This window comes from Candoia aspera, chromosome 3 (genome assembly GCF_035149785.1).
Source record: "Candoia aspera isolate rCanAsp1 chromosome 3, rCanAsp1.hap2, whole genome shotgun sequence".
Taxonomy (NCBI): domain Eukaryota; kingdom Metazoa; phylum Chordata; class Lepidosauria; order Squamata; family Boidae; genus Candoia; species Candoia aspera.
The window spans coordinates 58950099-59022187 of record NC_086155.1 but is presented as its reverse complement, the minus strand read 5'-3'; the positions used below and the strand labels follow the sequence as shown (position 1 = coordinate 59022187).

The 72089-nt window shown below is 36.4% G+C and overlaps 1 protein-coding gene across 2 annotated transcripts; it reads left to right on the top strand.

Moving 5' to 3' along the window:
- The first annotated feature begins 25743 nt into the window (after positions 1 to 25743).
- On the top strand, positions 25744 to 66313 carry PIK3R3 (phosphoinositide-3-kinase regulatory subunit 3). Of its 2 annotated transcripts, XM_063297868.1 has the most exons (10): positions 25744 to 26576; positions 53547 to 53658; positions 54816 to 54914; positions 56647 to 56827; positions 57618 to 57743; positions 58860 to 59002; positions 60470 to 60646; positions 61444 to 61518; positions 62059 to 62229; positions 64778 to 66313. In XM_063297868.1, exons 1-10 carry the CDS (start codon positions 26471 to 26473, stop codon positions 64974 to 64976), a joined length of 1389 nt encoding a protein of 462 aa, XP_063153938.1. In that variant the 5' UTR covers positions 25744 to 26470; the 3' UTR covers positions 64977 to 66313. The 2 variants fall into 2 exon arrangements, with proteins under 2 accessions (XP_063153938.1, XP_063153939.1); XM_063297869.1 differs by lacking the exon at positions 57618 to 57743.
- The last annotated feature ends 5776 nt before the right edge of the window (positions 66314 to 72089 follow it).

Below are 72089 nucleotides of genomic sequence, written 5' to 3'. Positions count from 1 at the left end.
TGTTCTCCACCATGGGAATAGTCCATTTGGCTGCTGGGCCCTTTAGCAGACTTAAAATGAAGGTGACTCTGGTTCTGTCTGTGGGAAGCTCTGCCGGTCTGCTGTCGAAAAACATTGTGCACTGTGTGGGAAAGGTTCTCAACTGTCCTGCTTCTCCTCCAAACTTCTCTGGTAGACTGCCCTGGGATCTCAAGACTACTGGCGGAGCTGCTGCTGCTGCTGGCACCGGTTGTGGGTTAATCGGAGCTGGTTGTTGTAACTGCTGTAGCATGGCTGCTTGTAATATGTTGATCTGGAGATCTACTTGTTGATAATGTTGTTGCAATGCTGCTGCCAGTTGTTGGATGGCTTGCTGAATTTCCTGGTTTTCTGAAGTCATTTTTCCAAATGTCTCTTCCTTTTTTTTTTGTTCCTCCCTCTTTCACTGGGAGTAGTGGAGTTTGTTAGGATTGATGTCCTATCAGTCAGGAACCACGCTGAGACAAGGAATAGGTCTCTAGTGTTTTATTATGGCTACATTCGACAGAAAATCCTAACAAACTGAAGAAGCGTGGGAAAAACCCAGACAGATAAACCCCAAAAGTTAAGGCGGGTCTGATCTGTGTCTCTTTGAATGGCTGCTTAACTCCTCAGTACTACGCATGCGTTTTCCCCCCTGGATAGGGGCCCCCTCCTGCTCACCATCAGTACTCATGACAGAATTGTTTCTTAAAACAAAAAACATCAACATCAGAAAAAATTATTGCCTTTGTTATAATAATCCATGCCAACAGTTTACTGCTTTGTACATTAGATGCAGACAGTGGAATTGTGGATATGTAAATAACCTGCTAAACAATATGTATACTGCATTAGTGATTTAATTTATTTAAATGTATATTCTTGTTTTCCAGCAAAATAGCCACTCAAGGTCTTCATCTATAACAGTCTTCCTAGCCTGGTAACCTCTACATGTATTGGACTAATGGGATGTCTCTTACATTGTCCACTCATCCTTTCTAACACATCCTTTCATTTGACCATTGCATCCCTTCCATTTTGCTTGATTGACTCTCCCTTGCGTTATCCCTTCCTCCTAGTTATCCTCAATTGACTGATTATTAATATTCTCTGGCAGTAGTTTCCTTCCCACTTATGTAACCAGAGAGGTCTGCCCTCTCATAGTTCAAGAAATCTGAATCAGTACTGAGAGGAGGAAAAGCCATTAGCCTTGAACCCCTCAAGCTAACTTCTTCCCCATCTCAATCTCACCCTGAGACTACTTGAGGACAGCTCCTTCTCTGTTATAGAAAAATTATTCTGTGCAAACTACCTTGAAATAATTGGAAACAGAGTAAGAGTGTATTATGGCCTTCTCCAACCTGGTGTCCTCCAAATATGTTGGAATTTAGCATCTGTCATCCCAGGTTGCTTGGCCAACAAGAGTTTCAGTCAAACACATCTGGAGGATATCAGGTTGCAGAAAGCTGAGATTATGAAATTTCAGTGAAGCTTTCACAGGAGACCTTCCCACACTGACTGTGGCCATAAATTTTAATAGTAATTTAGAATGTCTCTAATTATTTGTGGCTCTTAGTGGAACTCTGATCCTGAAAGATAAAAGTGTTAAGAGGTACTCTATTGTTTGAAAAATTGTAAGCATCCAGCTATGTTTGAAGGATTTAAAAGTAAGGGGGGGGAGGCAGGATGACACTCATGCTACTTTCTTCCGTATTGGATTGTTTCACATCACAGCCTTAAATTAACTATTTTAATATAATTTTCATATGGAATTAATCAAATCTCTGCTATTTCCAGATAAAAGAGATAGAGGTTCATCCATGAGTATGGCAATAGTATGGCAACCTATCTTATTTAATATTTATTTATTCAATTTATATAGCCACCCAGAGTCACTGGTCTGAGATGGGTGGCTATCTAAATTGAATGAATGAATAAATAAATAAATAAATAAATACTGTTTTTTCTAGCAAAGAAAGGAAGAAAGAAAAGAAATTATGTTGAACATATGAACTGGAGTATGTTTCCAAATTATTTTAGCCTGTGCAAGCATTATCAGTTCGGAACTCATATCATGAAGGTTAAGCCCTGCTCCCTTCCAACACTGTTCAAATGACAACTTCCTACATTTGTGCATTTACTGTGAATGCCTGCAGAAAAGAATTTCATAGACTTCCACATGAGTAAAGATCTTGATAATTGAAGATCCTAACTTATGCGGAAGCCAAAAGGCATGTACAGCTGTATACATGAAGGCTTCTGTACTGCAGGCATTCAAGCACAGACATGTGACAACATTCAAGCAATGTCAGCAGGGGTCAGACTTATCTGGAGGAAGAACATAAATGGGCCTATTTAGATTTTGCTGTGGGAGAACAGCAGTGATGGAAAGCCTCTAATTATTGCTTCTGTCAGCATCCCTGTATAAAAGGGATCAGCAATGACTCCTGGTCCCAGAACCCCACCTCTCCAAAGGATTCCCAAAACTTACAGAGCTTCAAGGGTCTCATTCTAAGATCTCATCAGATCTCACAAGGGTTCAGCGTTTTTAGCCAAAATCTCAGCATTTTAGTGATTTTTTTAAGGCACTGTTTTGAGATATCGCTTTGCTGATCTCTACTGATATTTAATGAAATTATACTCAGCTTTCAGGATCCTATTATCAGTCATTTGTGCCTGACCCCAACATCTGTTCTGTGAGGACAAACTGTTAAGGCTGGGTGAAATTTGAACACCAAATTCTGACTTTCCAATAATCAGATGATTAGGAAAGATCACTCCACAGATGGAAAAAATATGCTAGCAGCTATGCACATTTCAAAACTTCTTCAAGTTGAAGCAAGGGCTTTGTCTTTTGGCAAAAATCTAAAAATGGAAGGATGGCAGAGGTGATTAATTATCTTTTTGCACTCTGAGGCAGTTACTGTAAAATAAGTTCTAGAAACAGTTTCTTACAGACTGATCTTACTGCAGATTCAGCACTTCAAGGATATATCTGGAACTGTCAAGTAGATAAAAGGCCACATTTGCTTATTGTTTTTTTAAGATATATATAATGTGCCCCAGTGCAGGGGAAAAATTGGGGATAATAGATCACATAAACAAATCATTAATAGTTTGGAGATTTATTTCAACAGTTGGCCTAGTCAAGAGATATATACAATATTCCCAGGAAGCTGGCCTCCAAGGTTCAGGCTATTTCTCCACCTAGCTCAGTATTGTTTAGTACCCAAGAAGGTAGCTGAAACAGACACAGCAAGTCTCCATATGCAAGACCATCAAGCAAAGGAGCAAGTACAGTGGATGAGAATGACTGAAAGGAACATAGAAGCAGGGAATGTAGAAGACACTTTCTGGCCCATGCAAAAGAAATAGACTCTAAGCCTCCTGGAGAAGGAAGAGATGCTGTCAGAGAATTTTGAATCTGTGGAATGCAAAGGGGATGTAGCTGCAGCCTATGAGAAGATAAGAAATCATGGCAGTTGGTGACTCATTGAAATAAATGTGTGCCAGCCAGATTTATCAGCTCATGGACTGTGCTATCAGCCAAAAACAAGGACCAGGGATATGCCAGAACCACTTACAAGAATTATTAAGCATTGGTAGTTATAATTTTCTGCTAATCAGTGTATGGACAAATGATACTGCAAAAAGTAACTATAATTGTGTAACATAAACCTTAAAAGTCTAGGAAGAAGTTCAAGAACCTGGGGGATCAAGTAGTGTTCTCACCCATACTTCCAGTCTATAAAAGAAGACTGAAAAATTAAAAAAAAAAGATACTGCAAATGAGTGGCTGGCTATACAAATTATGTTGACAGCAATTATTTGGTTTCTGAATTCATGGTCTGAGTTATGAATGATGGACTGCTGGCATGAGATGAGTTGCAGTTCACACAGACTAATAAAAATATGCTTGGCCAAAGCTTGTTGAGCTTGCTCAGGAGGGTTTTAAATTGAAACCTGTGGGATTTGAAGACAAACAATTTGAATAAGAACTTTAGATAAAGACTTATGTAGAAGAAATGGGAACGTTGCTGTTAATAGGGCTCACTAAACTTCTCAGTAAAAAATCAGAAAGAACATTGGCTCATAAAGTTCATGGCCTTCACTGTTTATACAATAATGCTCATAGTATGGGAAAGAAGATTTAATAGGTATAACAGAGACCTGGTGGGATGACTCCTGTGATTGGAATATGACAATTGTAGTATGAAGTTTGTTCAAGAGGAACAAAAGCAATAGAAAGGAAAATGTATTCCTTTTTAAGGGAAACGTATTATACTATAACCTGAGTATAGTAGAGGCAAATCTTCAACTTCAAAAAAGTAGATGTTGATAAATTCAGGTAAATAGGATTTACCTATTTACTTATTATTTATTTGTTTATTTCTTATATTTACTACATTTATTTATTATTTATTATTTATTTACTGGTAGGATCCCAAGGCAGGCAAACTAATAGGAAAAAAAGCTCAGGATGGGTGAAAATTCCCAAAGGAGGAGACACTAAAACACAGTTGCAAACAACAAGCATAAAACACCAATACTGCTATGTAGAAAGTTAAAGCAAGCTCTGAAAAAAAAGAACATATGCAGAAGATGGAAAGAGGAACATGTCACCAATGAAATGTGCATGTGGATAGTCTAGAACTGTAGAGAGAGTATCAGGAAAGTTAAAGTTCAGAATAACCTGAGGGAAAGGATGCTACAAACAAGGAAAAGAGCTTCTTTTAGAGAAAGAAAAAAATACAAGAGAAATATAAGAGAAAGAAAAAAAGTCACTCTAACAGCTGCTTAGTGAAGAGGATAGAATGCTAGTAAGTAACACAGCAAAAACATTCAATTCTTATCTTGGCTCATTCTTCCTCACCAGCAAGGTATGTGATCTAGTTTTGAGGAAAAGTAGGTTAGAATGTTGAGATTCAGTAGAAACATGATCAAGGGAGGAATAGAGATATGTAGCTTGACTGAATAGATCAACTGCAGGGTCAGATCAATTGCAATCTAGGGTACTGAAGGAAGTTGCTAACTGCCTGGCTGAACTGTTTTGAGAAATTCTGGAAAACTGATGAGTACCAAATGATGGGAAGAAAGTAAATATTGTCCTTTATTTCAAAAAAGACAGAAAGGAGGAACCAGCAAACTATATATTGTATCAGTCAATTTGACATCAATACCAAAGAAAATTCTAGAGCAGGTCATATAAAAATCAATCTGTAAGCATCTGGAAATGAATGTGATAATTCTCAAAAGTCAGGATGAAGTGATCAAGAAAAGTCTTACCAGACTAACCTTATCTTGTGCTTCAAATGTGTTGCTTCCCTAATAGATTGTGGGAATGATGTAGATGTAATATATCTTAGTTTCAGCAAAGCAAATTGTCCATGACATTCTGAGAGGCAAGCTGGTGGCATGTGGGCTGGATGCATGATGATTAAGTGAATATATTGTTGTTGTTCATTCATTGTCGTGTCCAACTCTTCATGACCCTATCAACCATAGCACACCAGGCCTTTCTGTCCTCCACTGTCTCCCGGAGTTTACTCAAATTCATGTTCATTGCATCAGCGATGCTATCTAACCATCTCATCCTCTGCCGTCCCCTTCTTCTTTTGCCTTCAGTCTTTCCTAGCATCAGGGTCTTTTCTAGTGAGTCCTCTCTTTGCATTAGGTGGCCAAAATATTTGAGCTTCAGCTCCAGTATCTGTCCTTCCAATGAACAGTCAGGGTTGATTTCCTGTAGGATTGACTGATTTGACCTCCTTGCAGTCCAAGGGACTCTCAAGAGTCCTCTCCAGCACCACAGTTCAAAAGCATCAATTCTTCAGCGCTCAGCCTTCCTTATGGTCCAACTCTCACAGCCATACATTACTACTGGGAAAACCATAGCTTTGATTATACGGACCTTTGTCGGCAAGGTGATGTCTCTGCTTTTTAATATGCTGTCTAGGTTTGCCATAGCTTTCTTCCCAAGGAGCAAGCGTCTTCTAATTTCATGGCTGCAGTCACTGTCTGTGGTGATCTTGGAGCCCAAGAAAATAAAATCTATCGCTGCTTACATTTCTTCCCTTTCTATTTGCCAGGAAGCAATGGGACCAGATGTGATGATCTTAGTTTTTTAATGTTGAGTTTCAAGCCAGCTTTTGCACTCTACTCTTTCACCCTCATCAAGAGGCTCTTTAGTTCCTCTTCACTTTCTGCCATTAGGGTGGTATCATCCACATATCTGAGGTTGTTGATATTCCTCCTGGCAATCTTAATTCCGGCTTCTGATTCATCCAGCCCGGCATTTCTCATAATGTACTCTGCATATAAGTTAAATAAGCAGGGTGACAAAATACAGCCTTGTCACACTCCTTTCCCAATTTTGAACCAATCAGTTGTTCTATGTCCTGTTCTAACTTGCTTCCTGACCCACATACAGGTTTCTCAGGAGACAGGTAAGATGGTCTGGTATTCCCATCTCTTCAAGAATTTGCCAGTTTGTTGTGATCCACACAATCAAAGGCTTTAGCATAGTTCTTCTGTATATTCTTGCCACCTCTTCTGCTTCTGTTAGGTCCCTGCCTTTTTTGTCCTTTATCATGGCCATCTTTGCACAAAACATTCCCTTGATATCTCCAATTTTCTTGAAGAGATTTCTAGCCTTCCCCAATCTCTACTCTATTGTTTTCATTGATTTCTTTGCATTGTTCATCTAAGAAGGCCTTCTTATCTCTCCTTGCTATTCTCTGGAAATCTGCATTCAGTTGGTTATATCTTTCCTTTTCTCCCTTGTTTTTTGCTTTCCTTCTTTCCTCAGCTATTTGTAAAGCCTCATCAGACAGCCACTCTGCTTTCTTGCATTTCTTTTTCTTTGGGATGGTTTTAGTTGCTGCCTCCTGTACAATGTTACAAACTTCCATCCATAGTTCTTCAGGCACTCTGTCTACCAGATCTAATCCCTTAAATCTATTCATCACTTCCACTGTATATTCATGAGGGATATGATTTAGGTCATACCTGAATGGTCTAGTGGTTTTCCCTATGTTCTTCAATTTAAGTCTAAATTTTGCAATAAGAAGCTCATGACCTGAGCCACAGTCAGCTCCAGGCCTTGTTTTTACTGACTGTATAGAACTTCTCCATCTTTGGCTGCAAAGTACATAATCAATACTAAGTTACTAATTAAATCTCCCTCAGGTTCAGCTCAACTCTTGGTGACTTTATGGATGTCTATTTAAATAACTTGGCAACAATATGGATGCGGTGTGCCACTGCCTTCTTCCAGGATTCTTTTTTTTACTTCCTAGTCAAAATCCCTGGTATTTCCTGTACTAACCAGGTCTGACCCTGCTTACCAGGTCTAACCAAGTCCAACTCTGTTTAAATTCATCCAAATATTAATCATGTCCAACCTTAGTTTTTTGAGATCAGCCAGTTGCTGCCACCCTGCTGTAGCTAGTCACAACAATCTTACAACAATCTAGCCACAACAATCTTATCAATTATTCCTTCAAAAACTGGAATAATGTCTTGAGCAAAGTGTCATAAGATTCCATCCTGAGCCATGTATTTTTTAACATTTTTATTCATTAGTTGGGTGAAGAGGTGCTCACCAAATTTGCTGTTAACACGAAAGGGTTGGATAGCTCATACCTCAAAAGACTGAAATAAAACTAAAATTCTTATTCAAGAGACTTGCCCAAAGGACTTGCTCTGGCGTGTTCATAAAAGTATCTTTCTACACCTACATGAATTCTCTTTCCAAAGAATCCCATCACTATTGCTTGGGATGACTGTAATTTCCCTGCCTTTCTTGGCATTTTGACCAATTTGTTTAAATCTCTGCACCTCCTCATCAACGCCTCATCTCAAATGGAAACTCAGTGTTGCCCAGCTGATATTATTTTATTTATATAATGCTGCAGTAATATGCAATTACACCTTATGAAAATAATGAAGCAAATTCTATGCTGAGGACAGAGTGAAGTATTTTAAGGCCAGACTTTGCCATCCATTTTTCAGATTAAGTTCTCTTCCCACAATGTCCTAAGAATTGCCTAATATAAATAGAGATAACGGAAAACACGGATGCTTTCATACAGGCCAAGTAATGCAGACTTTAATGCATGAAGCCAGTTTCTTCATAAATAATAAAAAAATAATCACATATATCCACACACAAAACACATTCAGCAGATTTAGGACCAATTTTAGTTGTGAAGAAGAATGATTCATATATTGTGGAAATACAACATTTGTAAAAATTCAAAGGTTTAGGGAATATCTTATTTATCCTTATTTATTTCTTATTTATTTATTCATTCATTCATTCAATTTGTACAGCTGCCCACCTCACATTTGTCACTCTGGGTGGCTCACATAATTAAAACAACCATGCAACACCCACCCCAATAGATAACAATTTTAAAAAATAACTTAAAACCAGATTAAAACCATAAAACACAATAAGCAGGCAAGTCATCCATCAGTATAACCATCCAGCAAGCTCCAAACCATAATTGGATCCCAGGCATGACGACAAAACTGTGTCTTCAGAGCCTTTCAGAAGGTAAGAGACTTGTGGCTCATCTAACCTGATGGTGTTCCAAACAGGAGGCACAGCGGCAGTAAAGGCTTTCTTCCTGGATCACATCAGATGGCACTCCTTAATAGACAGGACCTGTAACATGTCTCCTCTGCTGGAGCTGATGGGATGAGCACATGTAACTAGGGAGATGCAGTCCTTCAAATAACCCGGCCCCACATCATGACGGGCTTTATAGGTCATTCCCAGCATCTTGAATTGAACCCAGAAGCAAACTGGCAACCAATGCAGTTCGCGCAGCAGAGGGGTAACATGCACTGACTGAGTAGTGCACATAACTGCTCATGTCGCTGCATTTTCTCCCAGCTGAAGCTCCCAGATATTCTTCAAGGGCAGCCCCATATAGAGCACATTATAGTAATCTATTCAGGATATAACCAGGACATGAGTGACTGAGAGTAGAGCCTCCTGATGCAGGAGACAAAGAATCAGTCTTCTCTTCCCAGGATTATCTGTGCCCTGGATATGGCAATTGATGAAGCAGTGCAATCCAAATTAAGGTAGATCTATGTGAAAGTATTTTTCATTAGCAGCTGTGGCTTTCTTGCTTACCATTTCTAACTAATAAATAATTTCCCTTGCTTTGCCTGTTTGCATATGCAATCCAATTTGAAGCAATTTCTCTAGCTGTCTCTGAATAGATTGCACATGTGGATATAGTTAAGTGTATTTCAGTGTTCTTTTTCTGATAGTGAACAGTACAATACTCCAACACAGTCCCCAAGAAGGTGAGATGGTGAAGTATGTCTCTTAAATTTCAAGATCACCTAGTAGACTGAAGTAACCCATTGTTTCCTATCTGTTCCATTCAGCAATATATAGTTAATTTTATTGAAATCAGTGTGAATATTAATACACTTAATATTACACATAACTGTAAGTTCAGAGTTTGTATTTTAACAAGTTATTGTGTAGTTTTAGAGTATTTCTTCTCATCTGCATAGACCACATGAAACTGCTGGTTTAGTAGCTATACGGTAAGAGTTTCAGAGACCTGGATAATAATGATGCCTTCTTCAGGAGTTGTTAGGTTTTACAAGAGCTCTTACTGTTCCAGCTGGGAAGGGTAAGTATGATATGTTAACCTAGTCATTTTGATTTGCATAAGAACAATTCAGGTTTTCATTTTATGGCAGATTCTTGGACTAGAAACTGTTGTTATTACACCCTGCATTGGCATGTTGGTCCATTAATCAGCACAACAGTGTTTACGTTGCCTTTCTCCATAGACAATAAAAATCTCATGATTACTTATCCAATCTTAATCCAAAGCTAACTTTTTGGTGGTTTCATAATCCTCCAAACTACAGCTCTAAAAACATCAGTTCCCTAGGGGGTTGAGAAATCCTCCCTTAGTCAAATGCATGCATTTATTCTATAGTAGTGACCTTTCTCTACCCTTGGCCATAGTGAGAAATGGACAAGCTGAACCTGTAAATAAAAGTGATGAAGCAAAAGATGAAGATCTATGATCTGAGATAAGATTGGGGCTTCTCTCTATTGATGGGAACTCATTCATATAGCTGAGTCTTCTCCAATCCAGTGCCTTCCAGATATTCTTGGACTTCAGTTTCCAGAATTTGTAGCCAGCAGGTTTTTGGCCATTCTTGTGTGAATTCAAAGAAACTAATTCCAATGTCCAGGATTCTAAGCCAGCATAGCACTATAAACTAGGGTAGGAAGCTGAAGTAATGTTCAGTGCAAAATTCCAGAATCTGGAGAATGACATCAGGAAGAATGTCATTTTATAGCATGATATTTATAAACACAGGAACCTCAAATAGATCTTGAACTTGCATTTACATAGAATACTCAAAGTAATTCTGGACAGTAACCTGCTTTTAAAATAAACTGTGGAAGGGCTGAAGTTTACATAGAATCAGCACCCTAGAATCTCTCTCATCAAATTTATATGGCTGCCCATCTCACAAAAAATGACTCTGGGTGGCTACAACAATTAATTTAAATAATAAAAATATAAAAACAGTCATTATTAAAAATGTAAACAATATAGTCCCAAATGTGTGGGGATATGGCTGTGATTCATCACTGATAAACTATATAATAGGGCTGAGCAAAGCATTTGAAAGAGGTGTTGTGAGTCTGTTTGCAATCAGACACTGCCCCTGGTCATTTCTGTTCTGATGGATATGTACAGCTAGGGACAATTTTTGAAGTAGCCACACAAGCTTTGCAAAAGATGTTGCTGCTTTAACAATTCAGAGAGCAGAAGCATCCATGGCTGAGGAGTGGGGGGCGGGCAAGCGACAAAAAAGTTATATTGCCATGACAGAAAAAAGAAACTCCATTCTTTTTGTATATGTGCTGTGATATCACAGGGACATGTATGCATGCATAAGAGCATGACTCTTATTTGTAACTTTATTAATTTACATGCCAGAATTTCTGTGTTGTCTATTCTTCTGGCTCTAGGCAGTTTATACCATAGGAAATAAAACTTCAGTACAATTACAAACCATCAGATTCTGCAGTCACCCCAGAAACCGAGGTTCTTCATTAGCACTCCAGCATGTTGCAAAGCATTTCTTTCCTATGATTTGCACACCCCTATTAAATAAACCCTTCATGTAATCAGAGACAAAGATTCTAGGACTAAGCTACTCAGCTTCCTCCTGATTTTAGCTTTCCTATCAGAGTGTAATTTATTCAGAAAAGCATCTTCTAGCATGCTCCTCAGTCTTTGGGTGTGCTGTACTCTTCCAAGGAAGAGAAAAGAGAGCAGATACTTTCATGCAATTTACAAAAGTGAATGGAAGCACTAAGGATACTTTAGCAATGGTGTCAGAATTCTTCAACTGTGTATTAAAATTTGATACATCCAGCTGAATGTAACATATTTTTATGTAATGGCTAGATTTCAAAATGATAGGCCTATTTTTTAATAAAAAAGGCAAAGGCAGAAAGAATATAGCCACTGAAATAGATTTAATTCTGCAAGGAGATATATTTCTTTGCAGAATTTTAATTTGAATGACAACCAAGCACAGATCTGCAAAAAGTATCATTTATAGTACTGTTGTGCAAGTTACTGTTTAAATTTTAAAATAAAGGCAGGGTGGAAGGTCAAGCCTACACTACTTTGTAAAAATTATTCTTCTTCTATTTCCAGGTGAGTGAAGGCTCCTTACTGTTCCACACTGGTAAGAAAGGATCTCTGAACGAATGCATCATTTTCAGCCATATTAAGACTTCTTGTATTAATTGAGCTATTATGGTTTGTGTATCTTGAGTTATAGCCTAGCATTTCACAAATAATTAAATCAAACCATGATCATGACAAGAATAGGCAACTTTTTGGGGTGGTGGGCATATTTGGAGTTTTCAGAGCATGTTATGAAACCTTCCACAAGGAAAATACCATAAAGAAGCTGGCCTGTTCAAGAAATGGCTGTCATGGATATGGCCAGTTAAAAACACTAATTGGCTAAGAATCACAGTTGTTGCTAATCTATTTTCTCTTTCTTTCCAGCATACTCTGTACTACCCCAAACTATCTTTGCCTTTTTGTCTGGGCAAGTCTTTATTTGTAAATGTACTTTTTGCGAAGTCTGAGCATTTCCAAATAAAGCACTGGGCTGCAACAGCCACCAACCATTGTAATATACTAAATATGCTTGTAAGGACTATATACAGGTAGTCTTCACTTGACAGTTCGGACTTACAATGGTGCTGAAAAAACTGACTTATGACAGGTCCCCACACTTATGACCACCACAGTGTCCCCACTATTTTGGAGCTTGGCAACCAGTTAGCATTTATGACTGTTGGAGCATCCCATGGTCACATGATTGCCATTTTCGACCTTCCCGGCCAGCTACCGGCAAGGAAAATCAATGAGGAAGTGCGTAATTCACTTAATGACCATTTGGTTTGCTTAACGCCCATGGTGTTCGCTTAACAACTGTTGCAAAAAAAGGTCGTAAAATTGAGTTGGATCGCTTAATGACCACTTCACTTAGCAACCAAAATTCCAGTCCCAATGTGGTTGTTAAACAAGGACTACCTGTACCCTATGTACTGGAAGCAATCTAGGGTAAATTATTTACAATTTGTTCTAAGCCGGCTCTATGCATTACAGCATGCCTGCTTTTTCTTTTATTTAATTAACGGAATCTAAAACTAAAATTAAGGTCCTTGTGAGACAAGGTGTCAAGAAAGGTCCTTGTGGGCACCTTGGCCTCTGGTCATCACACACTATCTCTGACTTAAGCCTACTATATGAACCCACTCACTCTGTACTTGCTCTTTTACTATCAGACAACATGTCTCAGAGATAAGCTTCAGTGAGTATTGTTTAATAATAAGTTTGAACTGTATTCTTTCTTCTCCCCCACCCCTAGGGTTACCATTATGATAAGTCATATTGAATATCTTTTATTCCAAATGAAAGAATTAAAGTTTCATTAAGCAGCTGCAATTTTAACTTCATGTTAAGCAATTGCTCTGCCTCTTATCCTTTCTGTGTTCCTTAGGAAAAGAAAGCCAGGGAAAAAATTGCATCTTCCAAGGATAGGAGAAACCTTATTTTCAATTTTAAAAATGTACTAAATGAATGAATAGAACCAAGCAACTGTGCATTATGGGATAATGGGCCATTTTGAAAGAACAAACTGAAAGAATGCTGTTGGAAGCAATATGCTACCTTCAGCGCTAAGAACTGTTTGTGGTGTATGCTTCTGAATATTTAGTTCAACATAAAGAAATAATGTGGCTTTCTTACATTTTTCATTTCCTCAAGGTCTCTCTTTCTTTTGGTCTTAGCTTTGTTTACTCTCTACTCCCAAGCCTTAGATCACAGATACCTATCCTTCTTGTTGGGAAAGGTGTCAAAATAACAGATCTGTCAGTGGGTCCCAAATGGCACTCTCCTCTTCCGAGACTCTAGGGAGAACGGAACTGCCTCAACTGGTTCAGGTAGAAAAGATTCCAGTCTTTTCTAACAATCTTCTACAGGATCATAACAAACCTGGCTCACTTCCACAGAAAGCAGTATTTCCTGTAGCAACCACAGACCACATACTGAGTCAAACCCTAGCTTGACCTATGAGTATGATCTCAGTATTTTCAAATTATGGTACTCAAAATATAAATGAATCCATATCACTGTATTTGAAAAGAAGGGGTCCTACTTTTCAGCCCTAAATGTGGGTTGCGTGTCTTAAATGAAGCATTAAAAATGGCATTTTGTATAAACAGAGAAGGAATGTGATATAGTGGTGAAAGTGTTGAAATAGGACCTGAGAGACTCAGGGTCCACCCTTAGCCAAGGGAACTCTCTTGTAATCTCTCTTTTAATTCAGTGTATCTCACAGGGTTGCTGTTGTGGTTATAAAATGAAATGAGAACCCCATTGGAGCTGCCCTGAGCAATTAGGACAAAGGCTGGATATAAATCTCATTCACACACACACACACACAAACACACAGAGTACACAACATACACATACACTTATACATATACCCAATCTTTCTGAAGAACTATAGATTTTTGTATATATTTCTCATGTGGGAGTGATTTTGGAAGAGCTGAGTATTTGGAAATATTTAGAATTAAGTATTTAACTTTGTGCAAATAGGAATATTTGTTTAAAAAACTACTGTGTTCTAATTTCTACCCATCCAAGCCTTTTTGTTGGATTAAACTGAGGAAAAACAGTTAAGATTCTATTGCTATTAAATTAATTTACCAGGGACTCATGCTAAAAATCAGGGACTTCGCAAGTACAGTTACGTATGAAAGACAAAACAATTGGTTGCAATTGGGAACATCAAAGGAAGGCATAGATGAAACAACAACAGGCAGAGTGGGGACAGAACCATATTTAACAGCTTCTGGAGAAATATGGGATAAAGGACTACAAATAAAACTATAATGTTCCATGTGTGGGGGGCTTCCGGTGGGAATGGAGGACTGAATGGCTGTGCCCACTGGCTTGGTTGGTGAGCAGACAACACAGCAACTTTTTTCGGGCTCAGGAAGGCTTTCCTGAAACCCGCACATTCTCCAGATTAAGGAGAATACTTGGAATTATCCCATTTGTCCTCCGAAACAGCAGCTTGCAGCCAGAAGATCGCGTTTTGCTTTTGACTGGTAAGACTACCTGGGAGGCGGGGACGTCACTATTTTCAAGTCATGTTGTAGCCTTAAAGAGACACTAAGTCTGGCCACCCCATTTCTAAATCACCAATTTGTGTGTGTTTTTAAGTATATGTACCCCAAGAGAGGATTTTTACAGCAAGGAGAAGCCGGTCATCTTGGTGCTTAACATTATTTTGGGGATTACTTTTTTAAAAAAAATTTAAGTTTTGGATTTCATTTTTCTTCTATAGGAAATTTCAAAGATTGAGTAAATAATTGTCTTCCTGTTATTATTTTTGTATTAAATTTGAAGATATTAGCATTTTCCTTCATGTTGAATCAGCTGATTTGAATCTTCAGCTTTCTGCCTTCACTTTCCCTTGAGAACAGTCTGCTATTCACTCTCACTTTGTGTAAACAACTTTCAAACTTTCCCATATCTTTGACTTCCACTGATTAAGTTCCTAAGGGGCACCATAATATACTGCATGAGACATAGAGGATTTCAAACAGATCCTTTCTGACCTTCACCAGGACTTCAAACAAGTATCTTTTGACTTTTATCAAACCTTTATGCAAGATATCCAGGACATTGTGGAAAATATGAGAGCTAAAATGTGCCATCAGGTTGTGGAGGATCAAACTGAGGAATTTAAGAGTGATAGAAAAGTTCTTTTTAAGATTGAGATTGGATCTTTATCAAGATGCTGGGTGAAGATTGGATAATGGAGTTGGAGAAATCTAGGGAAGAGAGTGATCTGCAAACCATAAATAAGGTCGATCTCCTGGTGGAATGCCATGAAAAGAACCTGGAATTTTGGAGGGGGGCAGCTGGGCTGTTTGATTTTCTTAAGAAGAAAGCTCTGTGCATATCTTGGGAACATGTAACTGCTCTGATTTATTTTGAAGTGGGATAAGGGTTGGAGAATGTTTATTTGGTTTGCATTAAGGATTTGACTGGTGTTATTTGCTTTTAAAGATTTTGATTTACTGTTTTGAATTGGCTTTGGTTTTTGTGTTTATTAAGATTTTGTATTTAAGATTGGGTTTATTAAAATTATTGTACTATTAAGTATAATAGCTGACAACTTATGTGCCTTTCAATTTTTTATTATAGTAGACAGAAATGTATAGAATAATGGTAGGAAGGGAATATTTACGTATGATTTATCTTTTGGAGGGGAGAAAGATGTTCGGGAGGATTATAATTTTTTTTTATTTTAATATAAGGGGGAGGAGTAACTGTACTTGGTGATTTTTACTATGTGTTAAATGGGAATGATTTATAAAAATAATGTGGTGTTTTGGTTTATACAGAGTAAGAGATTGATTATGGAAACTTTGTATATCCTTGCTGTTAAAAGTCGGAAGCCACATCTTCCTGTAAATTAAAAAAAAAATTCTTGTGTTTCTGCACTTTTTTAGTTTTTTCTTTTATTGTAGTTTTTTGTTTTTATTGTAGTTTTTATTCTTTCTTTGAAACTTAATAAAATTTATTATAAAAATGTTCCATGTGTGTGAAAATCCAACTTATTCCAAAAAATAGCAGGACCTTGGATTTACAAAGATCCTAGAATAAGTGATTTCTTTTAAAGATATATCTTATTTTAACATTCTAAATTAGTGAAAGTATGGATAACTTTTCAAATACATCCATGTACCACTGACTATGCTCAGTTATGGTACTGAATGAAGTTCCATATCAAAACGGAGAATTTACAGAGCTAGATTATCCCTTCTATAATCTATAAAAATGTATATGATAATAAATTTGTTAGTATTTAAGATACAAGATTCTGTTGTTTCAGAAATAAGGAAAAGTGATTCTAGAATGGATAAAAGGTGAACGAGAGATGAAAAATGCACTTGAGGGATATGACTGTTACTCATGCCTTAGTCACCTTTAGTTTGGACTACTGTACTGCAATGTTCTCTAAGTGGGGCTTCTCCTTGAAAACCACTTAGAAGCTTCCACTGGTCTAGAATGCAGCAGCTTAAGCAGTTATGGGCACAAATTGCTTTGCCCATGTAACATCCTTGCATCATGAACTCAAGATGTGGATATCACCCTTAAAGCCCTATATAGTTTAAGACCTGGTTCTTCTCAGGACTGCTTACTTCCAGTAGCTTCTGCCCATCTAATAAAAACTGACAGAAAAAGCTCTCTTCAGATTCCTACAGTTATGGAGGGTCATCTCCAGGGACCACAGAATTTGGCCAACTCAGTCACTGCCCCTCTTTTCTACAACAGTATTCCCCAGAGATTAGGTTAATCCCAACTCTTGGGTTTTCCTAAACCAGTACGACCTGGCTTTTTCAGCAAGCTATTGGGGTCTGATGTGTTGAATTTTTCCTTCTTGCAGAGGAATGTTGTATGTAATTGAACTGTTCCTTGTGCATTTATTACAGATTTTTTAAATTAGTCTGTTTTTAATCTGATTACTGTATTCAGGTCTATAAGCCTCTCAGACTTGGTTTTGTGACCTGAATGGCAGACGAGGGAGGGAGGGAAGGAAGGAAGGAAGGCATCATTTCTTTCTCTTGCTACTGCATTAATGAAATAGCCTTAAAAATCAATCTGATCTTTGCTAACATAGGAGTAAGTCTCAACAAATTCAGCAATGCTTATTTCTGAACAGACACATATAGGATTGTATTATTAATATCTATTTTGAGCAACACTATCATTTTGTTAAGTTTTTATGAACTGTAGGTGGCTTCGTTTTATTATGCAACCTGCAGCCATGAGTACATCACTATTAAATGCCTGTGGTGGATAGCTGATAAGCTGTGGTAACAATTCACTTGGAACTCAGAAGAGGATATATAGTAGCAACACTATCTATATTGGAATGAAGTGTGGTGCAATGATTAACGTGTTGGATCAGGACTGGGGAGATCATTTATAGCCTCAGAAACTGAAAGGATCACTCTGGGCTCTTTCTCAACTTAACCTACCTCACAAGCATGCTGTTGTGGGGATAAAACCAAGGAAGATCCCCATAGAAGAAATCCTGAGCTCTTGGAAAAGAGAATTAGGATAGAAATCAAATCTGAAAAATTTGAAAATAGAGTCCTTTCAGAATTCTGTTGAAAACCTGTGATCAAAGTAGACTACTTTGTCAAAAAAATTAATTGCCCATGTTACTCACAACTTCCATTGACAGTGTAATTGATGGCAATGTAAGAGATTGCAATTAAATTGTAGCTGCTAAATGAACACCCACACCCTACCAGGCATGCAATATAGAGCTTGTTCTTAAAGAATCTACTTTCATTTCCTTCCTTCCCCCAACTCCTATCTCTTTTTGGTTGAGGGTGGAGGAGAGAGAGATAATGCTTCCACTTACAGTATATAGAAAAGAAATACTGGACGGTGTAGGTTATTGTTACAGTGCTTCAAAAATTTTCATTTTGAATTAATCAATAGGTTTACTTTCACAATTAAAGTAGGCATATATGTACACAGGAAGGAAATTTATCAGAGATTACATCAACTGGTCAGATCCTGAGGGAGTTTTGCTTTCCTCTCTAGTACACACAATAGTTTGCCTGCTTGGGTCAAAGTGAAAAGATTTGAGTTTTTGTTATATCTGTTTTTTCTTTATTTTTATAGTATTACTGAGGATGTGAGGCAACTTGCATCAGAATTTTTCCAAGAACAAGAAAATTTATGACTTCTGTGTATGGCTATCTTTTTGAAAGACTGACATGTTAGAAAATTGCAAGTATTCTGTACATAATGCATGTAATCAACAATATTACTACACATATACAGTCTTAGCAAATGTTCATACTAATTAACATAAAGGGATTTATGTTAACTTTCTTTTCCAGTTTTAACTTTCAAAGGACAGTTAACTCTTTTTTTAACACATGGGAAATTTCATTCTTTGGATAAACAAGGGCACCAAAGAACAGCAGCGTTTTCCATCCTCATGCCTTGATGTTCAGTGATCACCCTACTAACATGATTATGTGCCATCAAGTCAGTGTCAACTCTTAGTAACCACATAGTTTTCCTCCATGACAATCTGTCTCTAACCTGGTCTTCCAATGGTGCACCCATCACCACTGTAACTGAGCCCATCCACCTTGCTGCTGGTTATCCTCTTTTCTTTCCTTCCACCTTTCCCAGCATTAGAACCTTCTCCAGAGAGCTGGGTCTTTGCATAATGTGTCCTACTGACATAAACTGCCCCAAAGTTAGTTCTCAGATTCTAAATGTGACCCACCTCGCTGTGGTTTCAATAGATAGCATTTTACTATATGTACAAATGCCATGATGTCCTGGGCTTTATCAGTTCCCCAGCTCTTTACAGAACATAGACATCTAGCTCTTTAGGCTTGCCTTGATTTCCTCAAGGAAGCTGGTGTGGAAATTAGAGGACTCATAGACATACTGTATGAATCTGAGCACTGTGGCATAAAAAGCATGATTTATGGCTTAATATATGTTAACCTAATTGTTGTGACTTAACAACCTTTGGTTAAAAGTAACCACTACTTAGCATAAGATACAAATCTTGCCTTCAAGATTTGTATTCCTATGGAATTCACTGCACAACTCTTGTTCTCTTCTATTGAACCTGTACTCTAGGAGCATGCCAGAGCTAAAATAGGTTACTGGTTATCATATTTTTGTAGCACTATCCAGAAGGAGTCCAGAATGTGTTCTGCATATTCTGTTAAAAGTTCTTCTGGCTTTTTCTAAATCACATGAAAATGCTCAAGCCTTTATTATTTAATCTCAGCTCAAAAGTAGAAATTGTTAGATGCAAGGAAATGAAGAAGAGTTGATAGCATTCAACAACAGAAACCATTTATTGCACTAGAGAGCAGGCAGAGTGTTGATTTTATTCATGTTATATCTTTTAAGATCATTATATTATTATTATTATTACTATTACTATTATTATTATATTATAGGGGGCCAAAGATCATAGGGTTCTGCAGCAGCAGAGTATTCCAGCATACTATAGAGGAAATCTGGCAACTTTAGGCTGTGTAAAATGGAAGAAATTATGAAATTCTCTATTAACAAGATATTTGGATATTATTCAAAGTTGACTTTAATGCATTTACACTGATCAGAATTGAAATTTTCATATTCCTAAATGTTACCATTATTGTAATTACAGTAAAGTATATTGTGATGTTATGCTATTAGACTAGACCTGGGAAGATTCAGGATCTTCAAGTCTACCTATAGCCATGGAAGCTCACCTGTCTTTAAACTAATTAGTATCTATGCAATCTATTTCATACAGCATGTATGCCACTTTGAATTCCTGGGGAAAGGTAGGGTGTAAAACTAAAAAATAAATAATATACATATATAAACATTCTATCTATTGTCCCTTCAGACATATAAATCCTATAGCCATTTACATGAGGTTAAATTCTACTGAACTTTGTGAGTTTACACTTGATCAGACATTTATTTAACCATTCAATCATGTCCAGTTCTCAGAGACTGCCTGGACAAGTCCCTGCAGTCTTCTTGGCAAGGGTTTTCAGAAGTGCTTTGCCACTGCCCCCTTCCTAGGGCTGAGAGAGAGTGACCGGTCCAAGGTCACCCAGCTGGCTTTGTGCCTAAGGCAGGACTAGAACTCACGGTCTCCCAGTTTTTAGCCTGATGCTTTAATCACTACACCAAACTGGCTCTTTATAGGAGTGTGCCATCTATTGTACTTAAGAGATGAGAAACTGTAGCTACTGGTAAAAATACAAGCAAGAAGGCATTAGATACAGTGAAAATGACCTGACCTAAATCCAGTGAACAATTTTTGGGCAAGCACAGGACTTATGACATGTTCATAATGGAAGGTCAACAATGATTCAGTGCAAATTATGTCACTTATCCTATATTTATATTTTTAGTGAAAAGGAAATAATTTTAATACCAGATAAGCAATAAAGACATGATACCTACCAATATCTAAAAATTGTGATAAAAGATCAGCACAGAGGCACTTGATCTTGCATATATGAATCATAAAGCAAAAGGGAATTCAATTGTAGGCTCTGAAGTTTATTTTTATTTTTAAGATATATGTCATCCTGCTCTTCCAGCAAAATAGCATTCATTGTAGTTACACCTATAATTAAAAACAGTAATTAATTAGAACTAGATGCAAAAAAAGTAACAAAAATAGTATAAATTGAATCATTCCTTTGTGGAAAAACTATACCAGCCATTAGAAATAAGTGATGATCAAAAGTCTCATATGCCTTAAACCAAAATGTAAAAGTGACACAGGCAAGTACAGGTAAGGAAGAGATGCCTCTGCTTTACTTTCACCCCATAATCTCCATCTTGCAAACACATTTCCTGCCTGTCAACCAGTATCCAAATTAGTATAAAGCAAGATAAATTCAACTGATGACCAGCATTAAACTTTCTAACTAAGATATATGGTCTACAAGAGATGTGGGAGCCCACATTATAAAATATTTCTTACAAAGATACCAAACATACTTAAGAATTTTATATAAATGTGTTGCACAAACATATACTGATGTCTATATATTAGAAAGAGTATCTCATCAACATTAACTAATCTCAGAAACATCTTTGCATTAGGTAGCATTTTTTATTAGTTTGCATTAAAGGATGATAAGTAGAAAAACATAGAAACTATTTCTGAAGAAAGTAAAATATGAAAAAGAAGACTTGTTTGCCAATCGCAGATTTGTTAAAGAGTGAATAAGGATACATAATTTATTTAGTGGAAATCTCTTGAATCAAACTCAATTCTCCTGTAAAGAGTCAGTTTATTATAATAGCATGGTTCTTTTAATGACTTTCTTCAATTATTTAAGCAGTAGTTGTAAACTTCAAATTCTCTATTACCATAATTTTGAAAAGTGAATGTAGGCTTCTAAGTATTCAGCAAAATATTTGCCCACTTTAATCATACATCGGAACTTCAACTTCAGATTAGCAAGTGGCTTATTCACTCACTATATTTTGCTGCTTCATTTTTTCAGCAAAAACTACGGCTGGAAAAAGTATAGGTTTCTTAACTTTCACAGCAATAAACTACAGTGTATAAAGAGCAAAGCTGCTTCTAACATTGTATTTCAAGAAACATATTAAGCTCTGTGACTTTAGATATGGACATTTCTTTGCAGAGAAGTTGAACAGAGATGTATAGAGATACATTCTGTGAAGTTTGCATGTTTTCAGGCAGGCATTTTCAGGTAACTGTATCATTATAAGCTGTCCCCAACTCTATTCAACACTGCATTGATTCCACCTCTTACTAAGCAGATGCAGTCAATCAATCTGTGTTCCTATGACTCCATTATTATTCAGAAATTTCCAAGATTCCTGTTTTTCTCCGAAAGTGAACTTTATTTAGGCCTGCCAATACAGTGGTCATTGGAAGATTCAGGCATCAAATTGAGATTGATCTAGATGTTCAGCTTGCACCTTTAGTTTTGGATTAGCTGCAACAAGTACAGCAAGGTTTACAAATGCTGCATAAAATTGCAATTTATTCCAAATGTGCTTTCTTAGATGCAGTTTCTATTGAATTCAGTGGAGTTTACTTTGAAATAAATATACTTAGGGCATAGCTGCTGGGACCTAACACAACAAAATTTAAGTATGTATATGAGGGAAGCTGCAATTCTGCATTTAGAAGTAAATCTCACAGAACTCAGGTGGGGTTTACTTCTGAGTAAAGATGGCTAGGATTATCTTGGTTGTCTCCTGGCCATCAATCTATTTCAGAACTTTAGGGGCAAATGCAAAGCAAAGCATTTTCTTTCTTTAGTTCTTTTTGTTCAGCATATTGTTCCCTCCAATAGCAGCCCATTTCAGTTTCCATTATCCATGCTCAATCTCTGTATTTCTGAAATTTCAAAATACCTTAAAGAAATCTTTCAGCCCCAGGACTTGAGATTGATTTAAATTGTAGTGGGTTTTAAGATTATCTGACTAGAACTGAACTTGTTAATTTCTGTAAAGCCATATAATTTTGCGTTCCAGCAGGCCGCCGTCTCTCTGTTGTAAAGGGCACTGGGGCTACTGGGATGAGTGCCAACCAAGGAAGCAGTGGGTAGCAATGCCGTCTTGTAGGCAGGTCCATCTTACAGGAGCTTGAAATCATGGTCCCCGTCAATACCGCCCTTCACCATTCAGGTATATTCGCAACTCCTATAGGGGACGACCCAATCCCACACGGGAGGGCTATAACCGTCCGGAGGGGTAGTCAAATTTCATTGCTGGCATTCGACATGTATCACTTGGGGAAGAACGGAGAGAGAGAGGTGGGCTCCGCAAGCTCGTTGGTTCCCATTTCTACTCCCCCCCCCTTCATCCTCCTTTCTTGGACCCGCTTAGTAACTGAGGCTTCGGACGAATCCTCAAGCTGCCAGCGGGCTTCGTAGCCTTGCCATTGGCTGCTTCTGTTGAAGGCCTTTTAGCCAATCCCCAAGCTCGATGCTTCTTCTCAGACAAAAGGCAAGCAAAGGGGCTCTCGCAAACGGGGCTCACTAATCTGCTCTTCCCCTCCCCACTTTCCACCCCCCACCCCGAGCTGGCGTCCATTCTGGAAGCGAGCCAGAACGGAATATGCAACTTTGCCTTTTCTTGAAATAAGAAAAGCGGAAAGGAAAAGTGGAAATGCACACATGTATTCAAAAAACCACCAAACAACGCTCTCTTTCTGCAGATACTGTAATAAAGCACACAAGCCCTCTTCTGTCACAAAGAACATAAAAGTTTTAACAATGTATCCAAAGCTCTTTGAGTATCTGCTTGAACAACCAATCTCCACTTTGAGCTTAATAAGACATACGGCCTTTAAAATACCTAAACTCTCTGCTTGCTAACCCTAAACTGGTGGAACTCCTCAAGGATAGCAACAAGCTGGTCCTGGAATTGAGTTTTCTGACAACTTTGTCATTGTTAAACTAAAACAGATTCTCATCAAGAGACCTTGGCATAACCTTGTGCAAAGTGAGGACACTAACTTGGTGATATGTTAAATCTCAATTTTTAATTAGAAACTTAATTAGAATGATTGCAGGTGTCACTGAATTTTCTCCAGAAATGGCATGATAAGCTAAAGTTTTCATCATGTATGTTCTGTATGAATATGAAGCAAAATAAATATGCATTTACCAGATATGATTGTGCAAATAATTTTTCCATATGATATCCTTATGACCACAAATAATCCTGCTAGGCTTGGATATGGATCACAAACATTACAGTGAATAACCATGTCAATAATTAATATGTGTTGGAAGAGAATTGTCATTACTGGGGAGGAGGAACATTCTGATTCTACATATACAGAATACATCGCAAACATAATGTATGGAAGCAAGTATTGTTACTATACTGTGCTTAAATACTGTATGACCATTCTTCAAAATATTAATGCTTGGGCAATCTCTTATGATCAGATCATGAATATGATTAGATTTTGAATTTTTAAGGGGCCCAGCACTGCAATCTGGCAAACGTCAGTAACTGAATGGGGAGGGCATATACTTTTACTACTTTGGGAAATCATTAGTTAACATATTCTGCCAACTAATCACACTACATGAATTTGACAACAATCCAAGCAGACAACACTATCACAGTGAGACACCAACCCTACATCTTCAACAAGCTGCCATACTATTTCAGAGTAATCCAACTTATCAAAGAAAGATTTACTTTAAATAAGAATACCTCTCTGAGCTGTTGCATAGTCACAGACTTGCTGTAAGTCACCCACTGTTGGCTACACATTAACTTTAATCATAATCCTGAAATACACTAAGACATTGGTGTGTGTCCATGTGTTTGTGTGTATACCAGAGGTATAAACATAATTAAAGACTGACAATATGTGCACTTGACCAACCCTTGCCATATACAGGACATACGTGTGAACTGGTACAATTTGTCAGGGAAAAAAGAAATACAAACTGTTTAAAGCCTTTTCCACTACAACCACTACCCTCATTAGTCATGCAACAAAACCCAATTTATAGTGTACTTGCACAAGTCTGTTTTTGTCCCCTCCCCCTTCAAAAAGCCAGTACTCCTCTATTTATGCATTGACATTTACTGTTTTCCTGAATTGTTACACAAGACTAGAATGAAATATGCTGAGTCCTAGCTTCTGTTTTGATAGTCATGTTTACATTTTACCACTTAGAATATTAAAGCACTTAGTTATTACTGTGATAGCCAGTGGGCTCTTTTCACATTCCAGACTACCATATGTGTATCATTCAAAGCTATTCATAAACTACACATGTCTAGAGTTTCCACATTTTATATCAGAGCCACTCAAATGATGGAATGTGGGACGGTGACCTGTCATATATTATCGATAATATACAATATACATACATAATTCCACACTGAAATATTAAGCACAGTCCGAGTTCTCCCTGCTCTTTGTGTATATTGAAGAGTCAGAGTCACTCCGTGCAACAGAACATCATCCGCAAACAGTCCCAGCCCCAGCAGCAGGCACACAATCCCAAATATTGTCTATACCAACCGAAAATGCAGGAAGTATGTGGTGAAAGATAACCTACCATTTACTTTGCTACGCGTTGTCAAATCATGACAGGAATCAAGTGCACACTTTGTTTTTTGCATCTTTTGTGCGAGGTTTGGGAACAAAATGGGGGGAAGCAGGGAGAGGGGTCTCCTATCTCTGAATATTCTAGCAGCATTATTGCTGAGCACGGGGGTGTACATTCACATCGCTCATACGGGTGATGCGAGTGCATCGCGCGCCAGCTGCTCCAGCTGGTGCATTGCTCCCTTGCATCACTACCACTTGCACTCTATGTGTGAAATCTCAAAAGCAAATCAGAAGTAAAGTTAGAAGCCGACTCCCACTCACTAGCAGCTTTTGTCTCTTCCACGGCCAGGTTACTTCGCCAGAAGAAAAAAAAAAGGAAGCCCTTCGGCGCAACATCCTATCCGAGCACGAGAGAGTTAAACCAGGGGGCGGGGTTTCGCTCTCGCTCTGCCCTCTCCCATTTTCCACCTCGGGGGCGGGGCTTATCCCCGGCATAGAGGCGGTTAGCGACGGTTGGGGCCCTCGGTGCTTCTTTAAAATGAAACTGGCCGGGGTTGGGAATAGCTGAGCATCGAAGCGCGCGTGGGGGCTGAGGCTGGGCTTGCGTGGAGCGGGAAGGCGGTCGGGACCCGCTGCTTGCGGCAGTGGGCGCCGCCGAGCGCAGGGCTCTAAGGGGGACGGCAACGCCGCTGAACCGGCGGCGGCGGCGAGCTTTGCCCTGAGGGGGTACAGAAGCGAGGCGTGTCCCCGCCGTGGCTGCGCGCTGGCCATAGGGAGCAGCGGGAGGGTTTTGTTATTCTTATTAATCAGCAAAGACTTGTCTTAAAACTTTCCTTTTTAAGAGCTACCCTCCACATCCTCCAGCTGCCTCAATGCAGCTTCATTTTCCCAAATTTTCTCTCATCTTAAAAGAATTCTTTTTTGTCTACCCCATCTTCTAATTTGGATTTGCGAAAGAAGCTGAAATAAGTGGCTCCATTCCCCCGAAGCAAAGGGGAAATTTAAAGCGGGGGGGATTTCTTTCTCTTCCTGAGAGGGGAGTGGTTTTCCTGAAGAGGAAGCCATCGAGCTATTCTTAAGAAAGTTTCTTCTCTACCCCCTCCCTTTTTTTGTACGTGCTTTGGAAGGCTAGGCTTTATTTCGTGCTGTGCCAGACTTTTATCTTTTAAAAAGTAAAGACCTGGCAAGAGAGCTCCCAGCGATCGTCGCCCACCTGCCGTTTGTCACAATGTACAATACAGTGTGGGATATGGATCGCGATGATACGGACTGGAGGGAGGTGATGATGCCGTATTCCACGGAGTTGATATTCTATATCGAAATGGACCCTCCAGGTAATGCACTTTTTAGTTTGTGTTCAGGATTAGAATCGTGGTGCTTTTTCAATGTCAGCCATCTGCAGAAGTTCATTGTTCTCTCTCCCCAGCGGTGCAGGCTTTGGCTTTCCCTGCCGAAGAGAGGGGAAAAAACTATGCTTGATTGGAAGCCTGTAAACTTTGTTCTTATTCTTTTCTAGTCCCCGTTTTTAAAGGACTATATTTTGTAAAGATGGAAAATGTTCTCTATCTAAATTCCAAAAGCTAGGGCATCGAGTCTGCCTGTCCTCCAAAGTTCTATTTAGTGGGTTAATACCTACATTGTAATCTAACCTGCCACCTTTTTTAAGAGTTGGTTTATGTGCCAACACCTAAATACTTGATTGTAAACGTTTAATACTGCTGTTTTCTAAGAACACTTTTTTCCTTTTAGTTTTAAGTTCTACATTTGGTTCTGGCAAAAAAAAAATGTTGTCCAATCCTGTGCTTGCTTATTTGAAAATCTGTCCCACTAAGTTCAGTGGGCTTTTAAGGCCAAGTAAGCATGCATATTATCACAGCTAAGTATCTTAGAAGGGTTAAAGGCATTATAAAATTTAATATGAGTATTTCCATTGCTTGAGAGATATTGTTCTTACTTTGCTCCTGCATAGTGCTTCTTTTGTGCCTAGGAAGGAATAAGATACAAGAGGAACAGAGGTTGACTCTCTGGTGATGTGTTTAGAATTATGATTGTGAGAGTTTCAGAGTGCTTGAAGCTTCCGCTTTGGTGAAATCCTCAGCATGAAAAATATATCTGTATACATTTTCTTAAACATAATTTTCGTTTTTGAGGTAATATTGAAATAAAAAAATTAAATGGAGAAACCACTACTGCCATTACTTGGTATTACTCATCCCTGTGCAGATGGGGGATCATTATATTGTAAAGCAAAAGTAATAGCAGAAATCATGCTTGTCAACCTGATGTAATAGCAGTATACTTTAGACTTTAACCATGGTGAAGATGCTAATTTCTCCTTCACTTATATCTTTGGAGAAAGACATTCAGTAGGTTACTAGAAAACTTAATTGCTGAAAACATGTTAATAAGAGAATTTTCAGGCGTCCAAAGTTTATAAAGCTGCTGCTTCAATATTTATCTGAGGTTTAAGCCTCTTTGAGTCTTATAATAAATTATTTTGTGTTTTCTTTTAATCTAGATAATAAAAGAACCACAGTGCAGTTTTTCAGTATTACAGTATTATAGACTCAGCGTTTGAATCCCATTGAATTAAGCAGAATTTTCTTAAGAGTAATCATGTATAAGTATTCTGCTAACCAAACTAGAATTCTGCTAAAACTAAATGTACTCAGTTTTTCAATGTTTCTTACATGCTATGAACTTTACAGGCTGTTATCTTCATTTTATTAATATTTGGAGTTTGACAGAAGTTGTGGTACAGTATGGTAACAAAATTAGGTACTGTAGAAGTTTAGAGTAGCCTAGACTCTCAAAACTCTTGAAATTTTTATTTTAAAACCTTATTTTTAATATGTCTTTCCATTTCAGTTAAATGTTCACTTTTTAAACCAGAGCACATCACTTTGGTAAACCAATGCATAGCTAAGTGAGACCTGCAAATGCATCTAAGCAGTCCAACAAAGCTAAAATTCATTGTAAAGCTAGACTGTTACATTTACAGTCTTTCTGTGATACAAGTTTTTTACACTCTAAGGGGGAAAAGTTTTCTTTGAATTAATAATGTAAATGAAGCAGATAATGCATGGGACAATTTTGCAGTGTTCGCTCCAACTTTAAGATGTTTTAAGGATACTTGGTTTAGATAGCAGAATGTAACAGCTGGTAATTGAGAGTGGCATTAAAATACTAGTTATAAGTTCATATTTTTAGCTGTGAACAGGTAATACTGCCTCTAAGAATAGAACAAGCAAATCATTAGAATCCTTATTCCCACTCAAATTTTGATGCTTCATCAGACATTTATCTTGTTTCTTTAAATCCATGAGGACAGGTAACTTGCTTTATACATTTTAAAGAAATTGTGTTCTCTGCGGGCTCCATCTGAATGCAGCAATCCTATGGCTGTGCGAAATAACATGGTTCAAGGTACTTCTTATGCTATGTAATTAGGTGGACTGTTGCAGTTCTGATAGGCAAGATGGTACATGTGTGCCCATAGGCATATTCTTAGTGCCCTCCAGGTTCATTGTGCACTCTGAATTTTTTAGATTGTTTTAATTAAAAATGGGAAGCTGGCATACTGTAATGTGAAGCACCAGACTGTAGCATCATATTTATAATATGTTTATAATAATTTCTCTGAGTTCCTCATAGGCCCAATAGGTATTCAGAAGAAATTAAAATAATAGTGCAGCTCAGTGTTTTGTTTGGAGGTATGCCCACCTGTTCAAAAAAAGAGCAAAGGTAAGTTGGAGGGACACGGAATGTTTTGCGGGGTAGGGGAATAGGAGTGCAGAGAGCAACTTCACTTCTTTCTGTTGTGGTAAATCTATGTTGTGTGGCTGATTATGAACACTTAACAGCTGTTTAATGAATAGACAGACTCCCTACCCCCATGTCAATCATTTTGTGAACATGCCTATAATATGCTCTTAGAATTTTAAATGTGCATATTTTTTCAAAAAGTTCACTACAGTCAAGTTATTTGGATTTATGCATTTGTCTGTTGAATGCAAGTTTTCGTTTAAGCTTTGATTTAACAAGACTTCAATTTGTGAATGTAGAACTGTACTGTTACCTTTTCAGATATGGGGTGCTTTGGCAGTGGGGGGATGGGAGCTTTTGTCAAGAAGATGTTATTTTATTATAAGGTATATTTCATACCCTAGAATCATGTACTCCATTTCACTGATTTACTTAGAAAAAGTTTGTGATTTATAATGGAGTAGTTTTACTAAAGCTTAACATGTAATTTTACTTAGGAAAGAGCACTACATTCTGCATTTCAGAGTTCTTTGCTGAGTGTTTACTAAATTCTTGAATAGTTAATACAGGCAAGTTCATGGAAAATGAGAAGCAACCTCTAAAAGCTTTTTTTTTTAGGTGTGTAAGTGTAAAAAAGAGAAATCAAAAGTAAATGCACGAGAGAGAGAATATTGGAAGTAATCATAATGACTCTTTGTAAGAATAGAGTATTTGTGCTTAAATAATCCTGATCCTTTAAAACATACATGTTGAATCTTTTAAAATTAGGACTTGTTCAAGCACAATTTGAATTGGTTAATGCAAAGCATAAGTGGGGAACAGGGATACACTGAGTAATTCCACCCCTGATGTGTTGGCTGATTGTTCCTCTGATACCTGCATGTATGCTGTAATCATGAACATCAGAGGAAGGCATATTAGGAGTAGACTACTTGAAATGGCTCCATTTCTCTGCTTGATCATTGCATTCCCCTTTAGGTGATACCTGACTAGGGCTTTATTGGATTCAAATTCATATAGTTAAGAGAACTTCATTTTGTTTTCTCAAGAAGTTTATTACAATGCTCCTTATTGTTGATTTCTTCTACAGTACTATACAACCTGTTTGTGAAATGCGGCACTGAAAAGATACAGGCCCAATAGTAATTGTTTCCAAGATTTTTTAAATAGGTGAAACTGTTGTACATTTTAGTTGAAGATTTTGGGGATGTACAAGAAATCCAACACATCTAGTCCTGACATAGAAGCCCCACTCATTTCAGTGGACTAAAAAAATGCATGACTTCAGAACAGCAGTCCGCATTGCTGATAACATAATTTACTTATTTACAAAAATGGTATTCCATTTCAAGCACTGATACTGATACTATTTTATTGTATTTCCAACAATACAATAAAATAAATACAGTAGAATACGAACCAACAATTATTGAACCAGAAGATCAATCAATATCAAAAAGGTAACAACGCTGTCATAAAAACTCAACAGGCAACACACCATAACTCAGACACAGCGTAAAGCTAATTCCATGAATACTACATGAAACAGTATTTTAACTGCCTTCCTGAATTTTAACAGAAACCATTGTAGCTTCAAGGGTGGGGGGCAAAATATTCCAGATGTTGAAGGCCATCTCAAAGAAGTATATTTGGGAACCTACCCCATCTCTTTCCCAAACGGCAGGGAGTTGCAATTTCAACTTTCCTTTTGAAATTGAATGAGCAGATTTTACATGGTATCAAAGATAGCCAGGACCAAAGCCATATAAGACATTATTGGTAATAATCAGCACCTTGAATTGCACTTGGAAACAAAATTGTAGCCAGTATAGCACACATATTAAAGATATAACATGGCTATAACAGCTTTCACTTCATAACCGTGAGCAGCGGCATTTTTCACCAGCTATAGTCTGTCTTCAAGGGCAGCCCTATATAGAGTGTACTGTAGTAGGCCATCTACAAGGTGACAAGGATGTGAAATATTGTTACTTGTGCTTCCCATACCAAGAGCATCATCAACTGGTACACCAACCGAAGCTGGGCAAAGGTTTTCTTGCTCATGGTTCTAGCAGGAGCTGCAAGTTCAGGAGAACCGCTATTGCAGTTCACCTCCTCTTAGGGAAGTTCAAATCTGTCCAGAGCTAAAGATGGGAGTGGAAGATAGCTGCATATAAACAGCCTATTAATGACATATCACCAGATGCCAGGGGATGGCCTCTCTAGCAACCTCATGTAAATATTAAAAGAGGACAACCTCTTTTAGCCAAGGCTCCTTGGGAGTAGCCAAGGGCTTGGCCTTTCTTCCCCCCCCACTCCTGACTGAAGCCACTCACTTAGGAGAAGAACAGTGCCTCTGACCCCAACCCATGTAGATCAATGGTATTGAAGGCTGCTGAGAAATCCAGGAGAACCAAAAGGATTTTGCTTTCCCTATCCAGATCCTGTCACAAATCATACACAAGAGCAACCAGTGCAATTTCCATTCCAGCCTCTTGAGGAAGGGATTCACTTCTTCAAGTGATGGTGATCTCTTTCAGGTCAGATGTACTCAATTCTTGTTTTTCATGAGCATTACTTTAGGCATACCTCTGGCATTTCATCTCCTGGAGGTCTTCAGTAAACTATAGAGAATCCCAGAGTCAACTAATCGAATCTGCTCAGAGACAATTATTGCAAGGAACAAGCATCAGTAACTTTATAACCTAACTAAGTTCCCCACTCTTCCTGGAGTCTGGAACCCTCCCAGTAGCCCAGCAGATTACTTTTTTTTTTTTTAAGTGTAAAATGTAACATTTTTATCCTACCAGCATTCACACAGATGTGATCTACCTAGCTGACTAATCAGACCTGATAGTATTTGGATGGGAGACCACACAGATATACTTAAGCTATAGACTACATACAGCAGTTAAAAAAAAAAAAACAAGAAGCAGTGGCAAACAACTTCTGAATTGTTGCCAAGAAAACTATATAAGCATGTCTGTGACATCATCAGGAATTGAATTTAAGAAAAAGCTTTGTTTAGACTAGAAGAATCTCTAGAGCAGCACTTTGATCCCACAGAAATTAGCCATGTCTGTGGTAAGTCTAACATAAACTACCCTTTCCCAGTTGTATTTCTCTGCAATTAATATGGAGAGGTACACTGCCTGTGAAAGTAGAAACAATATGACTGGTAACTTCTGATAGTCTTATCCTTAATTCTATTATATATTTAAATAGAGGTACAAGCTATCTTTTCTGGAAGATTCCTATACATAGGAAATGTTCATCTAAGTTCAGTATTGTCTACTCTTTTACTGTAATTGAACTTTTGCCAGTATTGTGTCCATAAACTGCGTTGAGTCTTTTTTTAAACAGGAAGTGAAGTGGTAGACAAATATTTTAAATACCATAGAAAAAATGCGTGGACTTGCCAATACTAATTGCCAAAATACTTTATCTTACTTCATTAGTATTTAATAAAGGGGTTCTTGAAATAATGTGTTGTGGTTATTAGTATCATAAGTGAGAGACACTAAATAGCAGATCTTGCCTACATTTTTTTTACATATTTTATTGACTTACAACACTTGCAAAGTAGGGATTAACAGTAAGTTTAAAGGCCGTTTCATATATTAATGGCCACAGTTTTCAGTGTTTTGGTCCCAAATTTGCTGTTAGAATGCTAGAATATAATACAGATTGCTGACTTATTTCTATAGTTTCACAGATAATTTCTAACAGTGACATTTTAAACAGCTATTTTGTGCTGATTACAAGTTATTGAAGAAAAGTCTTCAAAGATACCAAGCAAAGAAATTGATGGTTGATTAAAAATACTACTATAGCTTGCTTGTAGAGTTTAGGAGCTCATTATTATATCATATGTGTTTGCATTTCTTCAATTAAAGGCTTTCTTCAAACTGAAAATACCATATGTGCAGATATGTGTTAGGTAGAACTAGGAGTTTCCCCAAATATTGCGCAAGCTTTATAAACAGTGGCCTCAGCCAGGCTTTACAAAGGAAGTTGGGTTTACAGTGTTCCTTCTCCTTCCTTCTCCTAAGAAGGCACAACCAGGTTCTAGAAGCTTCAGTGCTAATCGAAAATGATTGCTTTAAACAAACAAAAGTGTCCATATTAGAAACAGAGGTCAGTTTCCTCACTTTTAGAACTTCAAGTTAGCTTTTTATGCAGAACTCCATTTGAAGTTAAAGCCTCTGGGATTTCTACCAAACCAATCTGTTTGATGTTTAGTTGCTCATAGTTTGCAGAGATGCTAGCTCCTGCAAGGGAGATATGGCTTCTGAGGGAGGTTCACAGATATGCAACTCTGCTGTTAGCCATTAATTTGCAAAGTTGTTAATTATTCTCTCACAACATGAAGCTTCTCAATATCTTCCAGCTCTCCTCTGCTTTCCTGTGTTCCTGGCTGTTAATTTGGGCCTTGAAACAAAAATCTTACCTCTTTCTTCTGATCCAAGGACAGAGCTTCTTGCAGGTCTTTCAACAATGTTTCTCTTCCATCATTATCCTTTTTATAATGCAGCAGCTAGAAGACTAGCTGATTCATTCTGTCAAAACTTATTTTCAAATCCTGTTGAGAACGTTCGTGCTTCTTTTCTATCAAATTATCCTCTCCTTAGTTCCCAGATAGCCTAGTGGTATGGGCTACTGAAGACTAGTACATAAGAGAAGGATGTATCAGCTGAACTTGTCTTTGGAACTTGGAGCATTTCTTCATTAGATTGGTTACAAGGGTTTTGGAGATGTGTCTCCTTTCATTTGAAGTATGGATTGCAGGTCTATCTGGTAGTTTAGCTACTTTTAATAAAGTTTATCTACCATAAATTGAAGAACCCTCTCTTTTAATTCAGCACAAATAATAATCTGCCACCACGTTTGCTTTACCTAGGCCATGCATAGTAGTGAACTGATAGAGTTAAAGTGCTAAAGACCAGCATGTGAGCCATGGATTGGTTGACTGTGTGGCTTGCTGCCATCTCAGATCCTGACAGTTGAAGGCCAAATAGTGATTCCACCACCTACTTAAATAGCTATGCATACATGCTCTACGGTTGAGCATCTAGTTTCTCATGGTAGTAACTTCTGGCTGATTGCTATCAGGCTGTGCTTATGGGTGGCACTTGCTCAAGTGTTCCCACTTCCAAAGCATATACCTTCATTACAGTATAAAGAGCTGTGAAGAATTGGGATATTTAGTACTGGAGTTTGACCGAAGGTGGATTTCAAACTCTGAATACTTCTTCACACGTTCTAGTCCATTGCACTTTTGTTGGTTTTGATTTATGAATTGGGAGAAGCATCTTAGCTGAGAACTTAAGGATGAACTGTCTATACCAGCCACTGTTCCCAGAAATTTCCAGATGTTTAATATGCCAGATTTATTTTGATGGCCAACCTCCATGCATGAATATTTCATAATTTAAACCCTGTGCACTATATAACATTGGATAGTCCTTGCCAGTTGTGGTAAACTGGCAAAAGCAATACATTGTGGTAAAGGAAGCAAAAGCAATACTTTACATCCAAGGTAAAAATCTCATAACTTAGTATTTCACTCATATAGCATCCTGTTGTCCGTGGACTTGATATAGTTTTTCTGCTTCCCTTTCTTTCATATTCTAATTTGGTCTAAAGTCTCCTGATTTTCAAAACGCATCTGGTAGCACTTGTGATTTGGGATTTTCTTCCCAGTTTTCTCTGATTATTTGGAGAGGTCCTCTGACCTATAGAGCATATAATAATACAAAGGGAAATAAACCTAGGAAAGTTTTTGGTACTTCTCAGTAAGCAAATGAAAGGTGAATCCCACCTGTGCCAATTGGAGCTGGTCCTAATAATGTATTTGATTATATCCATTTATACTTGATCAAAGCTTTCCTGTGTAATAGTACATGGTACTGGTCCCTTCTACTCTTATTTTTTTATAAAGGAATTTTATAACTTGACTGGTTAAATTTTTCCTTGATTGATAATCAGCTCCTTGCACATTCTAATCTGCAAGAACAATTTAAACAATGCCAACCAGACTGCCTGGCATGGACCAGTTCTGGGTACCTGATAATGTACTATAATATACTCTGAGAATAAACTTGAACCCTCTTTGACTTTTTCATAGAGATCCCATTGTGTCCATAGCTTTTCACTGAAAGGGAACAGCCATCACTGGGGTTTTATATAGTACCTCAAGATTGCACCATTTCTTCATTGTTTGCATCTATCACAGTTATCAGTTGACATCCACAAATCTGCCTGGGCACCAAAGCATATAAACTATACAGAGAGTCACAGTTGCAATTGCAAGATGAGCAGCTATATGAATCAGTATAATGAATACATACATACATACATACATACAGTACATAATAAAGATAGATATATTCATGGCTTTGATGCCTGACTCAAGGAATCATATGCCCTAGCCATAAGACTAGTGCCTGGCACTCAAGCAGCAGTACTAACATAGCCTTTTTCAGGATGTGGTTTTCTGATTTAAAAAGCCTCTCTCCTGCAATCTTGCTTCAGTTTAGAATTTATTTCTTTTCAGGGCAGGGACAGCAGCTTGCAATTCCCAGGGAGTCTCACTCCGACTCTTCCTTGACTCCAAGGGTCAGACTGAAACTTTTGCTGTGGTGATCCAATTTAGTCCCCCATTCTGTTCTTTGTGCCTTCTGGTTTTTCCAGGTATCTTACTTAGACTTTTCTGTGGATCTTCAAGTGCATCGAACAAGCCACCAGTTTGGGAATAACTCTGAGAAATCAATGTGGGGGTCATTAAAATTCTTTAATGAGGTTTTGTGATAAGGTCATAAGGCAATTTGGGACTCACTCCCACTCTCAAAACATTTTCTCCAACCTCAGCTGGTGCTCTCACCATCAGATAAGGTCAGGACTCTTGGAACTCAAAATCTTTACACTTTCTCTTGGGGGAACCACAGCTTTAACCACGTACCCACCTCTAATAAAACTGGAAACAGCTTATATCTAAAAATACTTCTAATGGCACTTGGCTATGGCAATCACCATTTGATGTTTAGTTTCTGTAAGATTAGGTACAGCTTCAGCCACTGTGAAGTGGCCATCACCATCACTATGGTGTCCCTTCATTCCACATTGTGAACATTCTTTTAAAAAGGTTACCTTCCTGTCCCTTAGTTTATTGAAGGCATTATTCATTGTTTCAGCCATTTGACCACTTGTCCCCTTATCAAAGTAGTGTGTAATATGTTTAGGGATATTCTTAATCAACCAGATCTTACAGTTTTGAGTCCTGTAGCCTTCTTTTCTACAACTATGGTACAGTTTCTTCCCATTTCTTGGCTCTTTGTGGTTTCCTTTTAACCTCCAAGTAGTTCCCTTTCTCCCAGAAATTTTTCCCTTTTGAGGGCCAGTTGTTTTTTTCCCTACAAAAGACATTAGGACTAGGCCTGCCACCCTTGCCATCATGAAATCTTCAGCCAGTTCCAGAACACAACTCTAGCTATCTGAACGGTATTCTGAAACATGCTGACATATAGCCTCCAGAAAAATGGACACAAATTGGGAGACCATCTGACTGTATCTTTGAAAAGAGAGCTAGTGACCTTTCTCTACCATGGGGTAGCAATATATGTCAGATTCTTTCAAAGTCTATTTGTTGTTGAAGACTTATCAATTGAAAATTAGTCTATCAACATAGGGTTTAAAATCTTAAGCTGGCCACTTTTTAGTTGATAGCACTCCAGATATGAAGGCAGCAGAATTAATCGATCTTGCCGAATTAAAATCAAAAGTTTATATAGATACTTAACTTCCTCCACTACAAGACAAATATATACACATTTTTAAAAAGGGGGTAACCATTTTGATGAAGGAAAAATCAAATTTGTGGAAACAGTACTTTTAGATCAACTGAAATGTTATAATTGCATCCTTTTGAGTTTCTTATAACTCTTCATTTTGTACATCTGCCTGCCAAACTTACGTAAAGCATTCAGAGGCATATTTCCCCAATCCCCAGATATTACCTAGTAGCATGATTAGATAATTTCATTCAACAGTTTTTTTATTCCCAAAGCTTAGATATTATAACATTCACAGTGGAAGTTAAGGGCAAAATTCCTTTTAACTCGAATTGCTTTAGCAACAAACTTTGCATTAGCGAACTGTTTTCTGTTGCATTAGATTTTGGAATGAGACCTGCTACAGCACATTGACTTCACTAAAATGACTTTTTGATTGTCCAATGACTTATAGAATGGAGTTTTTAACATGTTTTTGTTAAGCAAAAAAATGTTGAAAAAACATGTTGTGCAGAGGTGTTACCATTGTCTAAGAATAATACTTCTGTGAAGAGAACTTTACTAGATGTGTGAAGATTAGATGTTATAGTTGCTGAGTCCACATAAACTACAGAGAACACAGTGTAAAGTATATATGTGTGTATTCGATAGGATTCATATGGCCGTCAGATGACACAATCTCCTAAAATTCTGTGGTGTGAATCATGACTACATACATTGAATTTGATCTCTATAGACTTTTTAAGTCAGATAATGAAAGTTGGTTTGTGAAGCATGCTTTTTCTGTTATCTTTTTTTCAACTCAAGTTAAAGCAAAATATTCTGACTTCACAGTTTTGTTGTAAATTTCTCCAACATTAATAGAAAGAGAACATGATACATAAATACACTATATTTGTGGCATAATGCTACTGCAGAACAGTTCAGCCATTGTTATAGTTAATATTCCATTTCAGAAGTCAATTCCTTTCTTACTGGCAAAGATTTTTAAACTAAGGATTAAATGTGAAGCAGTAGTTATTGATGTGTATAGCCGCAAGTAACACTGAAATTATTATGAGTAGAAAACAAGAACAGTTGAAAAGAAAGAGTTTTTTTTCCTGGGTATTAAGCCTTCTAATGATCATTGGTTAAAGTGGAAAGATATCATTGGTTACTAGGGAGAAGCATAATAGTAGAGCTTGATTGTACAATAGATAGGATTTGCTTCATTTTGGGGAGTCTGATTATCTTATTTTACATCCCACTCCAAGTGGTCTCTCTGCATTTTGTGTGTGTTTGTTGCTTCCCCTATATTTGGCATTCTTGAACTGTCTGAATTATTATTTTACTAATATATTTGTCTTTGAATCAGCAGTGTTTCTAGCATGGGTCATCATATTGGAACATTTTTTTTTTCAAACCATTGTATAAAGATGGTCACATTCTTAAATTTATGGTTATATACTGTACCCACCTGTTTGGAGACTATGTTCTCCATAAGAATAGATAATTGAAGATGAGAGGTTATTGGTCTACATGTTTCACATTATTTAAGAATTTATATGCTATCCTTACCAACAGTTTTTCAAGCTGACATACAGTAGATTCCCCTGATATAGACTACTATAGATAAGACAGGATTACAACTCTCAGAATGCTATTGACTTTGTTCTTAGCAATTGTAACTCCACTATTGAGTTCCTATGATTAGTAGATTTAATGCATCATCTTAAATTTAGATCCTAAAAATTGAAGAAAGAATTTTAAAATGTAGAGTTTTAGATGTATCATTTTTAAAACATCCTAAATGAATATTTACAATATGGATGGACTGTAAAATACTGAACAAAATATGTAATTTTAAGACTCTTAAAGGCAGTGGTCTTTCTAGCAAAAGTTAATGGATATTGTGGAGTTATATTTTGATTTGTGCTGGATTTCATAATTCCTGTCTGTGGTATTGTTAAAAGATACTGGGAATGTTTCAAACTTCTTTCTTACACCACAGAAATAGAAGGAAACATTACAAAGTACTGTACCTCTCAAATCAGAGATGTAACATGGGATAGCCCATCTTTGACACTGTTCTGAAATCATGCACATCCTGGAAGATCAATTGCAGTATCAGTCTTGGTGCTGCATTTGGATCAGTTGCACATCAATATGTAGATCATAATGGGATCAGCTGCATGTCAGTGTGTGGTTGACCTTAAATAGATGTGTATTTAAGGTCACTTGTGTATCTTACCATACATAAGTATTTATCTCCTTACTGTATAGGTCCTTTAATAGTTAGCTGTAATGTTTTCCACTTGAAATATGACAGATGCATCTGTTAGACTCATCTTTTTATTTTTGAAATTCCAGTGGCAAAACTGAAGCTGGCAAATTATACTTGGGTGATCTTTCTCATAGTAATGAAATAGCTATGTGTTATGCTACTTGTTAATCAGAATAGTTATAACTGGATAACTTTCTGGAAAAATAACCATTATTTCAATTTGGACCAGTTTGTCTGTTTTTGTAAAATGTACTACTTCTGGCCACACTCAATTTATTTTATTAAGTTTACAAATTTTGTTCAGCTCTTAGTCTGAGTGAAATTAAACCGCATTTGTGGCATTTTGTCTTCTTCAACATACCAATAGATAACCAGTGTGCCCTCATAAAACAGCCAGTCTTTGATATCTTTTCTTTGTGGTAAGGTAATCAAATGAACACAAGAGCAGCAGGTTTTGGCAAAACTCACACCCCTGTGGCTGGACATGACAGCCTATTGATTTTTCATGTGAAGGACTCTCTGGTGAGATACACGGCCCTATGCTACAAACATCTGTCTTACTTCACCTTCCAAGTATTTAACTGAATAACCTGTAATAGTTTTGACTTATTTGTGGATGTGGATAGATTGAGAACTAAAGGAAGACTAATTAAGGCAATAAGGTAACTTTTTAAAAAAAAAATTACATTTGTACACATATAGCTACTGAACTATAGCATATTTCATTAATCACTGCTAGCTTCAGACTGTTAGATTAATTAAACGATCTAACGGTTTCCAGAAAATGGTCTTTTTCCAAATCAAAATTATTATAAGATCTCCTTAGGTGAATTGCATTGCTGTGGGATTTTTCTGTATGCATGTTTTTTTGATCAGCATAAAGCATTCACATTACGTTATTGACTAGACCATTTCTTTGGGGTATTTTGTCATAGCAAAGCATGGCCGCTACATGGAAGCTAGCAAAAGTTATGTTTTTTGTTGACTTAGGGCCTATCGCTGTATCTCAGTCCAGCCTATCAAGCAAAGTAATTATTTTGCAGAATGCTATGTATGCTGCCTTGACTTTCTGGAAGATGGGAATTAATTAATTAATTGCATTAATTGCATTAAAAGAAAGAAGAGCTCTTTTTCCAAGGAAAAGTTGTTTAAAAATCAGAATGTAAATAACATCTCAAAAGCTTATTTATCTCACTGGCTATAAATACGCATTCAGAAAGCTGAGAAATTCTGTCAAGTACTCTTTACAAATTTGGTTTAGGCAACTTCTATGCCCAACCTTAAGTAACTGATTACCTGCTTCATGATAAAAGCCATCATTTGTTAAATGTAGTACACTATAAAGCTGTTTTTTCCTAGTCAATAATCCTGAATCATCCGACTTGAAAACTGCTGGGGAACCTCCAGGTATAGGGAGAATGTTAGTTGTGATTTTGCATTCATCTAAATCTAAGGAGGTAAGGGCTGCAACTTGAATTCGGTAGATAGAAGGTGCTATTCATTAAAATTTGTTACAACAGAAAAGAAGCTACTTTTTCTGGTATCATATGGCATCAAATGCGCCATTACTCACGGGCTTGGTTGAAATAAATAAGGGTTGCATTCCAGTTTATTTTCCTGTACATATTGAGAGAAACAATGCTGCAGGGCTATTTGTTTTCTTCTGCTTTTCTACCCCTCTCAACTGGTAGAGGCAGTATGCACAACAGCATTAATTTTAGACCACTTTTTGTGGTCCGTGACTTTTACTTTTGATAAGACTGTGGAGAAATAGTAACTGAAAGAATTGCTACAGTACTATCAAGAGTTGCTTTTGTCAGTCTTTAAAGTCTGAAAAATGAAGCTGCAGAAGTGTTGTCCCACTGTTCAATCGCTCCCAAAAAATTGCAGAGGAATGCCTGTATCATTCTTTTGATGCTACTATAATAATATTGCAGGAAAAAAATAAGCAAAAGACAGAATCTGAAAAGAGAGACTATAATGGTTCATTAATGATTTTCAGAATTGGTTGAAGCAATTAGGGGGGTTCTTCATAACTGCAAATTAATGAGAACAGTGAAAATGTTCTCTGGGGGTACCTTTTAGTGCAGAAAGTACAATCTTTCTTTGGCTTCCTTATTATAAACAGTAGCATCTTGGAGAATATTCTGAAAAGGAGAACCAGAATATGTTTTATGACAATTACACTTCAGCTTATATCTCAGCCATATTTATTTTACAAGTGTTTATTTGGAATGAAATAATAAGATTCCATATAGCAAACAGCCAAGTTTCTATACATGCATATAATATCTATCTTGCCTTCTTCCACTAGTTTTGTTTTGTGTAATGATGTGGCTCTTTGGCTCTGAGTGCACACTAATATTGCTTCACTTCTTCCCCTCATCCTAGGGATGAATATTTTTTAGATTGCAGCCTGAGGGAAGGGACTGTCTTTTTATTGTTCTGTATGCTGCAGTGAGAGACTTTCCCACTAAAGTGTGGGATATTAAATAAATAGTTTTTTCCCCCAATCTCAGGCATATTCAGTCATCTATTTTCATCTTATTTAATGTTTTATTTTACAGCTTGCAATTTTATTATATTGACCTGCCAGTTGTTTGGAAACCCTCTGCAGGTTATTTGCTATTGGATCTTGGAAAAAAAAAGTCACAAAATGGTTTTAAGAGTTTATGTATAATCCCTCTTTCATGCCATTTTTGCAAGCTAAATTGCCCTTCTTTCCCTTGGTTGCTATGCGGTGACAATACAGATATTGTCCATGAAACATAGAAAGCACTTAATAGCTTTTAGTTTAAGCTAAAGATACAAGTCTCTATTGACTATCCAGATTACTTTTACCTTAGGGATAAACAGGCAGAGGAGACTAATTAATATTATTCTAGGTACTATTATAACTCTTCTTTCTTAATCTCCAAGGACTTTTCCCTTTATATGAAAACAAATTATAACAGTCATAGAAATGAGAAAAGTAAATTCTTTTTTTTCATGGCTGTTCTAATTCTTGATTAGCCTAATGGTAACATGTTTCTACAATTATTAGCATACAAATATTCTTTTTTAATCTTTCTCATTACTGTTCTGATCATATTTGTTTTGTTATGAGGTAACAAATCTACAAATAAAATCATCTCCTTCAAATACTCATCTGCAAAAAGCAAAGAAAAGGATTGCCTTGTTTCAGAAGAGCATGAAAGCAAAATAGCTGAACTAAATGTTTATCTTAGAAAGTGAGTTCTGAAATGAAAGGATGCAACATAAGACAGTGCAGTGTAGTGGTTAAAGTATTAGATGAAGATTAGTGAGATTCACTTCCAATCCCCCCTTAGTGATTTTTGGTCAGACACTCTCAGCCCAGCCTATCTGACAGGGTTGTTGTGAGGATAAAATGAAGGGTGTTCCCCATAAAAGAACTGGAATTCACAAGGAAGGAAGGAATGTTGTATTTGCCATTATATTGTTACAAGAATTATGCATATAAAATACCAATTGAAGCGAATATTTGTAGCTCAGGGCTGAACTGTGGAGTCCTTGGTGCTTTCTGAGCCTTGTGGTTTTCTTGCCAACGTTTCATTGCCAGACTAGGCAACATCTTCAGTGCGGGGGGAAAACAAAAAAGAAAACTGGGCACTGAAGATGTTGCCTAGTCTGGCAATGAAACGTCAGCAAGAAAACCACAAGGCTCAGAAAGCACCAAGGACTCCACATATAAAATAATATAATATGCATCATTTGTGCAATGACACTGTGATAGGCATAATGTCTCGTTGTGGCTTCCACCAGATGCCTACACACGTAAGCCTCCTTGAGCAGCTGGAAAAAACGGAGGAATATAAGTTTAACAAATAAATCAAGACTATTGGATTTCATCCATTGGTGACCACCTGATCTCATGTTTTAGCTTCATACTAGTATCAGAATTTCCACCATTCTTTTATATGCCTACTGGATTACTTCTCAGACATTAACTGATTTTTAAAATTTTAAAAAATCATCAAATATTCTTATGATCTATGCATCAAGGATAGAGAGACCGTGGAGTTGTGATATTTTTCTTTGTGGGAAAAAGAGAACATATGTTATGACAGCACACGTTAGAAATTTGACAGTGCTGAGCGCTAGCTATGCATCCTTGAGTGTCACAATTACATTTGGCATACATTCCATTGAATGTAATGGGATTTATGTCTGAGTTAATATGCATCATATTGTTCTATAACAGCATTTCCTCCTCTAATATATTCACTTTGACCCCTAAATAGATCACATGGTTTAAGTTGTCCATGTAGATCCTATTAACCAGCTGGTTTGATCTTTTAATGGGATGTGCTCATGACTAGAGCTGGATTGAAGCTATTGGCCTCCTAACTTCTGAATGTAGTTCGTAACATGTATGAAGCAAGAAGTATGTAATTCATTCAATATGACATCAGTGTTTTGTTTGGATGTGCTAAAGTATGTGTGCCTTAATAAATTTTTTATTTTGCATTTGTGTTTGGCTTTGTTATTTTACTACAGTGGAATAATACTTATCAGACCCAAAAGAGATAGTTAGTAAAATAATTTGGTGGGTGTATTATTTTCTATTTCTATTATCAAATGTGATTCTAGAGAATTTAGAAGGTTGTCAATGTTATTACTTGCTTATTTAATATTAGTTAACTTGATGTCATTACACAAATATGAGATATTAAAGGGAATTTTTTTAAGTTTCTTTAATGAAATCATTAGGAAAATTCTGAAGTGTTTAAGTAATTTACTATTACTTAACACACACAAAGCCATAGTAATAGCCTATCCCTGCACATTGGTACAATAACTATAAAGTTTGTTGCATCCATATTGTGCCTAACACTTACTTTGTTCATTAAATTGTGTTTTCCTGAAAATGGTTATTGATAGTATATTTAGTAAAAATAATTGTGACGTCTGTCCCAATGTATGACTAAAATGCTTCCTATTGATGAGTTTTAGGGTTTAAATTCTTGAAACAGAATAAATTCTAAATGAACGCTAGGATAAATCCTAAATGAAAGTATAGCAAAAGTAGTTAGCTTTTTTAAATTTTATCACACAGTGTAACAAATCACTGCTTTTCAGCAAGATGAATTGAGTATTACTCAAACAATACAGTTAAACACAATCGCAATCTGTGAATTAATCTACAGAAAAAAATCAATGACTGCATTCTCTTATAAAATTAATTTAATATTTGCATGTACTTACCTTAAGACTACTTAGGTTCAAATAACATTTTACCATATCTGTTTAGTTTAAGCTTTTCAACGTATGCAACAATCACATCAACAGATCTCCATGTACGACATGCATCCCCTGTACAGCCTTGTAGGGCCCAAGAAGAATAATCCCCAGGCTTTCCTATGACTGCTGTCTCATAGTGTCCTGGTGCTTTGAGGCAACATCCTATATGCAGCTTAATAACAATAGTTGACAAAGCATCTGAGCAATTTTTAGTCATTATTTCAATTACTTGTTTAACTCTTTACACTTAATGAATATTATGATCAAAATTATTACCAAGATAATACTTTTCATAATAAGCTATTGTTACCTTTGTCTTTATCAATGTTACAATGTAAGGTCGCAGAAATACTTCTTCTCTAAGGTTTATTGTGGTATGATTTAGAGTATTTCCACACTGCCGCTGTTAACTCCAATTCCTCCAAAACAAATTAATGCCATACTGTATTTATCTTTACTTCTGCCAAACTCAAAACACAGAATATGGAGGAAACAACCTGAGAAAATCAGTGCTTAAGCAGGTGACAAATAAGAGTTCAAACAAATCAGTTTCCCATTTTCTGAGCTCCTACTGAATAGCAACAACAGCCCCCACTCATCTGTACTTCACATAAGAGGGAAATTTAAATTGTTAATATCCCCCACTCATTGATATTAAACCATATTGTAGGTACTGGGTCATTTGTAGGGAAAGGAAATCTGATTGCTATGAAGTAAGTTTTCTGATTGCAAAGTTGCCTTTTCTCTTGTATTTAAAATCCTTTTACAAGCCATGAAGATGAAAGAATAACATATCAACATTTGTGCAACAAGATATTTTACTGTACCTACAACCTCTAATCATGGGTTCCATAGTGCTGTGGTGAGCCAGAGAGGAGAAGATCCCTGTCAGTAGGCATTGTTTAGAGGCTATCAGAAAGTGAATATATAGAGAGAGCCAGCTTGGTCTAGTGGTTCAGGTGCTGGCCTAGAAGCCAGGAGGCTGTGACTTCTCGTGCCGCCTTAGGCATGAAAGCCGGCTGGGTGACCTTGGGCCAGTCGCTCTCTCTCAGCCCAGCCCACCTCACAGGGTGATTGTTGTGGAGAAAATAGGAGGAGGAAGGAGTATTAGGTATGTTCCCCACCTTCAGTTATTTATAAAAATAATAAAGGTGGGATAAAAATAAATGAGGTCATAATCCCATCACGATCATGTAATGTTTTGCTTAGCAACCATGGCGTTTAGCGATGGAGTTGCCAGTCCCAATTACAATTGTTAAGGGAGGACTATGTGTAGTGTAAAAGTCTGCCATGACTATCTTTTAGAAACTGTTTCTTTTTACTATCTAAAGCTTCAGTTTGTTTCATATTTTGAGGTAATAAGGCTGCAATCTTGTATACTTTATTTGTACATGAAAGCCCACTGAATGCAAAAGGCCATTATTTCTATGTAGATAAGCACATTCACACAAAGATTGAATTATTGAGCTAAATTATGTGTACAGAAAAGGAAAATAATTTGCAAAGCATGAGCAGCTGTGCTAAAGCTCCCTGCTAGAAACTCATAAATAGTCAGCGTACTGACATCATATGATCTCAAGCGCGTTTCATATTTGGCTGAAATGCTGTTTCTTTCGAAGTTCAGTTTCCCAATTTCCAGTTAGAATCATTAGAACTCTGAATGCAACAGGTTGGCTGGTGATGCTGACTTTAAGCGTGGGAGTAGGGCTGCCGATACTTTTCAAGAGCCTATTGGATTGTGAGAAGTTGTGTTTCTGAGTGTGGGAAATGGCTCTTGAAATCTGAAATTGACTGTGTTGATTCCCAGATAAAGAAAAAGAAATACTTGTCAAATCTTTAGCTTTTAAATAAGCATAGGATATTTCAAGCCAAACATTGCGTATAAAACTAGATATGGGTATGGTTAATCCAAGTTGCTTTTCTTGTACTGATATTTTTTTCCCAGAAAAATCGTTCAGCTGTAATATCCAGGCATCTCCGGTAGGCAACATTCCTGACAATGAAAATCATTGCTAGAATTTTTAACATTGTGTTTTCAAATAGACCCTTATGTTAAAAAAAACTAGAATATTTAGGATTCTATCAAGATACCACAGTACGAATAAGAGATCCCCAAGGGAAAAGAGCTGTTCATATATTTATTAGCTATATTCATATTTTTGTATAATTTATATTTATTCCATTAATGAATCATTAAGTGAGGGAATTTTATTTTCAAAAGGAAGTATTTTTTCTGTCTACATTCTTAATCCTCCCACTCTCCTCCCACTACATTAAACAATTTTATGTTTGGCAGCTATAAAATACATTCCAAGGTTTAATTTAAAGTGCACGTACCTATGGCAGCACTCTTCATCGGTGTGGATTCTAACAGTTATGTAATCCTGTTACTGTTGTGTGATACTTCTGGAGCTCCACTGATGCTGTAGGCCAAAGACTAGAGATTTGTTACATCAGCAAATCAAATACTTCGTTCATAATGCTTTATGGGAGAAAGAATCTAAATTATTTTAAACATCCATTGCTTGGTTCAAACAAATGCTAATTTAACCTAGAACTGTCAGGTTTTATTAGCTGGCCAAATAGTAACTGCAACTGCATGCGTCTTGTAAATCTAAGATCGTAGTCTTGAGGGCCCTTCATGTAACTCTTCCCTCTTTCTGTGAATAGTAAGTACTGTGTTAACTTCCAGAGAACTTTCTAAAGTAGCAAACTAATATGATGTTTTGCTTTGAAAAAAGGTCCAATCAGCAAGATACAAGTTTTTTTTTTCTGGAAAAAAAACGTTATTCACCCTCCATCCAGTATTGCCTTTATACTATAGAATAGTTAAGAGGAAGTTATGTCCCTCCAAATCTTGTTTGAACTAAGTCTCAGCATTTTTCACTATTGGCCGTGCTGGCTGGGAATTTCAAAATATTTGAGAGTCAAAGGGTCTATATCTCTGCCAGAAATAGTAGCTTTCCTGTTATACCCAGGGCCAAAGGACCAAAAGAACCCATACTTCCCAGCAAGTCAGGGAGAAGAATATGGGAAACAAAATCCCTGCTTATTCCTTAGGAGTATTGTGCCATGCATGTTTGACCCTTTTCTTTTGGGTTTTTAAAGAAGTACACAAAGAATCACAGAGTTCTATAATGTAAAAGAAAAACAGTGATGTTTTCATTTTTCCTTTGGTTTTTTTTTCTTTTTAGTTATATTGTTTAGTTTTCCTTTAAAGTATATATTTTTTCTTTAATAGTTCAAAATTAAATGTATAAGTTTTGTTCTCAATTATTATTTATATTGTTTTAAAATGCAGTAAAATAATGTGTAATTTGAAAAGTTGGTACTCTATTAAAGCAATCGGATGATTTGGCAGAGTTTTAGTTCTATTGGACAAGTCTCATCTGGACATGTTTGCTTTCTGGTTCTCAGCATTGCTTGATAGTAGCATAGCAGCTGGTATTGGATTGGTTTCTCCCTCTGTTAGTAAAATATTGGAAGTTGTTTATGAAAGATGCCAAGTTCATACCTGGCCTGGGAGACAAGAGAGAAAATTCATAGCAGTTAATTTTATTGCCTCTGATACTTGTATGAAGCTACTTAGAACTTTGAAGTGGAAGTTCTTTCTCATTTAAAACTATTTTTCATAAATGTATAGAACAGGAAAGAGGCATTTACATTTTCTTTAACAAAGGAACTATTCTGAATCTGTATCTAGAAACTTCGTTGAGGGTGATGTGGGTTATAAAAGAAAGTTGATTTCAGACACAATAAAAATATGAGTAAGTTGCTAATGTATGCAAACTCCTTACCATCAGTAATTTAGTTACATACCATCAACTTGGGCCTAACCCCGGCAGCTAAATAGATAAACGCCTGTCACCTGGACCTGCCAAGCAATAATTTATAGCTTTTCCAAGTAATCTTTTTGGTCCCATCCATCTGTCTTGTCTGTTGTCTTCCCATTCTCTCACTTCCCTCAACTTTCCAAGTTAAGGGAACATCAGTCTTTGTTTCATTCAGGACAGTTGGTTGATTCTTGCCATTCATAATGCTCTCAATAAACATCTCCAAATCTGTAAGTTGAAGGTGCCCGTCTTTTTATCTCACTTTTTCTCAAAGTTTTGATTTTACGTTCTTATATTTATTACTGGAATAACCATTGCTTTAACTTTTTGGGTCTTTTGAAGAGTGGGGATCATAGAAATACCTTTCATGATCTTATCTTAATTTCTTGTTGCCTTCTTCTTAGTGTAAACCTCTTTACTTTTTCCAGCACAATGCACACTATCTTTTCTTGATCCCAAGAAAACTAAATTACGTCAAGCTTTGCCATCGAGTGCCAGCTCAATAAGCAGTCTTTTTAATATTCAGTATCAACCCGGATTTTTCAGTTTCCATTTTTACTTTCATAATGAACTCTTCTAAGCCTTTGTTACTTTCAACTAACAAAGTGGTGTCATCTGCATATCCTAAAATAGTATTTTTACCTCAAATTTTGATCCTAGCCATCATCTCTTCTTATCTGCCATTCTTATAATGTAATTTCTATACAAGTTAAATAGATATGGGGACAATGTGCATCCTTTCTCAATCTATTTCTTATTCTCAACTACCCTGATTCCCCAGTTCAGTTCTTATTGTAGCTTCTTGATCATTGTAAAGGTTCCTCAGAAGAATAATTGGGTCTTTAGACACTTTGATTAGCCATAATGTAGGACACATTCTGGTATGATCTACACAAAAGCCTTTCTGTAGTCAATAAACAAATGTAATTTTCTTTTTTAAATTCTCTTGCTCTCTGTTATCCATTTTATGTTTGCTATCTGATCTTGTGTCCCTCTGCCTTTTCTGAAAACTGCCTGTTCATTCATATTGCTGTCTCTATGTACAGCTTTGTTCTTTGTAAAATTTTAAGCAAAACTTCATTGCATGAGAAATTACTGCAATAGTCTGGTAATTTTCGGGTGGGGGGTTCATCTCCCTTCTTTATGATGACTATATACCCTGATATTTTCTCATCTCTGGGTCCCACAATCTCATTTCATATTTGTTGACTTGGACCTGTTAGCAATTTAGCTGCCTATTTGCCTAAACTTTTAACAAATAAGTATTTTTTTCAGTACCTAATGCTTTCCTATTGGTCAGCTGGTTTATTGCCTATTGTAACTGACTTTCCTGTGGAGTTGGTTCCTGAATATGTTCTCTTCACCGTATTAATCTATCATTCTTTAAAAAGGAGGTTGGTATTTTCTTTTAATCTTTTTGGCTTCTATTATATATTTTCTATAATTACTCTTGAGTAGTTCTATCTTAGCTGTAAACATTCCTATAATTTCTCTGCTCTTGGAACCATTTCACAATTTTCTTTTTTTCTTTTTTTCCTTTTCTTTTTTTAAATTCTTGATTGAGATATATTCATATTCCTTTCTTGCTTGATACTGAAAGTCAGCATTCAGTTACTGTGCATCCTTTTTGTTGTTAACCTCTTTTCTCTTTAAAATGTTGGGAATATTTTTTCCACTTCAGTGTTTCTAATATCTCTTCACATAGCTCCTTAAAGTCTCTTTCACATGTTAAGCATATTTAATCCATTCTTTACACTGATCTTAAATTCTAACTGTGTATCCTCCAGGTCAAATCTTCTCTTTAATTTTCTAAACGTAACCCCTATATTTGGCACCTAAAATTGATGGTTTGTTCCACAATCTGTACCTGGAAGTGTTCTGACTGACTGTTCTCTTTCTCATTATGTAGCTGATTTGGTTCCAGTGTTGTCCATCTATGTGGTCAAGATTTAATAATGTGTTTTTTTTTTTCTCTGCAATTAAATGCATTTGTTTCCTTCGAGTTTTTTTCCTGTTATGTGGGGTTTATCTCTTTTTGTTTCTATTTTTCTTTCTCTCTCTCTTCTTTTGTAAGGAAGAATATATTCAAATATTTTGCCAGCTGCACTGACTGCCTATGAAATTGTAGGCTGCTTTTAGCCCACCAGGATAACCAGAGCAGCTCACAGTTTATTAAAAATAGCATGCTAACAATAAAACTGCCTTTAGCAGCACACAAATCCTCTTCTCTCTTTATGAACTGCAAAGAACTCAGGAAGTATTCTTATCCTTCTAAAGAGACAGATCCAGTACATTGCACTGGACTTTGGAACAGAAGCTGTAAAAGATTGAGAGACGACTCTGCTCTGGTCTTCTAAGTCCTTTGGCACGTACACTAATGGCTGGCCACTGAGCCAAGCTGAATTTTCAACCTCTGCGTGGCTGCTTAGATTATGACTTTGCATACTTGCAAATTATTCTTTGTATAGCAAGTAGTAAATTGCAACTGACATGCGTTGCTCTTAATTCTGTAAGTCCCCTTCCAGTTATAGAAGAGCACAGTTCAAAGTAACTGTATTCCAGCATGCTGTTGTTTATTTCATGGAATCATAGAGTTGAAAGGGGCCATTTACACCATTGAATCTAGTCCCTCTCAGTGCATAAATCCAATTAAAAGCGTCCATAACTGTCCAGCCTGTTTCAATACATCCGGGGAAATAGAGCTCACGTCCTTATTGGTTATTGATTTCCACTGTTAAACTGCTCTTACTGTTGAATTTTTCCTAATATTCTACTGAAATCTCCCTTCCTGTTACATAAGGCCCCTATTTCTGGTCTTATATTCATGATTTATAATATGTTCTCTTCATTAATAACATGTGAAGCAATTTTTTCCCTTAAACATCGTATATTGAAAACTATTTTGAGCAACTTACATATTTGCTTCTAGGAGTTTTTACTTTGATCAGGAATCTAACTTTCTTGCAATTGAAGATGTTTTTCATTTTGGGATGGGGGTTGGTTTGGTTAGGGATTAACTAAAAAGCTCTTCTGCAATGCTGGGAAATAAATTAATAGACTTTTAAAATAAAATCTAAAATAAGATTTACCATATTGTGGTAAATTTATTATTTATTCAATCTAATGCTAAAAGAATTGAATGTATGGATTTATATCTATTTTAAATGAAAGATCAATACAGTATCTGATTATTTGGGGATCATGCTACTCGCAGAGGTACTGAAATCCTGGCACTATTCTGTTATTCACAAGGACCTGGGGCTACAAATAATTGTGTGCTATGTCAGTTTGCTCAGTTTGTTCTGTGAAACAGTGATAGTTTCATAGAGATAGAGTTGATTTGAATATGCCCTAGTATTTTGAAAACAGAATTCAGTATGTTTTCTCGAGTTCATATTCTGCGCTGTGATTGAAAGTAGTATGACTGGTTAATGATCACATGACAGTTTTTGCAAGCCCAGTGCCTAGACCCAGAAGAGAAATTGAGATAAGAATCCTAAATTTGTCACATCAATACAGTTTTAAATTTATGGGGGCAAAAATCTATGCTCAAGTATATTTTTATTTATTTATCGGAAAAATATAAGGACATTGGTCTTGTGAATCTGCACCTTTTCAGCAGAACTTTATGTCCTGTAATCTGACTGCTCTGTAGTACGGAATGCTAACAACTAAAGCAGGTGTTTAGAAAATAGTTGTTTCACAATTCCTGTTGCACTCTTATTCTAAATGCATAGGAATTCATTCCAAACCTACCCCCACCCACCCACCCCCTTTTCTAAACTTTCTGTTATCCCTATCTTCCACCCATCATCAAAGTGGCTAATAAAGCCTGGCCAGAACAAAAAAATGAAATTTCCCCAGCTTCATAAAGCCCGAGTCAGTTCCTCCCCATTCAGACCCTCACAGCCTCTGGATACTGAGATAGGAGCATCTCTCATTCAGCAAAGGGTCAAGCCAAACAACTGAATATAATCAGCATACTGATGATACCTGATCTCGTGCTGATAGATGATCTCCACCAGAGGTTTCATGTAGAAAAAGAATTTAGCTCTATGCCATCTCATAACAGAGGGCTTTTGATACTGATTTCTCCTTCCTACCACTACCAACATGGACCAACCCCCAAAGAAGGAGACAACTATTGCAGTCCAGTGTCCCTGATTTCAAAAACCTAGAGATGATCCAGAATAGTACCATGATACATGGTATCAAAAGCTGCTGAGAGATCAGGTAGGACCAGAAGGAGTGCGTTTCCCTATACCACTTCCATTAAAGGTCAGTCACAGGAGTTTTTTCTGTGGTCTCAGTAGTGGCCTGAAGCCAAGCCAGAAAGAGTCCAGATAATCTGTTTCATCCAGAATTCTCCACAGCTACAGAGCCCCCTCCCCCTCCCCAAGGCTGGAGTGTGGTCAATAATCCTCTAAAAGAGCTACGTTGAATGATGATTTCTTGAGGGGAGTGCCCTACCACTTCTTTGAAAGTTGGACCTACCACCTCTTCCTTCATTCACTAGTATCCTGACCCAGTTTCCTTCAACCTCCCTGGAATCATGAGGAGCAGGGATCTAGCCCATGGGTGGCAGAGCTGAAATCATAAAAAATCTCTGTTCACTTCCTCTGGACTAACAGGCTCAAACTTATTACAAAAAACCTTAAAAGGCAAGGCCTCCATTGCCTCTATTGGACCTGTCCTGCTTTTACTTCCAAGCTGATCTAAATAGGTAGTAACAGTAGACAAATAGTGCTATTGCATCATTCTTATCACCAAAACTGATGTTCATTCAACAGCTTATGAATCTACCTGAATTGCAGCTATAAGAGCAAGTAGCTTAGATGGGTCCCACTGCTGATTGTGGAATACTGTTTCAGCAATCTTACCAATGCCAACACCACCATTGATGATGACGACGACGACAACTTGGCTTCATGATTATATATGCACTTCTCACATTTGAAATGACTATTGTAGCTTCTTTCTCTCTGTTCTCTGCTCATTCTCAAAAAGTGAGATCCTAATGATATGGTAGATGAATTGGAGATACTGCAGCAAACAGAACCTTTTGACTGACTGTGACAACTGATTGAGCTCAAAATTCAAAGACAGCTGTATGTTTTATGCCAAATGTTAATTTAACTTATTTGATTTAAGCACCACCTCACTCCAAAATGAAATTGCAGATGAAATGGTTTTATGGGTAATCAAATAACAGCTAGATAAATAAAGTGTATCTTAAACCTCAAGAAGGATACTTTTTTCTTTAGTTCTTGCATGTTATTAATATTATGTAATGCTTTTTCTTAAATTGTCTTACTCCCACTTGAATCTTCTCTTTAATATTTTTAGATTGTACTATGAAGTCAGAAATAATAGAACAAATCTCTCTTTCAGCTCTTCCTCCAAAGCCTTCCAAACCAATAACTTCTGTAAATACAAATGAAATAAAAGAGAATTGCAGTTCTCCATTGCAGGATGCAGAATGGTACTGGGGGGACATCTCAAGGTAAAGAATACTAAATAATATGCAGTTATTAACGTAGTATTGTCAGGAAAGTAAGCTTAACTTGAAGAGTTTTTACTGAATGTTGTTAAAATTATGATTTTGCTAGTTGTTAAACAATAATGAAATCAATGAAAGTTCTCAAAAGTATAGCTAGGGTTAATGGATATGTGTTTCAGAAATGGACTCTCTAATTTTTTTTTTAATTTAAATTTTCGTAAGTGAAAACTGACTTTTACATTAAAATCAAATGTCTAAAATATCCTAATTTTAAGTGAATCTGACCTTAAATCTTTTTGCACAGAATACAGCTGTCTAATTTTCATTTAAGAAAGAATCAGGATAAAAAGTATTTGATTAGATAATGCAGAATGTATGATTCAGTAGGTCATGTACAGAGCACTCTTAGAGAGGTGGCCGTGGAGTAGCAGCGCTTCTTTCCTACTGGCAGAGCTGCAGTTACAATTATAGCCATGTTATAGCCATTATTGTGCAAATTAGAAATATTGTGATTACCAACAAAGCCGTTTGCATATCTCCTTTCATTACATAAAAGACAAACTCTTCTGCTCAGTAACCACCAGACATTAGTGTTTAAAAATTTGCATTCTTCGAATCAGTGATTCTGCATAGTTTTCTTATGTTGGTTCAGAAAGACAACCAAAAAGTTGACTATTATTTAGATATAAGCTAATGCATCTTAACCATTTATTACAACCAATTATATGTTCAGGAAATACTCAGTTGCAAAACAGAAAAGTTGACAAATTGTGTAAATTTAAATAATATAAAATTGTCCTTTGATTCAGGTGATTTAAAACTATCAACAGGAAATAGTCTGATATAAAGCAATCCTTAGCTACTTCTGATTAGTTATAGTTACTTAGTGATAAGTGCAGTTAATGTCTGTGTTCAAATATTAGCTTGTTGTTTTTTAAAAAAAGTTTAAAGGTTCAATCTGTATGAGTAAATTCTAAAAATTGACTACAAACTATGTTAGGCAACAGTGTTCTGACAGTTTTAAGTAGGAAGTGTGTAATCATTTTAGAAGAAAACCAGACAGGAGACTCTTAGATATTTTTGCATTTAACAGTGCTTTTATGACTGAATCCCATTAAAGATAAAAGTAAATGTATTTTATTTACTTTTTATACTTCCAGAGAAGAGGTAAATGATAAACTCCGAGACATGCCAGATGGAACATTCTTGGTTCGAGATGCATCAACAAAGAAACAGGGAGACTATACACTCACACTGCGGTAAATAACTGGGATTTTATTATATACATTGACCTGTCCAATTTGTCTTTAGCGCTTGCTAATAAATTGCTGTGTTACAGCTAATGAATGTGAATGGTAAATATTCCTTATTGTCCTAGAATGTCCTTTTATGTATGTGCTAGGCCATAAAAGTGCTGCATAATAGGAAAGAGCAGCATCACCTATGCCAGAACATTTGCAAACTGCATGGGAAATTGGCAGCCTAGGACTTTCTTCTTCCTTGGTAAAACCAGATTCTAGTGCTGATGGCTTTAGAGTGGTTTCAGAGGATGTGGGAAGTCTGAAGTAAGAACAGGGTTGTCAGGATTTGTGTTACTTCTGGATACTGCAGAGCTCCTTTTCATTCTCTTGGTTGTTATTCCTGTCCTTAACAGCTTCCCTTTAGCTATTCTCCACACCTTTTCCTTTGTCCCAGAAAATTATCTGAGGGCAAACGAAAGGTCTCAAAATAAGCATTAGTATATGGTGGCTTTGTTTAATACTAATGGTAATACTTGCCTTTCCTTGGAATAACTCTAGCATAAAATACCTTCACTGAAACTTAAATGTACAGGAGAAAGGCATGGCTCATGAAGGGATGAAATTTCCCCGTCTCTTGATACCTCTCACATATCTTTCATATATACTGCTGCCACAGCCAGGACAAGTAGCTGAGCCATGCCTATTATCCCTCAAATCAAAGGTTATTTTGATTATAGATGGGCAAGGAGTGTTGTTTTGCCTTGTATCCTTCTCTCTGGTATCTAGCTCATAATCTGAGATGAGGAGGAATGTCTTCTCCTTATCTTACCCTCATAAGCTTAGATCTTCCTCATTATGGGATTCCTATTTATGTCTATGTCTTCCATTGTAAAGAAATTCTTGGTTTTTTCATTGCTTCAATTTGTCCAGTACAGTTTTATTTTGCTTTCTTGAAATTAATGGCAGCCGTTTTTTAGTAAATGTGGGCTAGCTTTAAAGAAGAATGCAAAAGCTAAAGGCTTGTTTCTGCTCTCTGCTTAAAACATTTTCTTGACAGGCCATTAATATGTTTAGTTTTGTTACATATATGTATGCGACAACCACAGATTTAAAATCTGTTGAGAATTATATTCTCATATTTAGCTCAGCTCTTTTTGGGATATTAATTCTTCAACTAAAATACAGTACAGTAAATAATATCTGGGAATGGAAAGCATAGAATTTTCCTGGCTCACCCTACCAACTGTTTCAATGGATTGAATCCAAAAGAACTGTTATATTTGCCTATAGCAACACAGATATGCAAACAGTTACAGTATATTTGAGGCTAACCGAATTATTTTCCTTGTAGTTCTGTAGAAAACCTGTTGAGTAACTAGATAATGTAATTAGGTAAAAAAGTCAAATTGTGCCTTATAAAATTTATCAGGATTAAAAAAGAATGTGTTCTGTACATTCTTACAGAACTTCCCTTACCAAAATCTTAATTAAGCTTGGAGTTCTTAAAAATTAGTGAGCTTTGGGACAGCTCTACTTAGGATGAATTTTCATATAAATATTTAAGTACTGATATTAAACAAGTACATTAAGTGTTACAGACAAAAGTGAAAATTTATGGTGCAAAATAATTATGCAGGAATTGTTCTTTTTGGCTTTCTGTTCTAGCATAATTGAAGTATGTTATATAATTTGTATGCATCATCAGTGCAATGTGCTATGTACCTGATAATTTTTATTATCTCCCTTCTAGGAAGGGGGGCAACAATAAATTAATAAAAATTTATCATCTGGATGGGAAATATGGCTTTTCTGATCCGCTGACGTTTAATTCTGTTGTGGAATTGATTAACCACTATCATCATGAATCTCTTGCCCAGTATAATCCTAAACTTGATGTGAAGCTGATGTATCCTGTATCTAAATATCAGCAGGTAAGATTTCAAAGAGCCTGACATTACCATTATGTACAGGTGGATTTCATTGAAAGTTTCTGGAAAAATAGGTTGTGAACAATATTTTCTACTTCTACTTGAGTACTTTAATTTACTATAGCTAAAATATGATTGTTTCAAAAGCCTTTATTTTAGAGTACCCTTTTCATTATCTAATATGAAAATAAAAGCTTACTATTTCAACATAAATAAGTGCAAATGCTGTTCAAACTATTGTTAACAAGAATAGGTATTGCATAACCTTTATGTATCAATTATTTAGCATCATTTTTAAACTATAATGGTTGAGATCTGTTTATCCTATATAGTTTCACAGCAATTTTTAAAAAATGTGTATCTAAATGATGTGAATCTTGATGCAAAACTAAGATGAACAGATCATAAATTTACCTACCTACCACAAAATCTGAGTCTTGGTCATACTTAAAAAAAAAAAAAAAAAAAGCCCCAGACAGTTTCCTTGAAGAAAGCCTGCCCTGCTTTCTCAGTTAAACAATTAATTGAGAAGTTAGTGTTGGACATTCATCCCAAAACAGTTGATCTCCAAAATGTCCAAGAACTATATGATCTTCAGACATAAAGATTTCCTTAGTAATTGGAATAGTCAGCATTCAAAACCTGGTTGGGGAAATGTTGGTGATTGAGAAAACTTTGTTCTATAGGATTAAGAACATTGATGTGTTTTCCCTGAGGTAGTTACGCAGCAAAATCAGGCATCTGAATTTCTTTTGTAGAAAATTATACCTATTTTCTGCTCTGATGTATGCAGGATCAGTTGGTAAAAGAAGATAATATTGAAGCTGTGGGCAAAAAGCTTCAGGAATACCACACTCAGTATCAAGAGAAAAGTAAAGAATATGATACATTATATGAAGAATATACTAGAACATCACAGGTATATTACAAGTTGATTTACATTCTCATGGCAACCTATGCAAAAAGTAGAATTTGACAGTAAATGCCAATGCAAACCAAATGGGTGCTTGATTTTCCAGCATAAACTTTTCTTTACTATATTCTGAAACCCACATTTGATAATTCAACCAGTAAAACAGCTGTGGAAAGGTTTCTTTAAAAAGCATGTTTTGCTTATTTCTACCCTGCAAATGCCACTTTATGCCAGCTAGCTATTTATTTAATTAAATCTGTTCAATCATGTCTGATTCTCAGAGACTGCCTAGACAAGTCCCTGCAGTTTTCTTGGCAAGGTTTTTCAGCTCTCTTATGCTATATATTAGAGGCTAATAAGAAATCAAAACCTGCAACTTGAGAAAAGCTGCTGTATTAGCAGTTACGTATAGTTGTTCCATTGCAGGATTTGACATTCCCTCAAACTGAGCTTATACCATCATGGATATGCAAACTCTGTGTTCCGGGGAAGGAATATTCTTGCAGAATGCAAGAATTAGGGGTTGGTTCCTACTTTTTTGGCAATAAATCTTCTGAAACAGGAAATATTTTGGTGTGTTCTAGATGTTTTGAGACACAACCACATCTGGAATGCTACAAACTACTTCCTGTTCTAGAAGCTTTATTTCTAAACAAACTCCCAGATTGGCACATCCAGGAGAAAAACAGAACATGTGTTGCCACAAAACTTGTTGGAAAAACACATCATCTGTGAAAGCTCCTCCTCCTATCTTATCAATATTGTTTCATGCATATGGTAGGGCGGTTACATTACCTTTGCTCTTCAGGTTGCTTCTCTCCTTAAGCTCTCTTGTGCTTCTATATTAGGGTCTAAAGCTGGAGCATTCATCCTTACACTTGGTTTGGGGGGCTAGGTTCACTCAATTCTGCATGCTCGAGGCTATTTTAATTTATTTACATAATTGCTTTTTTTCACAGTGGAAGGCAACAGATCTGGATTTGATACAGTTTTGAAAAATGTAAAGTTTTAGAGGCTTGAATTTTGTAAATTCTGGTCCCTAAATTAATAGTGTGTTATATTTTCATATAATGGTAATACATGTGGCAAATTATCATCTTTGAAATGGATTGCTTTGTGCAGGAAATTCAGATGAAGAGAACAGCAATAGAAGCTTTTAATGAAACAATTAAAATATTTGAAGAGCAGTGTCACACCCAAGAACGATACAGCAAAGAATACATTGAACGGTTTCGAAGAGAAGGGAATGAGAAAGAAATTGAAAGGTAAGTCTACCAAATATCACACCTACTAATAATATTTAGTTTAGTGTGATAATTACATTGTCATCCCATATTGTTTAATTGTTCCCACTCAGCTCCAAAGTAGCTGCATTAAATATTAAAGAGTACCTAAATAACTGATCTGGAGTCATTATATAAGTATGTATTTTACAGCTATGAATTACAGGAATGCTCTGTTGAGTTCAGAAAGCTTAATGATTTTAACACACAGTATTTTAAAAATTATTTTGAATTTCCATTTTCTGAATTAAACAGTTCAGGTGTATTTCAAAATAATTCTTCATTATAAAAACAACAATTGTAATTTAAAAAACTAATTATGTTGCTTGAAATCAGCAGAATCTCTACAGGAAAGACAGGAAGATACAACCAAGCATAAAATTTAATAACACAATCATGTGTTTATACATATTATACAGGTATAATTATAGCAGCAGAAAAATACTCAATTTTATAACTGATTTCTCTTTTTAGTTTAGGTTCTGATATAATAAGTCAAAATCATTTTACACAGCATGTAAGTCATCTTCCTCATAGTATCATCTAAATAGTACCCGAAGAAAGGAAATGGTAGTGGTCAGACTGAAGAGAAAATAAATCCCTCCTTGGGTAATAGGACTATACAAAAGCTGGGGGCAGGTGTCACCTGCTGAAAGTAGACCAGACTAAGAAACAAATGCTGTATGAGTCTAATGTTATTAGAACAGCTACAGTAACAGAATCTTACAAGTCTGAATGTGCTTCCTTCCTCCCTCACTTTATCTTTGTGTGAATTAGGGAGGGCACTCTGTGAGGCATTTTCTAAGATTTGTTTCTTGGAATGGGCTCCCTGCTTGTCTGATTGTTAGCTTGGTCATGGATCTTTCCACTGTCCTTCAAGGCCATTCTCTATGCTCTCTACAGCAGGCTTAGCATTCATCACATTCTCGGCCCCATCTCACACTTGTGTTTGAGCTTTCCAGGATTGAAATAGTCCATCTTGTCAATTGGAGGCTGGCAAAAATAGTCCATCTTGTCATTGGAGGCTGGCAAAAAGGCAGGAGGAGGCCTCAAACAGCGTTTCCCTTCTGAGATCAGAGTTCTATCTTCAGTCTCAACACTTCTATAACACTAGATTCATCAAAGCAGTTTGTAGGGATATAGGTACATTCTGGATACCTTAAGGGTTTTTCCTAATATAATGAAGATAATTTAGCTGATTGAAGTTGACACAAGTATATATTATTAATAAAAATGTTAAGGCTTTTTTTTTTTAAAAAAAAAGGATGAAATGGAAATGGGATGTTTTCAAGTTGGACAAAAAGTAGTATCCTGCAGAGTGCCTGTTACTGATTTTGAGTGCTATATAATTATGGATAAAATATGTGCATACTTTTAAAATCAGAGTTTAATATTTTAGTTTGAGAAGTATAATTGTAACTTTTAAAAACACTAGATATTGTTTTATAGAATTATGATGAATTATGAAAAATTAAAATCACGTCTGGGTGAGATTCATGATAGTAAGATGCGACTGGAACAAGATTTGAAGAAGCAAGCCCTGGACAACCGAGAAATTGACAAGAAAATGAACAGTATCAAACCTGACCTTATCCAGTTACGCAAAATCAGAGATCAGTACCTTGTGTAAGTAAGGACAAACTAAGCACCTAACAGTTATTCACTGCCTACTACAACACCCAATCTCTACTTTAATACAAAGTGATGGGTGACCAAACTAAATAAGACATTACAAAAGCATTTTAAAAAATGCTTAAATATCTTTTAATTAATAAAATATACAAGGGTCCTGATTCAAATGGGGACTGTAGTTAGGAGCAAAAAACATGCCCAACCAGATAAACTTTCCTACAGCTGCTTGCCCCTGCTAACAACATAGTATAAGATAGGCTGAGTCTCTTGACACAGAAGAATTATAAATTTAGCTAGCCTTTTCAGTCATCGTTCAATACTGTGCTTGTTCCAGTTTCATATTCCCATACAATTTGAAACAAAAGGCAATGCAATGTTCATAGACTAATTACTTAAATTATGCCATTCTGTGATATGGTGACTTCCTGCATTAGTGCTATGATGATTGGGGGCATTATTGAACAAATCAGCCATTCTCCCATCACTATGGAGGGAAGAGGAGGGAAGGGATATATTCTTACATGCTGCAAATATTTTCTCTGCTGTAATTAGCTGTTATAGCTAAGAAAGAAAATGTCACATAATGTGTACCTATACACACACACAAAAAGAAGCACAACTATTTTTCTCTCTTAATACATTGTTATTGTTGGGCATAGTTCTGTAGTAAAACCATTCATATGGGTGAGGGCAATAGGTCTAGGTATTCTTGTGATCTTGGAGAGACATTTTGGTGGAATGATCCAAATTATTATACAATATTAATAGCATGCATTGTATCTCTTTGGCAGCTGGCTTAATCATAAAGGAGTGAGGCAGAAACGAATTAATGACTGGCTGGGAATCAAAAATGAAACTATTGAAGAGTAAGTGCAAGTGCTTAATGTTATAATACTATCAAATTGCATTTAAAATCCTAGTATAGGGACATATAGATCTGTGCTAGAATACTGTCTGGTCACCACATAAACATGTATATTTTTCTTAGTCAAATGACCTTGGCTAAAATCTATAAGCACAGCCAAGTAACACTAATAACTAGTATTTTATGTTTGCTATATATACTTTCAGAAAAAAAGTAATATTCATCATTGTAATGCATTTTACCTTAGGCAGAACATAACATGAAAGTTGCAACTAATGCTTAAGAAGGTATAACATTATTTTCAATATATTCATTATTTTAATTATATGCATGCACATGCACATTTATATATGGGACAACTGATACCTACTCTATAGTTTGTGTTACACTTCAAACAGCAGTTAATGGTAGTAGTGTGGCACCTTTTTATTTTTAAGGCAAGCTTTTGCTGATATTTGCATAAATTGTTTCATTCAAGAATAAGTGATCTATTATAAAAAGTAATCCTGCATTAAGGAAAAAGAATTTGTTGTTTTCCTAGTACATACTTTATGAATGAGGACGATGAAAACCTGCCACATTATGATGAAAAGACTTGGTTTGTGGGAGATATCAATCGCATCCAGGCAGAAGATTTGCTTTGTGGGAAACCTGATGGAGCATTTTTAATTCGAGAAAGTAGCAAGAAAGGCTGTTACGCTTGTTCTGTGGTGTAAGTATTGGCTTTATGAATTTCCTAGAAGCTGACATCTGTCAGCACACTTACAAAGCATAAACGATATCAATTCAGAGAGACTTGCTTTAGAGTGGAAGTGGTTCAGTTTGCCTTCTTTTTGCTCTAAGGAGTGTTTTCCTCTTTAGTTTCTAAAAACTTTTTTTAAAAAAATATTTTAAAAATAGACTTTTTTAGGTGTTGCAAAAGTGTTGTGTGAATTTAGTGTCCACTGAGTACTTAAACTCGGTTTCGGTGGGGGTGGGAGGTAGGCACATTATTTTGCTAAGCAAAATGTAACTGATACTACAGATACTACAAAATGTAACTGATACTACTACTCAGGAGAGGTGCTCCTTCTGTGTATGGCTTACAGATGGCCATTTGTCAACAACATGGAGATGGCTTTTCTTGATAGTGGTTTTTGTCCTGTGAAATAGCCTTCCCTTTACAGTACAAGCTACAATAGCACTGTTTTAAGTTCCCTTTTTATAATGGACTTCTCCAGCCACAATTCCCCCTAATGTTTCTCTTTTCAGTGGACTTTTTTCATCTTCCTATATTGTTTTTATACAGTTAGAAAATCACTAGAGCAAGCAGTGGTATACAAATCTTTTAAGGAAATAAGTAATAAAATTAACTGGGCATCTGAGGCTGTTTTTTAAATTGGGTACTTCTTTATTCTTACTCAAATTGTCTTGACAAAATATTTTGCATTGTCCAGTTCTTCCATTGGTCTAAATTCTATCACTCAAAAAAAAAAAAGTAACTGTATTGGTAGAAATTTGGGGACCCTATTACACATGTATCTCTTAGATGCAGCTCCACACTTGTTAAAAGTATAGATGTCTTAATGGACTGAATATCTTCTTAAAATAGCTCTGATAGCAGAGCTGAAAAAAAAAATAAGCTAGGTGACCCATTAATTTGTCATTACTTGTTTATGCAATTTATATATTCCTACCCTGTAGGACACTCAATGTAGCAAAAACAAACAAGCAAACTCACATTGTAAAAAGTTAAAATCATGATTAACTAACTCATAAGATGAATTAATTCCTTATGGGCTAAATTCTAACATGGAGTAGTTTCAACTAACCTGTGGTATCTTGGGCCCATTCTTCCCAAATATAGGAACAACATGACATAATTTATCTTTCATTGTCAGCATTACCACTGGTTAAGGTAAATGATAAGAACTTGAATTTCAATCTTGTTTTATATATAATAGGATTTTACATTTTTGCATTGTGGTAACTTATAATTCTTGAAATGCTTTCAGGGCAGAAGCATTTAGTCTGCTAAGGTGGATAACAGATTTCTGCTTACAACTAGCTGTGAGCTTTTGAACTATTTTATGGTTTATAGTTGAGATTAATCGCTAGTTTAAAGGGATCCTCTCAATAATAGTACTTTAAATTAAACATGTATGGTTGTAAAAACAGGGTAAAGAAAGTTAAATTCAAAAGCTATCAAATACTGCAGTTGTTTTAACCAAATGAGATAATAGAACATCAGAACAGGGGTTCTTCACCTGGGTCCATGGACCCCTGAGGTCCTGGATAGATTTCAGGGGTTCTGTGAACTTGGATGGGGAAAAATTACAACTTATTTTCACTAACATTTACTGAAATTTTGCCTTTCATTCAATAATATATGTAGGCAATAAAGAAATGTATGGCAGCCTCGAAAAATATTTATTACCTTCAATAAATCTCACTATTTAAAATTATTATACCTCTTTATTGACTTAATGAATTAATAAAATATATTACTCCATTATATATTTGTTATTTTTTAATATTCTTATAACTGTATTTGAGCATCATAGGTTTCCTTTATAATGCAAAATGCATTTCATTTTACGCATTTAGATTTGTCTGACAAGGGATCCCTAGATTTCACCAGGCTCTAAAAAGGATCCATGGCACAAAAAGGTTAAGAACCCCTATAATATTAGGAGTATTGACATTTAGTTGAGTAGTTGTCTCTAACATCTTGTAGCTCTTTTTTCATGGTCTCTGTCAGAGGTAGGGTAATGCACCCATGAGGAACCACCATCAGGAACTTTCTATAGATGTGGAGATTTTAGTTGGGATAAGTCTTCTAAAGTAGGAAGAAGAAATATAATTCATTCCATAAAAATAAGGCTTGAATATCTAAGACTGAAGATTTGACAAATAATTTTATTTGTCAGAGAACCTCTATTCTGCTTTTCTCTGGGTAAGAGTTTCTGGTCAGAATAGGGACACAGCATTAAAACTTTAAAAAACAAAAACAAGTAAGTTAAGAAGAGTAAACATAAGAATATTTAATGAAAGCAGTTTCTTACAGAATTAGACAGTTTTGCATCTAAGCCTAAATAATTGAAGAACCCAAATCCTTCTGAACAAGAAACTTCACAGTGGCCTAAAGCCTCTGAGGGGGCAGCAAGCCATTGTAAATACAGACATTACTTACAATGTTTTTCCTTGTTCATCAGATACATCTGAATCTTTTTTTATTGTAATCTCCTAGTTGATCAAATGTTGTTTCTTTTCCCTAACAGAGCTGATGGTGAAGTTAAACACTGTGTGATCTACAGCACTCCAAGAGGTTATGGGTTTGCAGAGCCATATAACCTATATAGCACCCTTAAAGAATTAGTCCTTCATTACCAGCATACCTCCCTCGTCCAACACAACGACTCTCTCAACGTCCATCTTGCTTATCCTGTCTACGCACAGATGCCCTCCCTTTGTAGATAAATTTTAGGAAGATGAAGTATAGGTGAAGTGTGGGTTATCTCGAATTTTTTTTCTACAATTTTTATTAGAACCCAGAGGGCATTCTTTCTCCTTAGACTGCTTGTTTTGCACAAGAAGTGATATGATGAATGTGAATGGGAAGCTTAGCAGCAACGGCTTCGGGATAGGTACCATGGTGCTACCTGAAGATCAGCTGTGTTCATAAGGAGACTGCCTCTTGATTTCCCAAAAGGAACAAGAAAACTCTCAACTGTATTTAAAAATCCATTGAAGCAAAACTGTAGAAACATTTTTTGCCAGGTACCATCAATGGAATTTCTACATGGATTTTGCTTTTCTGAGGTATTGGTAATGTCTTTCAGTCTTAAGCTCCAGGAAAATAGGAGGGAGGCTCACCTAAAGAAGCTTTTCTCTGTTAATTTTAGCAGCTTTGCTGCAAGTAAGACAAACTTACAAATGAGGGCTCTTCTTGATGTAGCATGGTATTTGGTGAGAGAAGACCAAAGGAATTTTGGGGGAAGTTTCAGGTTCATTCTTAAAAGAATATCCTCAAAGAAATGTTGCTTTATATTTTACCAACAATAACAAAGTTTCAGTTTCAACAGCACTACAGGTCTTCAAATAAAAGAAAGCGAACTTTATCCACCAGAACTTCTCTCATTGCTGGACTGAGCACTTATGGGGATAATTGCATTTGCAATCGCACACTTGCCAAAACTTGAAGAGAAAATTATGAAAGCTAAACCTTTCTCATGTCATTTTTATAACTGACCTGATGTAACTGCACCACTTTTCCCCATTAGTTTTTAACATTTTTCTTTTCTTATAACAATTTCAGATTTTCTTTTTAAAAGATACTAAGCTTTGGAATGTATACCAGAATGAAGCGGGCTCTTGGCATGTTTTGTAAAATGCTAAATAATTTTTTGCTCTGGTTTGAAAACATTGTTTGATTTTGTTTTTATTAAAAAAAAATCCTTGAAAAGTGCAATGGATTGCTTCTCAGTGGCTTGCTAAACCAAAAAAAACAAAAACCCTATGAGTGCAGTCTATATATTGTTGAAACTGGCTACAATAATTTTACTTGTAATATATTTGGATTGCACCCTAAATCATTAATTCCATTGCACAGATTGTATACTTATCCTTATAATTCATTGTTGTTTTACCATCAATAATATTTGGGTAGCTGAATTTTGTCAGACTACTCAAGCTATAAAAGTAGTAGAAATTATCAGAATATAAGCAGCTCTGCTTGGTTTTCTGCTGTCGTCAGATCCATCTAGATTGTGTGCAACATCAAATAATAGCAAATAATGAGAACTGGATCCACTAGACTGTGAGAATTTGTGCTGAATTTGTGCTCCTAAAAATGCTGTGTCAGACTTTTTTGTCACTCCACATATGACTTTCTTGAATCTTCTTTGTATACTTGAGCTAGAACAATTACTTACACAAAGGGGGGAAACAAGCAAATTCAGCATGAAGTGCATGCCAGGGAATTGGGACATGACCTCTTCTGTCTTTACCCTGCTTTCATGACACCTTGAGCCCCCCGACTGTTACAAATGTTTACATATAGCAGAATGCACTACAGAAAGCATAAGTATTATGCAGAATATGAAATTGCTGAACAGGAAATGAAAAATCTTGAGTTCTAATCAGCAGCTGGAGGGGCCAAACTAGACTGCTTAATATGTCCCAACAGCACTTCTGATTTGCACTAATCTATTGCCATTTAAGCCAAGAGCTGCAGTAGTGTCTTCAGAAAAAGAAACTGGATTGACTGTAGTTGTCAAAAGAACTACACTGTAATCCCTAGGTTTCTGCAAACATAATGAATGACCCAATGGACCCCCTTCTTTTCATCCTTTCCCATCACCACACTTTCCTTGTACTCACCAGCAAAATCTACTGTTAAGTGTGGCTTCGGATTTTTCAGAAATAGCATGGAGATCCTTTGGGAGCCAGACAGGTTATACAGTCTGATCTGACACTTGCACATTTTTCAAATACTAGTTAGGCTACAAAAGCCTTATGTCAACATCAGTGGAACTTTTCTGGGCCATCAATGATCACTCTTGCTATTTAGAATAACAGTAAACATTTTAACAGTAAAATGAATTGATTGGCAGTATAAAAACTACCAACTCACACCTTTGCCTTGTTTACCCATTCAAACTCACTAGAATTTATTGTTTTCAGTAAATTCAGAAATGTACGCTTTAAACTTTTATCTATTTCATATACACCTCAGCAGCCACCTTAATCCAATTACATTTATGATTATGGCTTGCTCTTATTTGCAACTCTTTATATTTAAAGCCCAATGGAAATATATAGGGAATACGTTCTACCAGCATTCAGCTTCAGCAGGCTTTCTTGATTTAACGTCCTTGACTGCAATACACACACACACACACACATTAGTGAGACTTAACTGACCTCAAGTGGCAGCATTCTTAATCTTCATAGCTGATTGTTAGGATCAGCTGCCCTACAAGCATCACTGGCTGACATCAAAGCTGAAATGAAGTCCAGAAGTCAAATCAATGAATGTGTACAGCCAAAGCAAAGCAAACATCTTTGCTTTTTAAAACAAAACATTTAGGTCGTTAGAGTATGATTTAAAAAAATATCTTGATCCATGATCCATTGATTTCTTTGCTTTTTGCAGTGTTAAATGGTAATGGGGTGGGGAAAATAGTGTTTTCTAATATGCGCAGTTGTGATTGAGAATTTTTCAGTATTTTGCTTTTTCACAAGTTGACAAGTTCATCTTTATGCAGTTGCTAAATTTGCTGTGATGCTCAGTGGATCAGGTTAAAAACAATAATTGAACTGCCAGTACTTCTGCTAATTAGTTTCTTAGCCAGTTGTACTTAATAAGAACCCATGCATACATTTAATTGGAAGTTTCAAGAAGCATTAATATCTAGGATATAACATAGCTTCTCTTTTGCACTCTTAGCCCTAAGCAGAACTCTGAACCACCCATTTAATCATATTAACAGTTTATGAAATAGAGACCCATTTTAAACATATGCAAGGGCTTGCATGAGTGAACTGGAGCTGTTTTTTCCTCCATTCCCTCTTACACTGCCTCAGAAATTACTTCTGTACACCCTTTGTTTTCCCAAAAAGACTTGGCAGGTAATGTGGACTACCACTGTCACTTACCACTTCTTGCACATCCATAGGATTCATTGGGATCATGGCCTAAAATGCAAAAAGGAATGAATTTAATTCCCCTTACGTTGGAATATTCCAATTTCTAGCTACATCTACCAAATCCACCTGTACTGTACTCATTTATATGCAATTTCTCCAGTCATTGTATATTTCATTTATAATAATGTAGCATTTAGGTTAAAGATACCACATTAGTTATACAAGACACCAACCTGCATAATCTCAGGAATACAGACAGGTCATTTAATCTGTCTTGGAACAGGTGGAAAGTGGTTTGTTGAAAGAAATAGGGACATGTGTAGTGCTATGTTATGGATTTGGAAGGTAATCATTGGCGCTCACTATGGAAAGTCTTGACAAGATGTACAGTGACTAATTACAGTGTTTGTTCATGTAGCAATTTTCCTTTTTTGCTTTTTCTCAAATTTGGAAAATCCCTTTTCGGTACTTGATTTTTTTTTCCTGATGAAATGTATGGTTGTTGGTTTTTGTTTTTGTTTTTAAATTTTGTGTATTTTAAATTTACAGTAATGGGGAATAAAAAGCTAAAGTGGTAGTGTGTATTGTGGCAAACTTTTTTTTAGGTTACAGGTTGTAAGAATAGTTATGGCCAAGCATTTTAATATATGATCAACCATTGGCTTCATATTTTTTATTTGTGAACATTAATTCTTAAATCAATGCTTTATGGTTTGGGAAATTTGGATATATTCCTGAAGTAAATTTACTTACAATCTGGTTTTGCCCTTAAAGAGGATTGTAGTTGGAAGCAGAATGCTTTATTTCTTGAAACCCCTTACTTGCTCATAGTACAGCCAGGATTAACTGAAGTTTCAGTTATCTGTATCTTTAATCGTAAAACTTACTCTTGTTCAAAAAACAAAACTGAAGATCTTATTCTAAGGATAGAATTGTTTTCAAACACTACAGTGGAAATATGTTAGGGCATAAAGCTATATTTTAAAAAACAGGATAATGGTTTGTTCTTTCTGGATTGATTAGGCAGATGCTGAATTCAACAGCAAGAACAGGGAGCCACCATTAGTCAGTGTGTGCTGCTGCTCCTTGCCTTGTCTTTATACCTGCCCCATCAATCCTTCTCTTCAACCCTGGACATTTTTCCACCTTCCTAGGAGCTTCAGAAATGTCAGGATACTTCCTCCATCCCATCTCTCCCCTCCTCATTGCTTTCCTTAAATCAAGAAAAATATTCTCTGTCATCAGGTGTTAAAGACAAGGTTGGGCTCTACTGCCCCTGTTGCTGTTGTACTTAGGGCAGCGCTCTATCCTAACATACTTCTTATTGGCTGTGTTTCTTTGCCAATGATAAGACATCATTACCCATGGAGCCTCCTTCCCATTCTTCCATATTCTCACAATGGGAAAAAGCAGTCAGATAGAAGTGGTGGGTTAACCAATGCTATTGAAATGTTGGAAGAAAGCTGCTCTTCCTATGCAATATTAAAACCCTCCCAAAACTAAATCCATTGAAATCAATTTCAGCCAAAATTAGGGAAAACTAAATATAACAGATGATAAATAGTACTAAAAACTAAATAACAGTTGATATTTAATGCCAAGGAAACTTAACATGATAAATTCTAGTATAAGCACCATGTGTTGGAGAAAATGTAAAGAAATATACTTACGTGATGATCTTGTGAAGTTGTTCAATCTTCTTGGACTGAAATTTTTGTTCCAATAGGATAGATCACAGTCCAGGCCTTTACATTAGATCCTAAGTTGGCCTTACAAAGTTTTTTTGATAATGCAAAAAATACATTGAAATATAAAGAATTGACCATTTCCTTATTGGTTGCAGCCAGACAGGTAGCAGTAAGATCCTGGAAAATAGGAAAGGATTTAAAATTTCTATATGTAGCAAATATGCAGGAGAATCACTTTAATGATAACACAGATGATTTTTACTTCACCTCATTTATTTATGCACAGCAAAGACATAACAATTGTCTGCTGTTCAGTTCCATGTTCCTAGATAATCTAATTCAATAAGGTTATAGGTATTTCATTTATTATTATACCCTACTGTATTGTTAATTTTTTAAAAGGTGGGAACCCTCCCCAAAACTGACAGTTGATAATCTATTATCTTTTATATTAAGTTGCTACACCATGTGAAGAGTTGCCATTCACATGGCCTCTGCCAGTAGATTGTCTCTATATTGTCACATGTTGAATCATGATGTGAAGATGTACCTCCTCCGACTGTGATCTCCCAGATGGTGATTAACAACTTCCAGCAGGCCCAACTAAGTTAGCCAACTATATCAGAAGTTCAGGAATATCAGTAGGGCCTCAGATTACCCATGTCCACATGATAGCATAGATTCACTTACTTTAAGATTAGATAATGTGTTTTATGCAAACTTTCATAGAATGATTGCCTTTTGTCATACAATGGCATTTACCTACAGCCTAATTTCATTATAGCCAAAGTCATACAAGGCAAAAATTCCAACAAAATCAAAAAAGGTGAAGCAGAACTGTGAGGAAACTACAGAAGATGTTTAAAAGATGTTTATGAAAATAATAATGTTTAGTTAAACGCTTCATTCTGGGATAATTTTTTTTCTCTCCTACATACTAACTTTATGATCTAAATCACTGCCCTGAAATGTTTTTTGCCATATAGAGAAAAATGGGAGATATAACAGTCTTGCGCCTGAATATATTTCCACCCAGTAGGGGCAAATACCAGTTTTGGAGAATGTTTTAGAATGGGAATACAACAGCAAGAATTAAAATCACAATTCCTGCCAATTACCATTCTGGAGTTATTTCAAGCTCACATGGTTGCTTTGAATTAAAACAAAAACCAAGTACCTTAATCATGTACCTCCCAACAACTTGTTTACTTTGCAAGCTAAACTTCCATCTGGTTTAAAAAAATTGATATATCCTAACCAAAAGAAAAGTGCAAAGATTTGCAGAACTGATGTTCTGTAGGCAACTTCTGTAGGGTGGGAAGGAAATAATTCTGTTTGCTCTAAAAGGTCAATATCAATAATCTATCTGATTTTTCTAAGAAAAAGGTTCAAGCACTGCCATTCTGGGCTGGCACCATAGTTTTAAAGCCAATTTTTCTACTTAACAGTTCTTCAGCAACATGCCTTGTTCCTGTCCTATAGCTAATACAGATAACTCCTGTTGACTTGGAATGTAATTTAAAGAGCTCTCCACAGCAAATAGCACAGAAGCAACTCTTGAGTTCAACAGGAGAGAATTGAAACTAAAAAAAAAAGAACAATGGCTCATTTAAAGTCCACTTTGATTTTCCACACTATTAGGTAATTTGCCTACAACAGTGGAAACATTGCAATTAGCACCTCACAGCATTTTTTTAAGGCAGGGAGCAGAGATTTTTAGGAAAGAAAAACTATTTCAAGGCATTTTTAGGGGACAACATTCTCCCCTACCCCTTCATCACAGCTCTGTTATTTGCACTGATTTGCACCCTACTCCAGGCCAGCCACCTGTACAAAGTTTTTGGGTTTTGGGCAACTGACTACATATATATATTATTAATAATTGTGTTTTGCCAGTTTACAGCCCCATGGTATTTACTGGTCTACAACCCTTTCTGTTTGTGTAAGTGCGTGTGTACACATGCTATATGTATATAGATAGATGGAAAATAAATTCAGCTGTACATCTATATGCATTAGCCATGATCCTGCCCCACTGAGTCCAAATTGCCCACCTGTGCTTGCTTTACCCATTCACAGTCTGAAACTGGGAACATATTTTGACTGCCCTCACTACAAAAAGTGGGGTTCTTTACTACTTATGTGCTTTTAAAATTCTAATTCTTACTGATTCAAATAAAGCATTAATAGTTTATTCAAAGCAAAGTTGTAACGCTTTCCATATACCCTCAATTCTTTTGAGATATAGTAACAT

What these genes read in the sequence shown, in the direction of transcription:
- PIK3R3 (XM_063297868.1), top strand. Translation starts at nt 26,471, where the DNA reads ATGTACAATACAGTGTGGGATATGGATCGCGATGATACGGACTGGAGG. An exon ending in TATCGAAATGGACCCTCCAG is followed by an intron (nt 26,577 to 53,546) that starts GTAATGCACTTT and finishes TCTCTCTTTCAG; the next exon opens with CTCTTCCTCCAAAGCCTTCC. An exon ending in AAAAATGAAACTATTGAAGA is followed by an intron (nt 61,519 to 62,058) that starts GTAAGTGCAAGT and finishes TTGTTTTCCTAG; the next exon opens with TACATACTTTATGAATGAGG.